The 70,654-nt window shown below is 46.3% G+C and overlaps 2 protein-coding genes and 1 long non-coding RNA gene across 5 annotated transcripts; 1 reads left to right on the top strand and 2 right to left on the bottom strand.

The window, feature by feature from the left end:
• Window positions 1-21,347: 21,347 nt before the first annotated feature.
• RHBDD2 (rhomboid domain containing 2) lies at window positions 21,348-29,001 on the bottom strand. Its single transcript, XM_044994019.1, has 4 exons — window positions 28,717-29,001; window positions 27,417-27,818; window positions 26,613-26,763; window positions 21,348-23,249 (listed from the first exon to the last, which is right to left on the bottom strand). Exons 1-4 carry the CDS (start codon window positions 28,901-28,903, stop codon window positions 22,883-22,885), a joined length of 1,107 nt encoding a protein of 368 aa, XP_044849954.1. The 5' UTR covers window positions 28,904-29,001; the 3' UTR covers window positions 21,348-22,882.
• Window positions 29,002-29,558: 557 nt separating this feature from the next.
• LOC123352851 lies at window positions 29,559-36,108 on the bottom strand. 2 transcript variants are annotated; one of them, XR_006574297.1, is made up of 3 exons: window positions 36,025-36,108; window positions 33,756-33,851; window positions 29,559-31,034 (listed from the first exon to the last, which is right to left on the bottom strand). It is a non-coding gene; the product is annotated as an uncharacterized LOC123352851 (long non-coding RNA). The 2 variants fall into 2 exon arrangements; XR_006574296.1 differs by lacking the exon at window positions 36,025-36,108 and adding an exon at window positions 33,415-33,441 and having other exon boundaries at window positions 33,756-34,098.
• Window positions 36,109-38,619: 2,511 nt separating this feature from the next.
• On the top strand, window positions 38,620-69,656 carry TAF15 (TATA-box binding protein associated factor 15). 2 transcript variants are annotated; one of them, XM_044993957.1, is made up of 16 exons: window positions 38,620-38,768; window positions 44,781-44,820; window positions 46,782-46,833; window positions 47,048-47,138; window positions 47,219-47,339; window positions 50,453-50,649; window positions 52,374-52,488; window positions 61,875-61,909; window positions 62,474-62,506; window positions 64,299-64,408; window positions 65,007-65,136; window positions 66,950-67,042; window positions 68,436-68,520; window positions 68,610-68,698; window positions 68,813-68,915; window positions 69,276-69,656. In XM_044993957.1, the coding sequence occupies exons 1-16, from the start codon at window positions 38,759-38,761 to the stop codon at window positions 69,313-69,315; spliced, it is 1,344 nt and encodes a 447-aa protein (XP_044849892.1). In that variant the 5' UTR covers window positions 38,620-38,758; the 3' UTR covers window positions 69,316-69,656. The 2 variants fall into 2 exon arrangements, with proteins under 2 accessions (XP_044849892.1, XP_044849891.1); XM_044993956.1 differs by having other exon boundaries at window positions 66,950-67,045.
• The last annotated feature ends 998 nt before the right edge of the window (window positions 69,657-70,654 follow it).

The following is a 70,654-nucleotide window of genomic DNA, read 5'->3' as shown; positions in this document are numbered from 1 at the left end:
AATCGTTATCACAGGAGTTCTACGCCTCGCTCCAGGTGTGCCACGATGAAGTCTAGCAGGCCACCACCAGCTCAGAAATGCCAACTGTCATTAACACATTCTGAGCAAGAGTCTCCTAAATCAGTGGGAGCCCCAGCTGTGCATCCCATGAAGAGAAGGGGACCCTTAATGTGTCTACACGTCATGATTTCTCTATGGTCAGAAAGTGGATGCACTTCTGTTGGAGCGTTGGAGTACTGCCAAACTCACGAGTGCCAAAATCCGGAGCCAGGCCCCAGAAAATCACGAGATTGACCTAAAATTCGTGAGATTTTTTTTTAAATAGTAAATTTTGGGGTCTCTTATTTGCCTTCTGGATTCTCAGTCTTCTAGGATCCACTTGCTTCACACTTCCAGCCGTCTCTTTGCAACCACGGGGGTTAAACACGGGCTTACGGCACAGAGTATGGCAAGCTGAGCTTTAATTCTACAGCGCACCAGAGTGCCATACACTAACTGAGTGGACCCTGTTGCTGCACACTGGAAGTTCCCTAGCGCCCTTTGACCTACTGCTGTTTGCTGGGGGTGGGGTTAAATAAAAGCTGAGATTCCCCTGCAATCTCTTAAATCCAGCAGCTGGGGGCGGGGGAAGAGAGGGTAGTTAAAAACACCAAACATTGCAAGACTTGTGATCAAACCGCAAGAGTTGGCAACACTGCGTTTCTCTATTTGTTCATTCATCTGAGCTTTGAATGCAGAGAGAAGTACCCCTCTCTTCCCACTGACATAAAAGGCGTTGCACACATGAATGGGCGTTGCACACATGAATGTCAAGGAGAACCCGCCAGTTACGGTAATTCCATAACAAATGGGCGTCGCACACATGAATGTCAAGGAGAACCCGCCAGTTACGGTAATTCCCGTGTCAGCGTTACGGTACAAGGTCTGCCTGACATGTGCCATGGCAGAAGAATCTGCCGAGGGAAGGCAGAACGGTAGTTCTAGGAACCAGTCATTTCGCTGTTCCTAATTTTTCAGAATGACTTGTCCGAGATAATCTCTGAGCGATAACATGGCTCGGAGCAGAGGTCAAAGCTAGCACCATTTTAGCTCGCTCTGATTTATTATGAATGAATTATTGTTGTTTACTTGTATTATCGGAGAGCCGAGAAGCCCCCTTCCTGGACGAAGACCCCATGGTGCTGTCCAAACACACGGCAAAAAGACAGTCTCTGCCCCAAAGAGCCAACAAATGGATACAGACAGAAGGGGGAACACAAGGAAACATTGGTCAGCCTGATAGGCAGCGGGTTTGAAAATTCTGACCAATCTTCCAGGGCTTTGTCAGTAAATAAAGGCTAATCAGAGGCAGGAAAAGTCAGTACTAAGTCTCAGCTTCATTTCCCAAGAACACTGATCCTTCGCTGATCCCACTGACGCTGGGAGGAGCGTCAGCAGAAATCCTCCGTTACGTACCTGTTCGTAGCGTCTGAACGTGGCAAGGATTGAAGGCAAGAGACAGCTTTCTAGATGGGGTAACTCAGTCCCCTAGAAGGGACAGGGGGTATAAAGCCAAACACTGGATTCTCCACTGAACATAGGTGGGCTCAGGTGACCGGGTCTCTCACACCTCATGTGTCAGGGCATGAGGTGGGGTCCAGACAGAACTTCCCCTCTGGCATGTCGCAGAATTAGGTGCCTTGTGCGTGTTTTACATCTTCCCCTCCAGCACCCAAACCTGGCTGCTGTCAGAGAGCAGAGCTGAGTCCGAGCGGCAAAGCTCAGCTCCGGAGTAGCAGCCCCTCAAAAGCGGGGAGGTTTGGATCCAGTTTGGGCCCATCACTAAAGATGGGGATAAGGACACTTCCGCCCTCCCCATGGGGGGTTGTGAGGCTCAGCTCCGCTGTGTTTGTAGATGGCTTTGCAACTCTCAGATTGCAGGCCCGGCGGAGGCACCGAGCAGGGTTAATTTCTTGTCAAGTTCTCTATAAGCTCAGTTCTGCAGCCAGCATAGATGATGCCTGCAAGTGGCACTAATAAACAGGGTCTGAAATGAATGACACAGCTTGTAGCTGGGGTCTGGATGTCCGGAATTGGGGCTCGAAGGGCAGCATGGACAGAAACACCCCTCTCCCCACCGCCAGCTAATCCACGGCAAGATGGGTGAGTGCTGCCCTCCGAAAGAGACTGTCAGGTTGCTGTCTGGAGAGCAGACCCGGCGAGGCAAGAGGGGTTACAGCTAAACAAGCAGCCCCGATGGAGGTGCTGGGATGTGGAGTGGGGTAAAGCTCCTTCGGGCCTCCAGAGTGAGGAAAGGGAAAAGGATTTAACCTTTTTCCCACTGATTAATTATTCGTTCTCTAATCCTCTGCCCCTGAAACGTGACCTGCTTGGGAACCAGTAAAGCCTGTAATGTATTCGGATTTATTAGCTGAGGTCCGTACAGGGCTCTGATCATGCCGAGCGCTGTATAAAGCCTGAATACCGGCACTAAGAGATGGCGGTGATGAGCATTCTGGGAGATCCGAAGGATGTGTCTGCACTACGGCTGCTGTAGGGCCGCACTATAGGTGCTTCCCGGGGGAGGGTTCCGCTAATGCCGTTAATCCATCTCTCTCAGAGGTGGGAGCTAAATTGACAGAATTCTTCCGTCGGCCTGGCTGCATCTACGCTGGATTCTATTTTGATCTAACTACGGTGCTTAGGGCATGACATTTTTCACAACGTAGCTAGGTCAATGTAATTCTGATGAATAGAGAGAGCCCACTGAGGACTCAAGCATCCCACCCTGGAGGAAGAAATCTACGTGTCTAGACACATCATGCATTTTTGGCCCCACTTTGGGCTTGTGTACATGGGGACACTCAGGAAAGTTAAGATGAATTAGCTAAAGGTGTGATGTTAAAGCGCAGTAAACCCCTGTGTGGACGCTCTTATTTAGACGTAACAGGCTTTAACTTCACACCTGAGTTATTTCCTCTGACCTTTCCCATGAAGATCCACCCATCTGGGAGGTAAAGAACAACCTGATCAAGACATTTCAAATCCCCTCACTTCCATCGCAGCAGGAATCTTAATCAGTCGCCGCTTCAAAGAGCTCTGCTGGAAACAGGCTGAGACAGTCACTTGCTATTTACCCTGCATCTCTCTAAGGTCTCTGTGCAGCTCTTATCAGTGTCGCAGGATCACTTTACATAGGACTTAGCTTCATACCGTGCCCTAGAGAAGAAAAAACAGCAAGCCCTTGTTGCCCTGGGAATCTCTGGCTTCTGCTTTCTTTCTTGGCATTTACACATTTATCCTGCAGTAAAACTATCTGAGCAGGAAGAAGAACCTTGTGTCACTCTTCAGACCCCATGTGGCTGAGCAAGCAGCAACAGGCCTAAGGATGCCCTGGTGCTCCAGCCAACCTACGTTTTAGATGTAGGGCAGGCCTTAGTAAAGCTGGAGCCAATGAGCCCCATCTGGTTTGATTGCCAGGGTGAATCAGCAGAATAGCCCTGCACCTCCACACAGCGTCCTAAAGCCTGACATCTGCTTATTTCCCCCCCTAACGCATCTATATAGGGAGAGTGGCCTTCATGTGGGAGAGAGGCCAAGAGTGCCTGTGACATGACTAATTCATGAAAAGGTAAAGTTAAAAGAAAGGAAACAGGGCCCTAGAGACCAGTCCCCCGATTAGGTGTGATAAACCCTCCTCAGGGAAGTGCTCTAGTCTGCAGAACGTAGTCCACAGAGTCTTATTAAGATCCCTGAATGCAGCCAGAATGGAGAGGAGCTTGATTTTTTTTCCTGGACAGATTACAAGGTGTTATTAGACTTGTTTTGAAGCTCACCGGTGACAGCTCAATTGCTGAGGAGCTTGCGGTGATAAACAATCTCCTCAAAACAGCTGTGGGCCTGCCCCATCAGTTATGAATCATCATCATTTATTATTATTACACACGCATACAAGGTGCCCATCCCCATGGGATCTGGGTGCACGTGTGAGAGTTTTGTTGGCCAGCGGAGTGACTGTTGCTGCTTGGATTGTGACTTCTGTGAGTGCGCCAGCCCTTATGGCTAGCTCCGCCTAGAACGGGACGACGAGGGGCTGGTATATAAAACACAGCGAGGCGTACGTGTTGTGTTGCGTAGACAGTGCAGGTGTATGTTGTGCCACTGGGGAAGATAAATATGTAGGATTGAAAGTAGAACTGGTTGAAGGTGCTGTTCTGTTGACATCCCTGCTTACAGCAGATCTGGCCGTACTTTCACATGACAGGTGAAGGAAGCGGGTTGGTATAGTGGTCCACAGCTGGGACAGGTGACTGCTTGACCCCTGTGAGCCTGGCAGATCCATCCCTTTGGGAAGTGATGATGATGTACGAATCACCAAGGTCTCTCATCCAAGTGTTGATCTAGCTCAATCCTGCTTAGCTTGGGAGATCTGCCTGGTTTGTAATGATAAAACAGGCCGTGTATTACTGCAAAGACCTGGAAGGACTCAGTGTTGCAACTCTTCCATTATTTGGTGTTTTTCATGAAGGCCCAGCTGTTGGAATCAAGTTATTACCTGAGAATCTCAGCTTTCATTATAGCGACACACCAGCTTTGCTGCTGTTAAGGTCAGGAACTCCTTTCTGGTGCTGAAAAAATAAGCTCCTGGCCACCGTGGGTGCAGAAAAAGCTTGAAAATGTGACTCCTAAGCTCACTAATGACAGGAGGCAAATGAAAAGAACGTCTAATACTTAATAGTTTAAAATCATTATTTTCAAGATAGTCTCATGGGTTTTAGGACCTGATCACAATTTTTGAACATTTAGGGTTGGCAGCACTGCCAGGCCAGATCTGGTGTAAACAGATGGAGTTGTGCTGCACTCAGTGGAGCTACACCGATATTTACATCAGCTGAAAATCTGGCCCACCCTAACACATGGATCAGCTGAGCGCAGAGGATAACACGGTTCTTGTATGTTCCTGCAGCTTTACCTGTGCATGCCCAGAAACAGGGGATTTGGGCTGAGCACAGCAATAATGGACAAAAGCTTTGCCCCTGTTCTTTAGTAACACAAACACACTGGTCTCCTTAGTGACTCAGGCCAGATCTACACTAAAATATTAGGTCAACCCAACTACGTTGCTCAGGGATGTGAAAAATCCACACCCCCGAGTGACGTAGTTAAGCCAACCTCAGCACCAGCAGAGACAACGCTAGGCCGACAGAAGAATTCTTCAGCCAGCCTAGCTGTTGCCTCTTGGGGAGCTGGATCACCTACAGTGACCAGAGAACTCCTCGTCGTTGTAGCGAGGGTCTACCCTGCACATGGGCTGCTGTAGCCGTGTAAGTGCAGACAGAGCCTGTAGGAGGCAGGGAATTTGTCATCTTCCTTTGTTTCTCATGGTGCCCAGGGAATTCGTTCTTGTTTGTTTGAAGCACCACTCACTCGCGTAGAAAGCAGCGACTCTGGCTCATCTTTGTGCTGCTTGGGGATGGGGGTTAAATAATTAACAGGAAAATCTTGAAGGGTGTGTGTCACAGGCATGGCTACCCTGTCAGAGGTGTGGTTGCTGACCTAATGTGGCTCTGCCTCTGCTCCCTGCTTCAGTTTCCTCCTCCCTGGTGAGCCCCCACACAGGCTGGAGGTGGTGTCCTCGCTGAGCCCTCTGGCCAACTGACTCACTCAACCTTAACCCCTCCCAGGGTAACAAAAGGCCAAACAAACAAAAGGTTCTTCCACCCGCTGGGCCTCTCTTCAGCCCACCCTGCGGGCTCAGCTCCAGCCCTCCGGGCTCCCTTCCAGTCCCTCTGCTCTGGGACAGAGCCCTGACTCCCGGCTGCTTCTCTGGAGCCCTTCCAGACCCGGCTTCAGGACCTGCCACAGCAGCCCACATGCTCCCTGTGGTTGCTCCCCAAACTGAGCCCTCTGCCCTTTTAAAGCCCAGGTGTTTACTGGGCTGTCACATGACCCCATTAGTCCCGCCCCCTCCAGCTGAGAGGCAGCTAATTATGGCCCCGTCAGGGCTGGTCCACGTTCCAGACTGCCTGTGGCAGTGCGGTCGCACTGCGATCAGAGGTGTGATGGCAGCATGGCTAAAATGACCAGGAATGACAGTGGCATGACCTTCAGCCCAGGTACAAGCAGGCCGGGAACCCTGGGTATGTACTGTGTTTCTAGCCCACGCCTCTGAGTCTTCACTGCTATTTTTTTAGCTGCACTAGCCAGATTAAAGCTAGCATGGGTAGATCTACCCAAGATGCAACCACACCTCTGACAGCAGCATAGCCCACCCAAAACTCTTCCCCCTCCTTGGATGTATTGCTAAAGAGGAGAGTGAAGCGGCTAAGTAGTAGGATGTCGGTGAGCTGAGAACCCAGGCCAGGTTCCCAGGAGGTTCACAAACTGGGGCTGAGTGTTAATGCAAGTCTGGGGCAATATCTTCCCAGCACAAAATGGGTGGTTGTGCATGGAGATAGCTGGCTTGCTGTGAAATCCCAGAGGCAAGGCCCAGGGCATTTTACTCCATGCAGCTAGTTGAGCTCAACACTAGGTTGACTGTGTTGCGAGACAGGGCTTGTAGGGCTGACCTCAGCTAGCTACATGACCTTCCACTGTTGCGCGGTTTCTAAACTCAGTTGACATTCACTGCAAAGTCAATAAAGTTCTTGCAGAAAGTACAAAGTGTGTTAGATTCTGATCAGGAGTCAGGATGGACAAGAGTGGAATTCTGCTGTCTCGGTTCACCAGAGTTCAACAGTTGCTCGGGTTAAAGACCTCAATTGCTGAGTGGGAGCAGGCGGTATAGAGCTCAGCAGAGCACAAACCAAGAGTGATAGGGAGAAGAAAAGTCACGGAGGGGTTGAGTCATACAGAGAGCTGGCTGGAAAGACCAGTTGGCCGGGATTGGCTTTCAGATGTGCTCCCACACCCAGTTCCTAATGGACCTGCATGTCCACATCACGAAACCCAGCCTTACTATTGGCTCTCACTGGGATTCCCGCTGGTGGCTTAGCAGAGAGGTCACGGACTGATGGGCCGTGGTGAATGAACTCTTACCACATGCCGCCACGTAGGCCTGGCCCATCAGCGGGGACACCATGTGGAAAGGTAGCCGTGCTGCTGCCCAGGCTGTGGATAAATGAAGGGCGTTGGTTTCCAGGGCTGTTGAGGCAGCATCAAAATACATTTTATTTTTAAGATAAAGCCCAACCTTGTTCTGAGCGCAGGGGAAATCCACCCCCAACCCACCAGAGGGAGGACCAGTCTGGAACTCATTCTGTTCCCTCTCTGTTGCAGATCGCCGGTGCGTTTGGTAGGAGTGCCCGAACAGGAGCTGCCAGGGCTTGGCTGTGCTGGCATTGAGGTAGGTGCAGTGGCCTGGTGTATTTCACAATACCGGCTCATCACACAACCGCAGTCCCGCCGCTGTGTTGACAGTAGTGGCGGGCAGACTCCCCAATTTTGGGAAGCTTAATCGATTTGGCCGCAAATCTTCTGAGAGCCCCAGGCTCAGAAATGCTGTAGGGGTTGTGATCCTGGTAAGAATCCCGGGGCTTCTACTTTGTGAGGTGCAGAAGGGCAGGAAAATGACCCAAACAAACCCAAAGCTCAAACAAGCTTCTTTGATCGAGTGTTCAGTCAGGTTCGTATTTGATCAGAACCAGTGCAATATCCTTAGTGGACACAGCCACCTTTCCTGAACACACAATGTACGGACATTCATCTCCTCAAAACTTCACCATCACTGAAGTCTGCAGGCATGGTCTGGTTCTGCGCAAGCTCTCTTTCTCTTGTGATATGCACTGACAATGCATACACATGGGTCAACCAGCCTCTGCCCTACCCCTGAAGACCTTACACTGGCAAACAGAAGACAGGCTACACTAGGAAAATTAGAGGTGGGAATAACGTGGTGTGTATTCCTCTCTCTCCGTTCTTGCTCCCCTTCCTCTTATCCAGCTGCATGGATCTGAGATTTAGCCAGGTGGCTTAAATGGATTAAAAAGTAGTAACGCTGCGTCACAAAGGTTACATCTGGACTTTCCCAGAGTTTGGGCCAGGGCTTTGATTTGGCTGATTATTGACGAAAGCTGTGAAGGCTGGAGCCTGATCTAAACTTTCCCCAGGTCACAGGGGAAAATCTGGGTCTGGGGCTTTGGTTTGTGCCTTTCGCTGGAAAATATCCCCACCCACCAGGAACCTCATTCACACAGAGTTAAGGAATCGCAAGTCTGTTACCTCAGAACACCACAGTAACTGAAAAACAAGGAAATCCCAGAGCAACTATCTCACCCAGCACAATGCCAGACCCAGAGCGTCTGCCCACGACCATCAACACACTTAGCACTCCTAACAAATTCACTGTCACCATCCGCACCCTCAGTGCACACCGCAAAGTAATGACAAGCCAACCTATTACACTTCCTAGGACTGATTCCATTGCATAGCTTGATTACGATTAAAAGTACTGTACTAATAAATAAAAAATGACCACATGAATTAACTCATATTAGTGATACCTTAGATTTTGCTACGGGATAAAACTTTCAGAGGCGCCTAAATGACATAGGAGAATTTCACCAAGACTTAGACTCCTATGTGCAAAGTGACAGACACCAGGGGCCAGATTTTTAAAGGTATTTAGGCACCTAAAGATGGAGATAAGCACTTGGCAAGGTGTTCAAAACCCCCATTGATTTCAAGCCCAGGTGCTTAGGCACTTATGAAAATTCTACTAGGTGCCTATTTGACAAAGGTATTTAGGCACCCGACAACGCAATCTGGCCCTAAGAAGCCAAAGTCTCAGTAAAAGTCAATGGGAGGTAACAAGGCCCTAAGTGACTCACACTCTAGGAGTATATTTTGAGGCATTTATCTGCCAGAGGGATCGGAATAGAAGGCCAGAGCCATACTGTACATTACAGGAGAAGGTGACGAAAGGGATAAAAATCACCATAGCCTCCCCACACACCACGTCCCCTCCTCCCCCTTTGTTGGCCTGGCTCATTCAAACCGGCTCTGAGAGATCCTGTGGGTGCCGTTGTCTGTCACTATCTGTCCGGTGCTCTGACGGGCCTGGGGCTGAGAGGTGCCGAGTGCAGCCGGCGTTGTGAGCACTCAGCACCCCGGCGGCCCGGTTTGCAGTTCACATTTCACGGTGCTGTCGAGGGAATGTCTGGATCGTCTCAGCCAAGTTCTGAGACCGGAGCATCTGGAACCTTCCAGCTCGATTTCCCCTGACGTTTGGGATGCAGCGTGCCGGGGTCGCACAGACTGGTCTGGCAGGTACCACAGTGATCTTCCTGCCTCTGATGCATTCCTGGAGGATTATAGCCCTGTCCCTCTGCCATCATGAGGCCTGTGTTATTTAGCCTGGCCTGGAATGCAGCATGCAAGTGAGATAGGAAACAGAGACCAAGCCCTTGGTTCAACAGCAGGCACCGGAGTTCAGTGTTTTTTCCGGGTTACTGTGAACCTTTAACACACTAAGCATAATGTGAAAAGCAGGGCCTGGCCCATGCCTAGCTGCTGTGGAATGTGCCTCTGGCTGAGGAATGCACCAGGACCTGATCCCGATCCCATTGAAGTCAATGTGAAAATGCCCTTTGCTTGCGGTGGTACAGGATCAGGCTGCTGCAGAAGAGAGAACTGCTCCCCACTCACCCAGGAGAGAGAGCCCCTGTCTGGCTATGAAGCTCAGAGCACACATCACCAGCAAGCCCTGGCAATGTGAGGTGAGGGATCCCTAGGAGGGTAAATAAGAACTAGCTGAGGAGCCAGGAGATGCTTGCTCCCTCAGTGACAAGTATCTGTCTCAGGTATGGCCCATCACCAGCCGCACCATCTTTCATGGATTTCTCCTCACAACCCCCTGCGAGGCTGGTATCCCATTGTCCAGAAGGGAAACTGAGGCCCAGAGACACTGACTGGCCTGCTCAAGGTCACACGGGAAGTTTGTGGTAAAGCAGGGACTTGAACCAGGCTCTCCCAAGTGCCAGACTAATGCTTCACCCACGGGCTCATGCTTTTCTCCCAAACAGTGCCCCCCCCTCCCTAAAATCACCCACCCATGCTCAACAGTCCAAACTTGCACCACACCCAGCAGCTACAGCTAATCCCATGGCTTTAGATGAAAGCCACCCTCTTTCCTCCATGGCAAATCCTGCATGTTAATCTCCCTGCCATCACCCAAACACATTCTTCCAGCCCCCAGCATGGCTGGCCCCAGGCCAGTTCCTAGCACATTCCAAGGAGTCCACATTCCAGAGTCTAAAACCACTTTTACCATCTCGATAAACAACTCCACAGAGCGCATGAGAAAGCTTTGGCCTCCTCTGACGAGATGACCCCCAAACTCCTTTCTGTCCTGCCCAGCACAGAAGAATCAGACGGTTTCTTGTTTATGTTCATTTCCTCTCTCTCCCCCTTTGTCTGGAAGCTCATTGGGGCAGGAACAGTCTCTCAGGCCTGGTCTGCCCACAAACTAGCACCAATTTGAGGCCTTGCAGCATTCTACCTGTTTTAACTTCAGGTGTGATTTGAAACCACTTTTATTACATTAGGGCAAAAGATTACATAGACACTTGTATTTTGGTTTAAACCAGGCTTATGGGGAGTTAGTTTACCCTTGGTCTACACTACAAAGTTTTGCCAACATAGCTATGTTGGCTACAAGTGTGGGGGAAAATCACCCTCCCTAGCCTACATAGCTGTGGCATCAAAACCCCTGTGTAGACACAACACTATTAAGAGAAGTGTGTTTTGAGAGCATAGCTAATGTTCAGAGAGGTGGTGTGGCTATGCCGGCAGAACTACTTTTGTGAGCCTATCCTGCATTTCCACTAGGGAGCCTTGCCAGCAAAGCAAAGACTCTGTCGTGCAGACACGCCCCAAAATCGATGTAAGAACAGATTTGAGCTGAACTGAACTAAGCCACTCTTAAACTGAAACAGGAGTGTCAACACAGGGGGTTGCTCTAATTGGATCTAAATTAGTATGTAGAGAAGGCCTGCATTTCAGCTTGAGTGGCTCATTCTGATTTGACTTCATCCAGTCAAAAAAAATTGCATGAAGTTAAACCAAAATGTGTCCCCATGGGGCCGTGAGCCAGTTTAACTAAACCAGTTTAACAACCTGATAAACCAGTGCCACTTAGGTGTGTAGACAAAGGCTCATTGTGTGTGTGTACAGCACCTGGCGCAATGGGGGTCTCATCTCAATTCGTATATGTATATAATACAAGTGCTACTGTAATATATAGGACCATGGACACTGGTTTCCACCTGATTCCCATTAGATTATGGCACTTGCTCATTGACGCATGGGGGTGACACTGATGCCCTGTGGCCATGGCAAGCTGCAGAGCGGAAGAAGGGAGACCCAGCATGTGCAGGAAGCCTGATCTCAGAGGGCTGGGTGTTGAGCATGGCAAGTTGTGTCACAACCAAGTGCGTGTCTGTGAGATCCATCAGCCTGGCTCATTTTAATCAGGGGAAGGAAGTTCTATGGATGCCGCTAGTGCAACAGAAGGGCAAGGGAGTGAGAGAACAGGGGTGCCCTCAGTCTGAAAAACAATACACGGACCCCGCTGTGGAGATGAGGCAGGGAGAGCTAATGTGATGAATGTGCAAATAAGCCACATCAGTTGCTCTAGGCCAGGCAGATGATGGATAATATTGTACCTTGATGTAGCGCCTTTATCTTGAAGGCTCTCAGATCATTTACATACTGTACATAGACAGGAAGCACGTTGCACGCCACTGCCAGTTTTATAATGGAAGGCGGCAGCTGTTTATCTGCACGTAGGCCAGGAAGCAAAGCAAAGAATGCCATTTCTTACCGATACTGCAAAGCATTACAGGGAGGGAAGGTGCTAATTACCCAGACAGAAATATAACCAGGACACTGCATGTACCGTACCACTCCATCCCGTTTCAATGAGCACACATGGTCATCAGCTTTGTCTCATCCGCCAATCTTAGGTCTTTGCCCTGAATTTCCTGCTGGATTAGGTCAGGCCCTAGTTACGTGGATGTGCTTTTTGTGCAGTTTGTTTGGGACCTAGAGGTTTGAGCAGAGATGAGGGCTCATTCCGCTGGGTATAGTACCTACAGTGATAGCAGTCTCTTCCTTGAGGTGTTTACAGTCGAAATAGACAAAAGGCAGATCCTGAAAAAGATATTTAGGCTCCTATGGCCCTTTCATTTCAGTGGCAATTAGGAGTCTTTGAGGATCTGGGCCAGAGAGTCTTAAAGGCCAGATTTTCCAAGGCGTTGAAGTGTCTAAAGATGCATCTAGGTGCCTACTGGTGTTTCAAAAGTGCCAGACTTCCATTAATAGGCACCTACCGGTAAATATCTTTGAAATCTGGCCCTAAGTGACTTGCCCAGGATAGCATCTGTGGCGGAGCCAGGAAGCCAACCCAGATCTTCTGGGTCTCAGTCCAGCATCTTCACCACAAGCCCATCCCATCTTGGCTGGTCTGTCTTTGGCCCATGGAAGTTGTGCTACCTGGCCAAACCTAGACGTCAGCAGCCCTCTAGCAATGATGCATCGGGTTGCTGCCCTGCATACCCCCACCCTTTTCTTTTGTCAGCAAATCCTCAGCGTATGCCGTGCCGCTAGGCACACAAGTAGGGGGTGGGACCAGCTCCCCGGAGGGGCAGCGCTTGGTGGCAAGGATCATCCATCACCCTGACTGTGCTCGCTCCCCCAGCACCCATGGTATTGCCTTGATCCAACTGGCAGAATCGGTGCTGTTCACCTCCGCCATTCCACCCATCTGTCTGCCTGAGCCCCTTCACCTTGTGCCATCCGGGACCACGTGCTGGACAGTGGGGTCAAAAACCAGTGGCTGTAAGAGAGGAGCATCCTGACACTAGGGCTTTGAACGAGTGTAGGGGCAGGTTTCAGGCTGGGTGTGAAGGAGGGGGAAAAATCCTATTTGGGGTTCACTCCTCCAGCGGGGGAAAGAGTGCAGGGGAGCGGTAGGGGGGACACTGCTGTGGTTACTTCTATTACTTGGGAAGCACTAAAGGCCTGGAGGAGCTGGGCCTCAGATACTACAGAGACAAGGGCCATGCAAGTACCTGAACAGGTGGCCTGTGGGGTTCAGTGCACTGGTGATACAATGAATCACCCGCCTCCAGGACCCCACAATCGCAATCCTGATCTCCCTGGCTACCTGGGACACCTGTAAATGTGCTCAGTGTGCACAGTGCTATCGGTGGGTTCCCAGTTCCACTCGCCCCCCGAAGGGCTCCCCGAACACTCAGGCCCTAGGGGAGGAAGCGAGAGACACTGAGGTCAGCTGTCCTCAGCCAGCGAAGGTCAGTCTGGCAAAGCAGGCTCCGTCATGTGTCTGACGCAGTGGGGATTCACCCACGAAAGCTCATGCTCCAATACATCTGTTAGCCTGTAAGGTGCCACAGGACTCTGTCGCTTCTTACTCTGACAAAGGGGGCTCGGAGACTCGCAGGCACAAGAGAGCTGTTCAAAGCTGCCTTTGCCGTCCAGGTGTGTGTGCTGGAAGGCATCCCCTTTGGAAGAGTGGAAAATCCACCAGAAACGCCTCGGAGGGACAAAACTGAGGCGATTACCCTGCCGCAGTCCAGCACTTACACACAGATAGGGACAAGCACTGAGCTACCACAGATCTCAGGGATAGATTATTTTTAAAAGTAATTAGTGTCTTTTTTTAATTCTCTGGCTCCCCCATGAGAAAAAACGGTGCAGTGCAGCTTTCAACCAGCACTGCTGCTCGGGGGGGTGTGGGGGGGGAATATACTACGGCCCATGATCTTTTTTTACCCTCTTTTCCTTGTGGTTGCAGTGCAGCAGATTCCTTTCACTCCTCCCTCGAGCCTTACACTCTTTCCTTCATGTGACCCTGTTCTCTGTCCCTCTCCCCCTTTGCTGTGAGGAATTTGGAAAGAAGCACTGAACCCAGTCCTGGGGAATTTAGATTTAGTGACTTTCCCTTTAGAGTGACAGTGGAAGAAACAACCAGGAGTCCAGTGGCACCTTAAAGACTAACAGATTTATTTGGGCATAAGCTTTCGTGGGTGAAAAACCCACTTCTTCAGATGCATGGAGTGAAAATTACAGATGCAGGCATTATATAGTGACACATGAAGAGAGGGGAGTTACCTCACAAGAAAGGCCAGAACTGCAAAGGTATGTAGGCTCCTAACTTCCATACCTTTGAGGATCTGGATTAAAGTCCCCCGTTGAGCCAGTGCATCAAAATGGGTAGACGAATTCTAATGTTAGTGAAATGGCTGCTTAGAGGAAAGGTGCTCATGGCTTGGCTAGATGTGGTTTACACATTTTATATAGCTGAATATGTCCTAGTGACTGGAATGGTGGGGCGGGGGGCGCAGGATCTGTCCAAATTATGGAGAAATAAGAGACACTGGTTGCCAGGATAAGAAATATGATTTTTTTAAAGTAGATACTAGTGATATTGCAGATAAGAACTATAAGAGTAAAATTTCCAATTGTCTCACAGGGAGTTTTGGGTACTTTACGGGCATAAACTAACCCCCAACAGTCACTAACTAGACCCCCATGTGAATTCTTCTGCTAGATCCCTGAGAAGAATGCACTCCCGTAAGGATTTGCTTGGGAGTGAATGATCTTAGTGTACGCTTTTCCATTAGGAGCAGCAATGTAGTGCTCCCTCAGAGAGAACTGGTTGGATTAGTACAAGTGAAAACGCTCAGGCAGAGAGTGCGGAGACCACAAGATTAAGTCTGAAAAACCATTCGAAGCCTTAAGAATGCAGGTTCTGCTCTGTGGCTAGGATGGTCAGACATCACTTCAGAGCTTTGTGGTTTTCTTCCCAGCAGCTGCACCCCCAGTCCTTGACTGGAGTGTAGCATCCGCTGCTAGCTGTCCTCATCTGACCAAGGACCTAGCAACATGTGCCTACAATTCTTCATCTGCAAAGCCAGTGCACGAGGTACTTGTCCTTCTGCCTCCGACATTACCATCCATCACTGCCAATAGAAGCAAGTCTTTCTCAACCACCATCCTCTGCCCTCCCCTGGGACTGTGCTGCTGTTACATTCGCGAGTGGATGGGACCAGCCATTGCTGCCGATAGGTTAGGCTGGTGATTAGCACCCTGAACACCATCACTACGATTGGCAGTGTCATGGCGCACTTGGCTGCTGTTGATCCCGACAGCAACTGTACTGCAGTAGGGGGAGCACTACAAGAACTCCCTCTCTCCTACATACTCACTTTCTGTGGATGGTAGCTCATCTTTCTGTCCCTGTCTCCACAGATGGCAGCTGGAGGAGCCTTTGTGTGCCCAGGAAAGAATGAGCTGCTTTTCATTGAAAGAATCATTCCATCCATGATAAAAACCCAAACCCGGCAGCCTTATGGTGCATTCACTAAGGTTGCTCCTTTTGTTTCACGGATGCAACCCTACCTTCTCACCTGACCATGTGCACGGGTGCTTGTTGGTTGGAGTTTGTAGTCCCTCATGCTCTGCTCCTCAGTCTAACTGATGGAGCTACATTGGGTGCATGTTCTTACAGGCACGGGAGAATACATTTTCAGAGGCACTCACTCGCCCTGCATGTTCCTTTGAATATGCAGTATGTAGCAAAGACCCTGCAGGCTTATTCATAAGACGACATCATTTCCTAGCTCCTGGCAGAAAGGGTCTAGTTATGCAAAGATGCAGCTTACATGTGTGTTATTACTCCCATGAATGGACTGACCTGGATGCCATAGCTCTTAAGACTGATCCTCCATGGCTTGCACCTCCGTACATGAGAACCTCTAAGGCAGATAAATCAGATTGTTTTAGCACAATAGGGTCAAATTCATTGCTGATAGCCTCTGAAGCCAGTGGAGTGACACCAGTAATGAGCGAGGCTCATGATGTACCAAAAGTCAAGATTCCAGCTGGCCATGAACAGCGTTGTTTCTGTCACTACTTCTGCCTGTAACGCATGTATTGGGTCTATACTGCTGCAGCCAGGGGCCTAGGCATGCACAGAGCTTACAGTTTGCATGTTTTCCAGTGACGATTCCCTGGAGCAACATTTTACCGCCCCATAATAAAAATGAGGCCAGAAAAATCCATAAGCGCAATGGTACCAATGTGAAATTAAGCTTCCTTGGGTAACGTGCTGCCAGCAGGGGTAATGGAGCAGCAGAGGATTTCCAGCACAGGCTTCAACAATACTACAGTCCAAGGAAAATCAATAAAAAACACTAAGGAAGAACTGAGGAGAGAGAATGGGGAATAAAATGAACGCACTTAACATCAATGAAGGTTAGGGGAGCGGGGAAAAGGAGACGCTTCTGATTTCATTCAGGAGCAGCTCAATGGCTTTAGATGTCTGGTTGGTCTTTGGGTGAAGGAAGCGTGTAAACAACCCAGTGAAAAATCACTGGACACAGGAACCAATACTTTAAAATACTGTGTACACATATAGAAAAACATTTTGCCTTGCTGGAGCAGCTTCCTAGCCCAGATCTCAAAAGGTTTCAGTGCATTTAGCCACACACCATGTAGGTGGATCGATATCACATTACAACTGGGGAAATAACTAATCACTGAAAGCCTAATAATAGTTTCAGCTAAGGATGAAAGCCCCTGAAATGCTTATACTTCCTACATCGGGTGTTACATGAAGCCGAAGCATTACCCATGATGCAGCTTCCATGCGTCCTCACATTCCCTCCCACTTGGACCCTGCATCAGTTTCCCACGGTTCCCTGCTGATGCACGCCTCACAGGCCCACTCTGGGTATTCTGGTAGAGAGTCACTGATTCTGTTCACTGATTTAATAAACTGATGGGTTTGCTAGCTAGCAAGGGGGCATGGGATTGCATGTGACTTCAGTTATCAGCACAGGCTGTGAGCAGAATGGCATGAGGGGTAAGGCCTTTATTTTTCCAAGAGTGTTTGAATCCAAGCACATGCGTTAAGAAAACAATGGCCCAACTCATGCCCTCGCCAGTCTCCTCTTGTTGGATGGAAATGGTGCAGCAATGGGCAGAGATCAGCATTTGGATAAAACCGAGTTGTCTGTAACTTACTCCAGCTAAGATAAAGGTCGCGTCGAGGCAGAAGTGATTTCTTCTCCCTCCCTTGAGATGGTTAGCATTACTATGATTGACAAGCTGAAGGTCTTAGCAGGTTCTCAGCTGACAGCAGTAGCCAACATTTATTTCATCTGCATCTGGCAAGGAGGGTGTGAACCTTCCTCTCCAATACAGACCTTGCTTGTACAGCTAATCAGCCTTTCACCACTAGCTCAAAGGATAGTAATGCGCTGCAAAGTGAGCTACGCTTGAAGACTACTTGACATTTCAGCTAATGAAGAAAGCAGCCACCCACTTGTGGTTCTCATACAAAGCACACAACTCCTGTCTTCAGAGCCTGCACCAGTGACTTCCAGTTAGTTTCTAGGTGCAACTGGAAGGGCTGCCTTTGACCTACAAAGCCCTGCATGATTTGTGCACTCAGAAGATGCTTCAGTCTTCATGCCTGATCCTGGGAAGTGAGATCAGCTGGGCTGCTCTCCAAGTTTGATCAGCTGGGGGCTCCTTGGCTGCAGCACACGTCCCCTGTTCATCCAACAAAGGCCTGGCTTCCTGACCAGCTTGGTGCAAGGGCTTGATTTACTCAGGCTGTACACCCAACAGGGAAACACCTTTTAGCTGAATTTTTGCAAACTTGTTATACCTTGGTGTAGCGGAGTGGCTATCCGCTCCTGCCTGGTGGGGCTTCAAAACAGCCCTGGGAAGGGGCTTTTGGCTGAGCTGACTAGGGAAGTGGCTGCAGCTGGAGGCCACGCCCCAAACTGAACAGGGATTATAAGAAGGCAGGGAAGCCAGGAGCAGTCAGTCTCTCTCTGCCTTCAGAGAGGGATGGGCCTGGCTGCTTATGAGCAGAGGTAAAGTACTTGGGTGAAGCAGGGCTGGGAACAGGCTGAGGAGCTAGGGAAGCTCCAGCCTGGAAAGCCCCAGGCTGCGGCCTAGCAAAGGGCCAAAGGTACGGTGGGTTGCAGAGGGCAACCCGGGGTAGGAAGAGCACCAGGTCCAAACCCCTATTGCCTGTGATGAGTGGGCTGATACTGCAGTCTGCCCCAGGGTGTGGAGCTAGACCATGACTGTCAGTGGCCACTACTGAGGCAAAGTGGGGATAGTAGGGTGGGGGTTCCCCTGGGAGGGGAAGACCCTATTATAGTAAAAGGGGCACCGGGTCCTGGGAGGGACACGGCGCTGATAGAAAAAAGGGGGATCATCGGCCTGCAGAGGGCGCTCCGCACTGAAAAGAGCCAATTCCCCAGGAAAACCAGCAGGAGGCGCCGTGGCGGTGAGTCGGCCCGTTTACAGTGGTACCTGACCAGGGACAAGAACCACCCCTGATACAAAGGGCCAGGGCAAGGACTGTGGGACAGTTGCCCAGAAGTAGAGACTCGAAAAGAAAGTGGAGAAACTGAGGCAGGGGGAAATGGATCCCTGTTACACCGGGGTCTTCTTGGCAGAGACTCCAGGTGTTGTCCCAGGGTGGGGTTTTGAGGCAGCGCCCCAGTGGAAGGGGGCTGGAGACCCACAGGGACTGCGGGAGGTACAATGGGCCCTCCAAAGACAGATGGCCCCGCTGGTGGAGGAACAGCGGGCCTTGAGGAAGCTCCTACGACAGATGGTCGGGAGGAATCGAAAAGGGCTGAGGGGGAAACCCAGCTCTAGGGCCAGGAGGCCCAGGGAAGAACAAAGGACTTGTTTCCTCTGTGCCAGGAGAGGGCACATAAAATGGGACTGTCCCTATGGGGCTGGGGGCAGGGTGCCTCACCCCAGAGTGGGACGGTGCCGAATCCCTTGGGCAGTCCGCCGGGTGAGGGAACCCAGGCAGCTGCCTGTATGTTGGGCCTGTGGGCAGATGGGCCACGTTTGGAGGGATTGTCCAGGCCCAGAGAACAGGGTGTCGAGCAGCCCAGGGAAGGCTAGGCCCATGAAGGGTCAGAAAGGGCCCAAAGCAGCGAGGAGGCAAGGAATCTGCTGGGGCTGTCAGAAGCTGGGCCACATTAAGAGGCACTGCCCCCTCAAGAAAATTGAGGATTGGCCAAGGGAGGTGCCTGGAGGTCCAGAAGGGGCCCTGCTGAATGTAGAGAAGGTGACACCCGCGGAGGGGGCAATCGTGGGGACCCCGCAGGAGGCTGGGACCCAGACCATCACCCCGCCTGTCATAAACAGAGAGACCCAGATGGAGTGGGCCCAGCAAGAGGCTGGGGCCCAGGAGCAACGTGTCCAGGGGATAAAATGGACACAGGTGGTGCTGGGACAGACCACCACTGGAACCAGACCCTGAGGGAAGAGGGCCTGGGGGACTCAAATCTACGGGCACGGCTCGAAGCTGCAGAGCGGGCCCTCCGCAAATCGGAAGCGAGTGGCGTGGAGCTCGCTAAGGAATATGCGGCTGTTGTGGACGAGGAGGTCCGCCTGAGGAAGCTGCTGCAGGACTTGGAGAAGAAACGAGTGGCACTGGAGGCACATGGGCGCCTGAGCCAGGCCAAGAAACCTCCCTATCCCCAAGGGTGGGGGTTTTAAGGGGGGAGGTGTGTAGCGGAGTGGCTATCCGCTCCCGCCTGGTGGGGCTTTAAAACAGCCCTGGGAAGGGGCTTTTGGCTGAGCTGACTAGGGAAGTGGCTGCAGCTGGAGGCCACGCCCCAAACTGAACAGGGATTATAAGAAGGCAGGGAAGCCAGGAGCAGTCAGTCTCTCTCTCCCTTCAGAGAGGGATGGGCCTGGCTGCTTATGAGCAGAGGTAAAGTACTTGGGTGAAGCAGGGCTGGGAACAGGCTGAGGAGCTAGGGAAGCTCCAGCCTGGAAAGCCCCAGGCTGCGGCCTAGCAAAGGGCCAAAGGTACGGTGGGTTGCAGAGGGCAACCTAGGGGTAGGAAGAGCACCAGGTCCAAACCCCTATTGCCTGTGATGAGTGGGCTGATACTGCAATCTGCCCCAGGGTGTGGGGCTAGACCATGACTGTCAGTGGCCACTACGGAGGCAAAGTGGGGATAGTAGGGTGGGGGTTCCCCTGGGAGGGGAAGACCCTATTATAGTAAAAGGGGCACCGGGTCCTGGGAGGGACACGGCGCCGATAGTAAAAAGGGGGATCACCGGCCTGCAGAGGGCGCTCTGCGCTGAAAAGAGCCGATTCTCCAGGAAAACCAGCAGGAGGTGCCGCGGCGGTGAGTCGGCCCGTTTACACTTGGGGATGTCCTTCACTGCTCTCACAGCAACTGACATGGGAGCAACTTTTACAAGTCAGTATTTTAGTGGATATGCCTTTCCATGAGCATATACCATTAGATGATGTCTGTCAGACACTGCAGTCAGCAATGACGAGATGGGTGAATGTTCCCTATTACCTCTGCAGTACCAACGTTCACCAGTGGGTGTGTCTCTTCACCAACTAACAGAGCTAGCAGCCTTCACTGGGACAGCAGTGGGCTCCGGTGATGAATGTGATCCCCAGACACTACAGAAGACACACTCCAGGTTTTGGTTTTTGGCCAGGAAATCAGATGAGGCTACTAAGTCGTTTGCTTTTCAAATTAAACTAAAAGGTTACATTTGACATGGAAATGTATATAAAGCAGCCAGTACCAATGCTCATCTCTATGCTACAGCATTTGGAAATATTTTTGGTAGAGCCTATTGGTTTGTAGGCAAAAGGCCTCACACCTGTCAGTGACCAATGGTAGGGTAGAAATATAGGCATGTGTTTGACTGACAGTGGTCATTCCCCTCCCCCCTGCCCCCGATTTTATCCCTATCTCTAGTGTTTCTTGTAGGCTTTTAAACAAAATCAGAACAAAAATTCTAGAAAAGCATCTCATCTGTCACCCTGCATTAAATACAAGCACAGTAGAAATGCTTCCAGCTCCTAGGGAAGAGGTACGCCATCACACAAGTCACCTTTTAAAATGGGGTGGCACACAGTGAATTGTGGTGTTCGTGAACGAGATGGTAACAGCAGCCATCTCCAGCAGTGACACTCACAGGTTCTGTGACCAGCCACATCTTCTCCAGAGAGCTCTGCCCAGGGACCTCCATCTTCCCATGTGACTCCCCTTGCTATTCCAACCCTGGCCCACAAGCTTCTAAGTTTGTACCTCAGTCTTCTCTCAATGTCTCTGTCTTCCTAAGGTGATTGCCAGTCACCTATGATATTCACATTAATAGCTGGTAGCGGAGCATCAATGCAGAGGCACCTTGCCCTTTCAGACACTGACAGGATGAAAATTTAGGAGTAGGTGATCTATAAATATTGATGTTCGCACCTAATCCAGCCCTTCTCGCCTGACCCAAGAATCCTGATGTGGAACAGAATAGAAACCATCATATTCTCTCTGATGTGCAGTTTTCTTTTACTCTGGTGCCTATAGCAATGTTAGGCACAGTGAATTACGATAGAAAAGATGTTGAATGAAGTGAAAACTAAGTACTTCAACACACCTTAAAATAAGAAGCAAATTTCACCTCCCTCTAGGAGCCAGAAGTTATTGCCATTTTAGAGATGGGGAAACAAACAGATTAATGAACTTTCCCATCCAGGATAATTCAGTGAGAAATGACAGAGCTGGGACTAGAACACAGATCTTTTGAGTCCCAGCACGCTGATCTAACTAGCAGACACCTCCCACAACCCCCTGCTTATGTTAGTTGTCTCCAATACTAACTTTGGCACCAAAGACCCTTCTAAAAGCTCATCAAATGCTGCATAGAAGGGTCACAGTTAAATTCCATTTGATTCAGCCCTGTTCATTTTAAAAGCCCTTCTCAAGCCTTGGAATGTATTAATTTATATACAGTAGCTTAAGTCTACCCTCATACTCCCTGTGAATATCCTGAATCCCTTAAATAAGATTCACCCACCCCTTTTGCAAATAGCCAGGACAGCCTCATGACTCAAAGCTGGCATTGTGGGCAGCATGCAGAATTACTGTAGGTGCCTGCCGTGGAGACTACGTGACAGCAACATGATTGGGGAAGGCAGCCCGCATGGCTGATGCTAATTAGAGACTCTAGCAGATGGAACAGCAGCTATTCTGCGTGGCAAAAAACGCCACCATATAGTTCACGCCACCGTCCCCCCAATCTTAGCTCAGATTCCAAGGCCAGAAAGGACCATTGTGATCATCTTATCTGTCCTCCTATGTAACACAGCGCACAGAACTTCCCCATGGATGCACATGGAAACACAAACCCGTTCAGACACACCGCCTGCAACAATGCCAGCATCAACCTTTTCCAAGGCATAACTATAAAACCAGATCTCTCTCTTCCCCATCTCCATTTAAACACTGCTGTTAAATTAAACCCATGTCAGTTATACAGCAGGCAGGTGACCGGACACCCAGCATATGGGTCCTGGCTATACTGCAACTGTAAATGAGTCAGGGTCCTACCTCAGTCCCTGGAGTCAGGTTAAAACCCAACTAGTCCAGTGTTTTGACCATTAGTGCCCATCTACACTACAGCATAATTGAGTCAAGGGACAAGTATGTTGTAACCAGGACCCTAGCTGTAGTGGAGAACGATGAGGCTATAGCCACAATGTGTAGTGAGGATGCCACATGAGAATGAGGGACAGGTAGGTAATGGTCACAGCCTTCAGCCAAGATAAAAAATGTATCAAAATTAAAAAGGAAAATAAATAAAAGAAAGAACCGGAACCCTGGAAAAAAGGTCTATAAGCAGTCTGCAGTGGGACAGAAAACTCAGGGGCTTTGGTTGACTGTCCAATTTGACACCAGTCATCCCAGGCACCATCAGTTAAAATCAGAAGAATCCTTCTAAAGCAGTCTCCTTTCTAAGCAGCACTCCACTGCAAGCTGTTCACACAATGGCCGGCGAGAGAAGGGCCCTGGCTCCTCTTTGGATGATCAGTGTATTTGGACTCCTGAAAGCTCAGCTGGCGCTTTCTCTGCAGGGGAACCTGATGTGTACGGAAACTTGGCCTCCAAGTTCTCCATCCCCATGGGTATCCGAGAATCAGGCAGACATGCACCTTGGGGGGAGTGGGGATCAGCTGGTTGGCAGCAGTGTCCAGGTGAGGCACCGAAGTGGCTCTGCACATAGAATTTCCCAAAGGCAGGGCTGGTTTGGTATGGGGGGAAACTATGGATGTGCGCTGGTGTGCAGTTGTGCCAGGATCCCAGGCTCTGGGCACTGGGGTGCTGCAGCTGAACCACAGGAAGGGCTGGAGGTGAAGAGCTCTGGGTGGGGTATGAACCTGGCACTGGATTAATCCTGAAGAGAAAAGGGGAAAGAAAAATTACAGTGTGTTCACATCTGGCATTTCCAAATATCTACAAGCGCCCGTCGGGCAGGCCTCCCGCCAACTCCACTACTCAGAACGGTCATTATAGTCAATCCCCATCATGACAGGCTGAGCTCAGCTACCACGTCTTAGCAGTTAAATAAAAGTAGGCTGGTCAGCCACCACTGGAGACATTTCCACACCCCTCAATGGAGAAAATACAGGGCCAGAGTCTTGTGGAACAAGCATGCATGGAACCCTGTGCAAGGTAAGAATTCTGTATGCATCTCCTGTGCCTCCATTTAAGGTGTGTGTCCTTTAACTATTCACTGCTGAGCCTTGAAGGCCTTAGGAGAAGAGAATAAGCAGTTCTGAGCTATGGGGGCAGTTATTAGTATAATGAATAATTCAGGAGTGAGGGGATCCAGAGAAACAGCAGCTGCTCACAGGAGACGTGACTCAGCAGGATGAATCGGACCAGGAGATGCTCTGCCCAACAGGTAATAAAGGAACAATCCTTCTGGGTATTTGGCCGTTGTGGTCTTTGTGACTCCCCATTCTCCAGGCGAGTACTGATCAAATCGGAAGAATGGGGAGTCACAAAGACCACAACTGCCAAATACCCAGAAGGATTGTTCCTTTATTACCTCCATGTCGGTTCTTGCATTCGTGGGCCACAAAACATTACGCAAAAGCATACAACTTTATAGAAATCTATTCTGTCTGGTCGTGAACTTTATATTTGCACTTGGATCCTAGCAGACAAGCGGAACAACGTATAGCAAAAAACCTTAAAATTGCTTTGGTTCTTTACACTGGGATAAACTTAAGCTGCAGAAATAAGAATAGGATTTGTGTTTGGTAAATAAAGTTACATGCACGCGTAGCTCAGTTAATCTGGGAAGTCCTAGAAACACCTTCCCACACAGACATTTATTGATAGCTAACGTTTATCTAACACCTTTCACCCAAAAGAGTCTGTATTTCAGCTCACCCAAGACACAGAGCCTTCAGAAGCACAGCAAAGGCTTTCACCAAAGACATCATCATCAGTAATCGTACAGTAGCTTCATGGCTCCAACAGAAGTCCTGGCCCCACTGAGCTAGGCACAGGACACATGCACAGCACGAGACAACCCCTGCCCCAAAGAGCTTAAAGGCACTGGGTCAGTATAACTCCCTGAGGTACAAACTTCCTCCTGCTCCCCAGCTTTCCTTGGGCTCGTCTCTATTGAGAGGGAGTGCATGATACGCTGGGGTGCAACCCTACAGTGCTGGAACCTGCCATGCGCTATCTATCCATGTGGACCCTGCTACCAGGCACTAGAAGTTCCATGCTGCTGTAGATCAAAGCCCACTACGGAACTTTTAGCACATGGCAGGTGCACAGCAGGCTACAGCACTGTAGATCCACACCCTAGCTCGCCACCTATCAACTTTTCACATACACAAACCCTTTGTCTCCCTTGCAAGCATTGTCAGGGCAGGTTCCAGTTTAGCTTAGGAGATCTAGTGACACCGCCTGAGGTGGTATTGTTACAGGCATGTTTTTATACCTCAGATTTCCCCCTTTGGTCATAAGAGAACAGCTGTAATCATGGGGAAATACTTCTGTGTTAGAGAACTCACTACAGTTCTTCAGCTACACAGTAGTTTAACCCTCCTCTGTCCATTGAGATTGGAATGTTGGTAGTAAAGGTGCTTTAGAAGGGGATAAAATGCCACCTAATTTCTAAATCTATCAGAAGACAAGTGAGCACTCATGGCTACAGGACATAAAGGGACTTGGAAGGCCCTGAACTCTATTTCTGCAGAGAAATCGTTCCTCTACACTGGGAGTGTGCTCTGTAATGAAGGCAATGACAACTTAATAACTGATACCAGGTTCTTATATCAAGCCCTTCATCAGAGGACTCTCAAAGTGCTGTGTAAGTCCAGTATCCCAACATTCCTGTGAGGCTAAGGCCTGGTCTACACTACGCGTTTAAACCGGTTTAAGGAGCATAAAACCGATTTAACGCCACACCCGTCCACACTAAGAGGCCCTTTATATCGATATAAAGGGCTCTTTAAACCGGTTTCTGTACTCCTCCCTAACGAGAGGAGTAGCGCTAATATCGGTATTACCATATCGGATTAGGGTTAGTGTGGCCGCAAATCGACGGTATTGGCCTCCAGGCGGTATCCCACAGTGCACCACTGACTGCTCTGGACAGGAATCTGAACTCGGATGCAGTGGCCAGGTAGACAGGAAAAGCCCCGCGAACTTTTGAATATTTCCTGTTTGCCCAGCGTGGAGCTCCAATCAGAATGGGTGGCGATGCAGTCCGAAATCAAAATAAAAAAAGAGCTCCAGCATGGACCATGCGGATGTGATCGCAGTAAGGGCAGGCAAATCTGTTCTATCAGCGCTCCGTTACAGAAGACGAAATTCAAAATCATTTTTAAAAAATCTCCACATTGCTGGAGCTCTTTTTTTATTTTGATTTCAGACTGCTTCGCCACCCGTTGCTTTCCCAGAGGAAGGAGTGACTGACGACATTTACCCAGAACCACCCACAACAATGATTTTTGCCCCATCAGGCACTGGGATCTCAACCCAGAAATTCCAAGGGGCGGGGGAGGCTGCGGGAACTATGGGATAGCTACAGAATAGCTACCCACAGTGCAACGCTCCAGAAGTCGACGCTAGCCTCAGACCGTGGACGCACACCACCGATTTAATGTGTTTAGTGTGGCCGCGCGCACTCGATTTTATACAATCTGTTTTGCTAAACCGGTTTATGTAAATTCGGAATAATCCCGTAGTGTAGACGTACCCTAAGTGATTTGCCAAAGGTCACCAGTCAAGTAGCACAGCCAGGAATGAAAGCCATACGTCCTGGTTCTCTGTGTAATGTTTTAATCATTATATTCCACTCCCTCCTCTAATAGGGGCAGGGGCGGCTCCAGGCCCCAGCACGCCAAGTGCGTGCTTGGGGTGGCACGCCGCGGGGGGCGATCTGCCAGTCACCGGGAGGGCGGCAGGCGGCTCCGGTGGACCTCCCGCAGTGCCTGCGGAGGGTCCGCTGGTCCTGCGGCTTCAGTGGAGCATCCACAGGCACGCCTGCGGGAGGTCCACCGGAGCCGCAGGACCGGTGACCGGCAGAGCGCCCCCCGCGGCGTGCCGCCGTGCTTGGGGCGGCGAAATGGCTAGAGCCGCCCCTGAATAGGGGAGACAATACTGTGGAGATCATGATATAGCCTTGCAAGATCATTTCACAGCAGCACTTGTCAGAGCACACTCCCTACACAACCCAGCTGCAGCCTCCCTTTGGGATTATAAGGAGTGTTATTGGAGTTCATGTACTTACTTCCTACTCTGGGAGGCTCGTCTCTCTGCTAAAGACCCTGGAATATACTTCAGCCCTGGTATTCTCTTCAGCAGGCTGAAAGGGAGCTTCTGATCCAGCTTAGATACCACCGACTCCGGGAGATCCAAACAGAAGCAATAGCCAAGACCATCTGAGTTTAGCAGCATGTTAAGGAAGACTGCGGAAGGTTCCAAACAGAGGGGCAGAACAAAATTAACTTTCTACATGTAACCACTCTAAATACACCTCCTTTGTACCACCAAACCAAGGTTTCTCTCAAGGCAGAATGGCTGGAAAAAGCTTCTTCTAGCCCCCTGAGTTTTCAGACTGACGGAGCACCATGACTCTCCAGAGCGCATTCCTTGTGTACACAAAAGCCTCACTGACTGCAATGGAAGTGAAGGGTGCAGGATCAGGCCCCTCTGAGCAACAATAAACCTAAGACCCACTAAGCAAGAGGGATAGCTCAGTGGTTTGAGCATTGGCCTGCTAAACCAAGGGTTGTGAGCTCAATCCTTGAAGAGGCCACTTAGGGATCTGGGGCAAAAATCAGTACTTGGTCCTGCTAGTGAAGGCAGGGGGCTGGACTCAATGACCTTTCAGGGTCCCTTCCAGCTCTATGAGATAGGTATATCTCCATATATATTAGCAGCCAACAGAACGCCATGAACCAGCACAACAAAAAGTCAGCGAGCCTAAGCAATCAGAATTTAGCATTTTTTCCTACTCCTTCCCCATCACAAGTCAGGCTCCCCACATGCTCTCTTCACTGGTTAAACAAGTCATCACACTTGGAAAGGATACAGGCTTTCCCAACTATGAGGCCACATACGTTACTCAGGAGAGAGGAGTGGGGAATAAACCAGGCCACGCAGAGCATTAACCAGGGCACCAGCACCATGGGAACGTTAACCCCAAAGAGCGGTGCCCTTCGCATCCGGGAACGCGTGGTGGACACTGCCAACATGGCAAAAGCAACTGGTGTAAATCCTTTGGCATCTTCCACCTCTGACACCCCAGAGACGACAGCCTCAAATAAGAGATACAACAGGGCCGAAGAAATGGCGAAGGCAAAGGTGACGAAGCATTGCTTCACTGTGCCTACGTTCTTCTCAAAGCTGCCAGCAAAGTACCAGATGATAACACCACTGCATACCAGGGATATCAGATCTTCATAGACAAAGATATAGGTCACCAGTCTGTGAACTGAGCAGACAGTCCTTTCAGAGAGGTACAGACAGCAGTGAGTTTGCTTTAGGTCATTTACTATGTTAAGTTTGATCAGAAGAAGAGAAAATAAAGTAGGGAACCACAGGACTTTTTTTTTAAATTTTTTTAATTCTATCAGGCTGGAGAAGAATCTTCCACAGAATGGGGTGGAAGACAGACAGCTTGGGGCATTTAAATCTAGCCTGGACAAAGAACCAACTACAGTCAGGATTAGTGCTGTGCTAGCCCTGGGGACGTTTTCTTTCTGCTCCTTGGCCCAGCACCAGCGTTTGGGAAAGTGTAATGGTCCGGAAATACCTGAATTGGTCTTGCCAAAAAGTTTTTAGCCTTGTCAGGGTAAGAGGCGCACCAGACCTTAAAATCACATCAATCTAATCATGGTCTTATTTCTTTCACTTCAACTGTAACACATTAGTAGCTGATATTTCTTCTTTGGCCCATCAGAAGGATACTGACAGGTTTGTAAGATATCATACCTTAGAAATGCACGGGGCCCTCAGACTATCTGTTCTCTCTTCAGCACTGGGCTGTGACTGAACATAGTAAGTCATAGATGTCAAACCAATACAACTTTCAATCTGTGGGTAGGATTTGGTGCCCCAACAAGTCCTCCTCCCACCCTAACTTCTGAGATTCTTATAATATGTAAAATGAAAGAGAATATTGTCTGATATAACTAGTTAGGACCAAAGAGAAGGTAAGAGTACATGACAGATTCAGTTAACCAGAGCAGAAACACAAAAGTCATTCAGTACTGGAGGGCCCGGGGGGGGGCAGGGGAGGGGAGGCTACACGCGAGGTGGGGAGGCCTTGGGGAGCAGCTCCCGGGGGGCCCGGGCGGACCCCAGGCAGGCGGGAGGTCTCCTCTCCTCACCTTCCCCGGCGCGCACCGGCCCGGCCCGCAGCGAGCCAGCGGAGGGGGGAGGCGGCTCGGCGGTCCCAGCCCTGGGCAGCAGGCCGGGCCCGGACGCCAGCAGGGACAGCAGCGCGGTGAGGAAGGCGGCGGTGGGGACGCACGGCCAGGCCCCCGCCCAGCGGCTCTTCCCCGGCACGGCCGGCATCCTCCCCTTCGGCTCGGGGCCAGCTTCCCTCCGCCGCCCGGCTTCTTCCGGGTTCAGCCCGCTTCCGCTTCCGGGTGAGGCGGGCTAGGTCGCGCCGTTACCACAGCAACGGGGCACCGCCCGCAGTGCGCCTTAGGCCCCGCCCTCTCCCGCAATGCCCTGGGCGGGGCGCTGTCCCCTTGCCTGGATCCGCCCAGCGCCCTGGCCCGCCCCCTAGTGGGGTGGGGGCACGTGGCACAGGCCTCTGCCCCTGGCCTGGGCTGCAAGTGACTGTCTGACCCCCACCCCGGTGCCACGCGCCCCCCCCACTGCGGCTCAGAGCCAGGGGTCGGGGTCTGGTCCCTGTCGCCCCTCTGAGCCGGCGGGAGCCCTGCTTCCCAGCGTGGCCCCACAGCCACCCCGCCTACAGCGGAGCCTCCCCCGCGACTCGAGGGCCCCGCCTTTGCCCCGAACACACGGCACGAGGCAGGGAGTCAGTGCGGAGAGGAGCCTGCACGTTGCTTTTATTTGACGAGCAAAAGCGCATTTCCAGGTCTTAACCAACCAAAGAGTTTACGTCAACAACAGAATGTGTCGCAGGAGCACGTCCCTCCCTCACCAGCTTCCCCTTCGAATCTGTCTTCCTCCTCGCCAACCCCCCCGCCCTTGCGTCTGTTCCCCCTCGTGTCTCGTCTCTTCCTCACCAGTCTCCCACCCCGTAATCTATACTCTCCTCTCTACCTTATGTGGCCCCCTATAACTGTACAATCTGAACACCACACAATCTTTCAGATACTCATCCTCACCGCACCCCTGTGAGACAGGCTGGTGCTATTAACCCTATGGTACAGACGGGGAACGGGGACACAAAGAGACTAAGGGCTAGAATTGTTAAGGTCTTTAGCTACCTACAGAAATAAAAAGGAGTGGCTAAGAGAGGGAAGTGGGGGAGGAGGGTGTTGAGGATGGGAAATGAGAAGGTTATAGGGTCTGATCCCAAACCCAGCAAAGTCGATGGCTTTTTCACAGGGAAGTGAAGGGATCTTGAAAATCATCATTCCCGTCAGGCCTTATGGGGCTAGGCTCTTTTGAGAATCGCACCAGGGGCCTCTCTGCATCTGTAGGCACCGACGTACCTTTACAAATCTGGCCCTAAAAGACTTGCCCAGGGTCACACAGGAAGTCTGTGGCAGAACGGGAATTGTCACCAGGTCTCCCAGGCTAACCACTGGACCATCCTCCATGCCTTCCTTACTAATTCCCATTCCAGATCCCCCTGCTTCCGTCTCTCACTATGGGGCTGATCTAAAGTCCATTGACTTCACTGAGTTTGGGATCAGACCCTATAACCATCTTGCTTCTCATTCTCAACAATCCTCTTCCCCCACCCTAATCCCCCCATTCCCCTCTTTCAGCCACTCCCCTTCATTTCCATAATGTTGGTGCAATGCTTTGAAAATGTAAAGGGCTATAAAACTGCTAAGCATCATTATTATTCCTTCCTCCATCTCTCTGCTGCTCTCCCACTGCTAGACCCATCAGAGAGCAGTGTCCCCTTGTTGCTGAGGCTCCAGCATTTCAAATCACTCTCAAAATAGTACGTTTAGGCGACAGGTTAAATGGTATGATTTGCAGCAGAAGAGGCAGCAGCACCCCCGAAGCATTAGGAATAAACCCCTTCTCCACTTCCTGACTCCTACCAGTTCAGCGTCCCTGCAAAATGCACTGGGCGATCGTTCTGGTCACAAGAGATGACTATATATTTCCAGGCGCTCTTTTCTGCCAGGTACTCGCAGTCATTAGGGTATTCCCCAGAGAGCCTGCAATTAGTGACCCTGAATTTACTGATACTCTTTTTATACTCTTGGCCCTTTATGACATGCACTCTCCCCATGGTGCATGTGGCATCGATAACCTCCTCGGGAGCATGAATGAAGGTGTTGAGTTTTTTACAGCCATCTCTAGTCATCGCGATCCGTTTGTTTCTCATTTCACTAGTACATCTGTTGTGGTCTATGGTGTCCAGCAGGGTCAGATGTTTCCGTCTGAAGGCCATGGGGTTCTGAGCGCGAGAGATGCTGATGACAGACGTAGCAATGAATAACAGACATATCAGAGACATTCCCTTCACAGCCATGTTGCTTAGATGGACCTACATTAAAAACAAAGACACCAAGGGATGGAGACCCAAGGAAGGACTTCATGGATTTACAGATTTTAAGGCCAGATGAGGCTATCTGTCATCTAGTCTGACTTCCTGCATTGCAGAGGCCATAAAATTTCACCCAGTGGATTTTTGCATCAAGCATTTAACTTCCGGTCAAACTAAGAGCTTATCTTTTGGAGATCCGATCTTCATGTAAAGATCTTAAGTGATACAGAATCTACCACATCCTTTGATAACTTGTCCCAAAGGTTAATTGCTCTCCATTAAACATGTCCACCTTTGACTTCCCACTCGCCTTAAAATGTCTCGCTGCTGCTACACCAGTGCAGCTTCACTGGCAACAGCAAGGGCAGTAGACAAGGCCTTGGCAGCCACAGGCAATTTTACCATGGTGTTATCTAGTATTGCTGTCAGCAAAGTTAAATGATAGCGTGGCAATTTAGCGTGGCAAAATTGCCAGCACCTTGTTCACACTCAGGCTTCCATCCATCATTGCTACCACTGCTACCTGAAATAGTCGGAAATTCTATGGCTAAAAAGCCAAGTGTTGAGATAGCTGCAGAATCTTATTTGCAGAGCACCTGTGCTTGGTGCTGTACAAACACAGGAGACAGTCCGTGCTCCAAGCTGCTTACAGTCTAAGACTGACGTTGCTCATACAGTATTGCTGGCCATGTCAATGCCTAAATAGGCAGACATAATACAGAGCAAAAACAGCGATGGAGGCTGGGATTCCTAACTCATGGGGAAGAGTATCTGTTAGATCAGCGGTGAGCAAATCTTTTGGCCCCAGGGCCACATTGGGGTTGCAAAACTGTATGGAGGGCCGGGTAGGGAAGGCTGTGCCTCCCCAAACAGCCTGGCCCTGCCCTCTATCCGCCCCCTCCCACTTCCTGCCCCCTGACTGGCCCCCTCAGAACTCCTGACCCATCCAACCCCACCTACTCCTTGTCCCCTAACCGCCCCCCCAGGATCCCATCCCCTATCCAACCCCCTCCCCGCTCCCTGTCCCCTGACTGCCCCAACCCCTATCCACACCCCCGCCCCCTGACAGGCCCCCCGGGACTCCCACACTTATCCAACCCCCCCCCTGTTCCCCATCCCCTGACACCCCCCCAGAACCCCTCTGCCCCATCCAACCGCCCCCTGCTCCCTGTCCCCTGACTGCACCCTGGGATCCCCCCGCCCCTTATCCAACACCCCGGCCCCCTTATCATGCCGCTCAGAGCAGCATGTCTGGCAGCCATGCCACCCGGCCATAGGGTGACCAGACAGCAAGTGTGAAAAATCGGGACAGGGGTGTGGGGTAATAGGAGCCTATATAAGAAAAAGACCCAAAAATCAGCACTTTCCCTATAAAATTGGGACATCTGGTCACCCTACCCAGCCGGAGCTAGACACACTCATATCCAGGAGCTCTGTGTTGTATGAAAGTTAAAAGGATAATTGCTCTCATATTTAAATGGGATTTAGCTGAAATAAATACAGTATATAACTTCCCAGGATGCAATGTTTAGCAGGAAAAGGTAGAAATAGTTTGAACTATTTTAGACTTTTAGAGTGTGGCAGGAGATGAGGGGAGCACGGGGAACAGATTTTCAGAAGTTTTGAATTCTTCTTCTTCTTCAAAATTAGCTTTAAAAAAAAAGCAATTTTAGCTTTGGCACCCAGGGGCCAGAAAGCATGAATGAATCAGGCCTCCTGAGTCCGTTCTATTGGCTAGAAGCACCTGGGGTTGTTTAAAGGGCAAAGACATGTATCTGATTGTGCGCCTGTATCCGAATTAGAACTCTTTTGCCCCAGTAAGAGTGCAGGATTCTCTGACGGGTGCAGGGATTCTGAGTGGTGCTGGAGTCAGGGAGCTATCTGAGAACTCCATAAACTGCTGATTTTGATCTCTGTCACCCGGCTGCTGAGTGCTGTTTAAAAACTGGTCCTTACTTAAGTGCCTAAATGGGAGTTGAGCGGTTTGAAAAATCTGTCCCAATCCCAAAAGCATGTCACATGGAGAACTCCCAACGGACATGACCAATTCTTTGTGCAGAGTGCTTAGGTCCCAGGTTTACATAGTAGGGCTGGGAGCACAGAAGAAAATACAGTTCGGGGGGCGGCGGGAGAGGAAGTTGTCCAGACAGAGAGACAACACAAACCTCACTTTAATTAAATATTCTAGTCCCTGCTTGTTCTGCAGAAATGCTTTCACTCTCTTCTTATGGGCTGCGGCCATAGGATCTGCCTCCTGTTATTATGCCTCAAGGAAAGAAACAACCCAACTTGTTTACCAGTCTCCTCAATCAGATCTGCTCAGTCAGAAAACTCTCCTCTTTCACCATTTAAAGAACAGACAGAAACTCAAGTTACTTACAAGGTATGTTGTTCTTCTCCAGCTGATCTGAAATAAACACCTTAGGGTTTAAAAGAAAATTGTACAAATGGCTTATGTTTCCTCCAACTCATTATTTTTGAACTTGCTTTGATTTTGCTCTGGTCTTACATAGTCTTAAACTTAATTTTTGAAATATTTTGAAGAGATCTAACCCTTAGGTTAATATATTCATAGTGATTTAAAAGAAAATAAAAAACCCTTATTCCCAGTGGAGTGGGGTTTGCACTCTGAATCAATATTGTCCTAACCTTTAATTTATTAAAACACCTTGGGTACAGATTAAACTTCTCTGCTCAGTTTTTCTTTTCAGGTTCACTTACCAGCTTTGAAATGGGACTTGAAATGGATTGACAGGCTTTTGTCTGTAGCGTCACTCAAGCTTCTGCATCCTCTGCTGAAATGCTGTTTTGTAACTTCTGTGAGCAAAGTGAGTCAGTTAATTGGCACAGATATTCCTGCGCCCTCCGCTACAGAAGTATACTTAAAGGACTATATTTTCTCTTTTCCAGCAGTGGAAGAACGCTACTGTTCCAAAGCTTTCCTGAATCAGATCCTTGGTCTTTTTTACAGTTCACTCACAATCAACAGGGTCTGAATTTAAAGTGCAGACTTTGGGAGGGAGGGAGAGGGAATATAAAGTTAAATCTACTGTTCCTCAACCCTCCCACTTCCCTGGGTCTTGTCACGCAGACAACAAGCAGCAAAAGACTAGAAGTCCAAAGTGCAGACAATACGATGTTTATTGGGGTTAGTTTGCAAGCAACCATATTCCGAAGCCCTTCACACCAGTCGGGCTTATCTCTATACGCCCAGAGTCTGTTCCCTGGTGTCCCCCTTCCCAGCTTAAAGCCACAGAGCATTTACCCCGTGTCCCCCTTCCCAGCTCTGACACCGCAGAGTGTTTACCCTGTGTCCCTGTTCCCCATTCCCCTCCCTTAGCAAACATCATTCCAATTTCCCTTCCCTCCCACTTCCTGCTTGACCTCAGTTTACATAGTAATATTCTCAGCTATCCCTTAACCAATCATTTTACTGAAATCTATCTAGCCAGTCCTAACATATTGTAACATAACTCTCTAACCAGTTATATCCCACTACCTTAATTAACTTACACCCAGCAAAATTAATTATACAGCCGACAGAAACAATTAGAGAACCAGACAGATTGACAATAGAAAAGTGGGGGCCGTAAAGCTAAAACAATACAGAAATGAGGGTTTCACAACCAGCCATTGAGAAGTGATTTCTTGCCAGACAGGATGCTGTCAAACTAAGTTTTCTTTAACCATCTTTATCTGGTGGTGAGGGGCACTATCAGCACAGGATCCTTTTCCTAACAGCCCAATAGCACCTTATTTCAATGTGACTGGTTTGGGAGGTGAGGATGTGACCTACGCTTCCCAGCTTATGGCTGCCCCTATTGCTTAGCCAAAGGTAGGGTGATCAGATAGCAAGTGTGAAAAATCGGGACAGGGGGTGGGGGGTAATAGAAGCCCATATTAAAAAAAACCCAAATATCGGGACTGTCCTTATAAAATCGGGACATTTGGTCACCCTAGCCAAAGGCCTTAACCTAAGAACAAGGCCTCAGACTACCCTAGTGAGAGACGGCCCAGACACAGGCAGACTTGTGATTTTGATTCTTTGTTTTATACCCCTGGTAACTAGCTAGGTGATAAAAATACACCGAAGTTCTTAAAGTCTAGGCCTGTACAGGCAGGCCTGAATATCTGTATTCTAAAATCTACAAAAGATCAATCTAGGACTAAGAATCCAGATCCAATTTATAATATACAAATAGAGCAATGGCCACATTTTTGACCCAGCCTTAATTGGGCTTTCATTTCTTTGCCCACAAGTTTACAAGTGCAAACAACTCAAAGAGATGTTATCAATGGTTTGCTGTCAAACTGGGGGGGGTGTACCTAATGGGGTCATGCAGGGATCTGTCCTGGGGCCGGTACTATTCAATATTTTCATGAATGACTTGGATAATGGAGTGGAGGGTATGCTTATAAAATTTGCAGGTGACACCAAGCTGAGAGGGGTTGCAAGCACTTTGGAGGACGGTATTAGAATTCAAACCAATCTTGACAAATTGGAGAATTGGTCTAAAATAAAGAAGATGAAATTCAATAAAGACAAGTGCAAAATACTACACACTGGGGAAACAAAGCAAATGCACAACTACAAAATGGGGACTAACTGGCTAGATGTGGTAGTGCTGAAAAGGACCTGGGGGTGATAATGGATCACAAATTGAACTGGAGTCAACAGTGTGATGCAGTTATGAAAAAGGCAACTATCATTCCAGGGTGTATTAACAGGAGTGTCATTTAAGACATGGGAAGTGACTGTCCAGCTCCACTCAACACTGATGTGGCCTCAGCTGTTTGTCTCCCTTCAACCCCAGCCCGGTGCTGCTTTTCTAACAATCAAACTATTTGCGGGGCTTTGCCTGTCCTCAAGCACCATCCCGGTTGCTATGGGAACGAGGGCTGTGCTGAGGTTGGAACCACTGATCCCAAGGATGTCTGAATAAAAGCAGCAGCACCAGCTCTCCTGCCCCTGGCTCGTGGCCTCACTCACCATGGCTGCAGCAGCAAATCGACTCTTGCAGTAGCCAGGGGCTCTGCTTACGTTGTGGCTTGCAGGGAAGTGCATTGAGCATGGGCAGCGGGTATAGGCAAGGGGACAGCCTACCGTGGCCCCTCCCCCAGGCCAGCATGCCTCCTGCAGGGACTCAGGGCCGCCGGGGCGGCCGGTGCTGGGTCGTGCTGCCTGCACAGCACTCCAGGGTTGGCCACCCAAGCGCCAGGACTGGGGGCCACCCGGAGCCCTGGGGCTGGGGGTGCGGTGACCGTGCTGATCGGCCACCTGACCACTGGGGTGGGGGGGTGCGACGACTGTGCCACCCAGCCGCCCGAGCACCAGGACTGGGTGCCGCCTGGGGCAGGGGCGCAGCAACCGTGCTGCCCAGATACCTGGAGCCCTAGGGCTGGGGGTGCGGCGGCCGCGCTGCCCAAACACCTGGAGCCCTGGAACTGGGGGTGCTGTCGCTGCGCTGCCCAGGGGCTCTGGGCGCTGAGGCTGCGGTGGACCAGGGCTGGGGCCTTGCCCCTCTGCCCCCGGTCATCCAGCGCTGGGGCCGGGGGTCTGCGGTGGGGATGCTTTGGGCTCCTGAGGGGGAAGACCAGAAGGTGCCCATTCCCGCTCCTTTGATTGCCATTGCAGTGTAATTGTAAGGAAGCTGCCCTTGTCTCTCTCTCCCCTTCCCAGTGTTATCAGTCCCTTAGCCCCAGGTTATCTTACTTTTCTTTGCTGTCTCTCAGTGTTCGTGAGTATAATAAAAATTAATAGATTGAGGAGAAAAGGCTCTTTATTCATTCAGCACACTGGGGTTAGCGGGGGTGTAGTTTACAGGGGAGTACATGGGGGACAGCTTGGTAAGGAACAACACACATAAGGGTCACATCACTGTGGGACATTGATAAAACTAGTTTTCAAAGCTTCACGGAGACGCAGTGTGCCTCGATGTGCTCTTCTTATTGCCCTGGTGTTTGGCTGCTCTGTGCTGGCTGCCTGGCTATCTTCCTCAATACCTCCACCCTGCCAGAAACTTTTCTCCGTTTGTTTCACAGATATTAATGGAGCACACAGCCTGCAGCAACAACAATGGGGATATTGCTCTCGCTAGGTCTAACCTAGTAAGCAAACTACACCAGCGGGCTTTTAAACGTCCAAAGGCACATTCCACTTGCTCAGTCTATGGCTGAACCACTCCTCACTGATGACCAGGCTGTCTGTGTATGGCTTCATGAGCCGTGGGAGGAAGGGGTAGGCTGGGTCTCCCAGCATCACTACCGGCATTTCAACATCACCATCGGTTATTTTGGAGTCTGGAAAGGCAGTCCCTGCTTGCAGCTTTCTGAATAGACCCGTGTTCCTAAAGACGCGTGCATTCCTAAAGATGCACCTTTCCCGACCATCCCCTGTGATCCACCAGTGCTTGCAACACCATTGAGAAGTACCCCTTTTGCTTTATGTACTCGTTGGCAAGGTGCTTTGGTGCCAAGATAGGGATATGTGTTCCGCCTATTGCTCCACCGTAGTTAGGGAACCACATCACAGCAAAACCATCCACTATGTCCTACACGTTGCCCAGGGTCACTACCCTTCTTAGCAGAAGTCTATTTATTGCCCTGACAACTTGGTTCAGAGCAGATCCCACGGTAGATTTACCCACTCCGAATTGATTCCCCCCTGACCGGTAGCAATCTGGCGTTGCAAGCTTCCACAGAGCTATCGCCACTCGCTTCTCCACTGTCAGAGAAAGCTCTTATTTTAGTACTTCTGTGCTTCAGGGCTGGGGAAAGCTCTTTGCACTGTTCTGTGAAAGTGGCCTTACACTGCTTGCGTGGCATCACATTGTTCTGTGCAGCGGCTCCTGCTTTGGCTGAGCAAATACGGCAGGATAAGGCACAAGGTAGTTGTAATGATCACAACAACAGTGTACAGCAGAGCAGGGTCCATGCTTGCTAGGCTATGGCATCTGCGTGGGTAAGCCAGGATTAGGTAGGGTTGCCAACTTTCTACTCGCACAAAACCGAACACCCTTGCCCCACCCTCCTCTGAGGCCCCCCTCCGCTCACTCCATTCCCCCCTCCCTCTGTTGCTTGCTCTCACCACACTCACTCACTCGCTCATTTTCACCAGGCTGACTCAGAGGATTGGGATGCAGGAGGGGATGAGGGCTCCAGAGTGGGGCCAGAAATGAGTTCAGGGTGCAGGAGTGGGCTCTGGGCTGAGGCAATCAGTTTGGAGCTGGAGAACCGATGCTTGCGGGGGGGGGCACTGTGCGGAGCCCCCTGGCTGCCCCTATGCCTAGGAGCCGGAGAAACATGCCACAGGGATGCCACAGTGCAGCGCTCTGGGAGTGGATGCAAGCCCTGCTAGTGGGAACGCACGTAGTGGGGACATGCCAAATGGACTTGCTTCAATAGGAGGCTCAGTGTCGCCTTAAATAAAATCAACCTAATTTTGTAGTGTAGCTACGATAGACTCCACGCCCCCGCCTTTGCACATTGGTACAGCTCCACCCCCCCCTCTGAATGGCAACTAATTGGTACGCTCCATCCCACCCCTCTGAATGGCAACTAATTGGTACGCTCCACCCCTTCCTCCCCTTTGCAGCCGGGTGGTAGGCGCCGCGCTCGCGGATTGGTGGCGCGGGCCCGCAATCGGCGCGAGCGCTGTTCGGGGCGCGTGGGGCCGGCGCGGCACTCGGGCCTCGGCCTCCTTCCCTCTCGCGCCAGCGGCCAGGATGGCTTCCGGTAAGTGCCTCGCTCCGCGGGGGGGGGCGGTGTGTGACGCAGCCAGGTGGAAACGGGCCTGGCCGCCGCCATGTTGGACTCACTGTTTCTCCCCCTTCCCCCCTAGGCCTCATCTTCCCCTCGGCGGGGGGGGAGCGTTGGGGCAGCCCCGCCCCCCGTGTCGGGGGCCCCTCCCCTGGGGGGTGCGTTGGGGCAGCCCCGCCCCCCTGTGTCGGGGGGGGGCCTCTCTTCCCTCTGGGGAGCATGGACATGGGGCGGCTCCCTGATCTCATGGGGGTACCCGTCTCCCATTCAGAGGGTGGGGGCCCCTGTGGGGGTGAGCAGGGGCCCCTTATGTGTCCTCGTTGGGCTAGGCCCTGGGCGCTCTTTGGGGAGTGACAACGCAGCACTTGAAGGCGTATGTCCCCTGTCAGTGGCCGTGAGGGTGACCCTGGGGGTTGTGTGGTTCCTGGCACCCACCGGATCAGGGTGGAAACTGCTCCCGCTTCTGGCTCTGATTGCGCCGGGTGACCCTGGCATCTCGCTTTCCATGGGCCTGCAAGCACATCCCCATAGCCCAAGGGGCTGTCGCCTTTTCCTCACCCCCAGCAGAAAGCTGAGAGAGGGGCCTTTACATCCTCTACCCCCTGATTTAAAAAGAGCACCTGCCTCAATGGATTGAGGCTCTTCGTAGATGGGGTAGGGAGTAGAGGCTGCGCTGTCACAGCGTTAACTGGTCCATAATCTCCATGGGGCTTCCTTGAGAACGCACCAGTCCCTTTGCATCCGTCAACATGCAAAAATATGTCTGACTTCTGGTACTGATACCTTGGGAGGTGTCCTGTATTCACAGGATCCATGGTACCTAGAATGGATTGTAGATGGAGGGCTGTGGGGGCGGGGAGACAATATGAAAATAAAACATTGCTGCTTCTGCTTGATTATAAAAACAAAATCTATTTTAAGCTCTGCAGCAATGGCAGTTGAGGGAGAAGATAGAAGTCCTGTGGTTGCAGGTGCTTCCGAGGGTCAGCCTTATTTTGTCAGGGTTGGGTTGTTACAGTGCTGTCTCAGGCTGATTTGGATGATAGAGAATGGATAAGAAAGGCATGAGATGTTAAGTATCTTGTGGAAATGCACAGAGGACAGTCTTTCACCATAAAGAAAAGATTTCAAAAGTGGCCTAAAAATTAATAGAGAATGAGATTGGTCTCCTTCCCACTGAGTGAGACTTGGCAGCAAAATTGTAGACGTTTTCTCCCCATGCCCCAAAGGGTTTAACGGTTTGGAATTTGAGAATAGGTTTTTCCATTTTTTCCTCACTGTGTTGCTCAAACTCACAATTCTCCTTATAAAAGATAAAATTTAGAGGCAGAGCTGTCTCAGATGCTAATAAATCAAGGAACTTGAATTCAAGAAAAACTGCCGAGGAGGCTGATTTACTGATAGGCACTGTCCCAGGCAAGGCCCCTGGGGACTTCTTACAGGTTTTTAAAAAATAGCATATACAATAACTCCCAAAATAACCATCTAAACTCTTTGTTTCAATTTAAGAACCTGTAAAAATCTCTCTGTTGATCTCAGGTTTTAGTAAATTATTGTTTTTACAAAGCCTGAAATGTGATACTACCATCTAAAAATAGTTATTGCCTTTGTGTGGTGCATTTTAGAAGTTCCTGCCCTGAGTAGCTTACAGGGTAAGGCCCTGATCTTGCCAAGACTTACATGTGGCCTTACATTTAAGCACTTATGTAAATGTTGGCAGGATTGGGCCATTAATTAGACAAGGTGAAGGGAGGGACTAGGTTTATAACAAATGTAGATATATTTTTCATGGAAAACTTAATAATTTAAGTACTAATGTTTAACTTTTTTGAAATTGAGAATAAGGGAGGGCAAAAGAGAAGGAATAGACATCACTGAGAGGTCAGCAGTGGAGAGCTAGTAAAAAAAAAATGGATTTGGAAAAATAGTGTAGGCAGCAAGTATGAATAATGACATGACAGGAAGGTGGGAGTGAAGTAGAGAAGGAGTGACAAAAGTGAAAAGAGTATGCATGGTGTGTGTCACATGAGGAGAGCAGGGAGAAGTGAGCTGAGATGTAGGCTGCTGGGAGGGATTGTGTTGCATCTTGAAAGTGAGGACAGTGGAACCTGCAGGGAAGGCTTTTGTTGGAGGGAAGGGGGAGACGTGGTTAGAGCCGCAGGAGTGGATATAATTTTATCTCCAATGTGTTGGTGAGATTGAAGTGGTGAGAGAGAGGGAGGCTGAAAAAGAGGAGGCCACCGTACTCCAGGTGAAAGAATCATAGAATGAACCCACAGTTTCACTAATGGTGACAGAGATAAGAGACAGATTTTAGCAACTTTTTAGAGTGAAAAACAACAGTATTTGTCAAGATCCGATGCGAGTCAAGGAAAACAAAGTAAAAGATTAAAAACAAGCTTGTGATCTTGAGTGTCAAGGATAGTTGAGATGGTTAGAGTGGTCAGATGAGTTCAGTTTTTGACATACTAAGTTTGGGGAGACAGGCCATCCAAGAGAAGAGAGAGAGGTGTGAGCCTGGATAGATGGAGTGAGATCACCAAAAGTTAATAGTGGACTGTGAAAGTAGGCTTGGCTGTGTAGGGTGATATAAATAGACTTTTTTATATATACACAGAAACCATAGTTCAAATTTTTTCATCTCTGGAGATTTAAATTTGGATTGGATTGCAGGTGAATTGAGGAAGTACTTAAAAAAAGTAATTACACAAATTGTTAGAATTTTGGTTGTGACTGGTAGTGTAGGTTCTAAAGGGACCAAAGTTGGAATGGGTAAGTGACATATGTAGATGACTTGTAAAGTTCAGTCTCTAACACAGTGGTGGGCAGCCCGCGGGCCGCATGTGGCCCGTCAGGGTAATCTGATTGCGGGCCGTGAGATATTTTGCTGACATTGACCATGCACAGGCACGGCCCCCCACAGCTCCCAGTGGCTGCGGTTTGCTGTTCCCAGCCAAAGGGACCTGCGGGAAGTGGCAGCTATCATGTCCCTGCTGCCCGCTGCTTCCGGCAGCTCCTATTGGCCAGGAACGATGAACCGTGGCCACTGGGAGCTGCGGGGGACCATGCCTGCGCACGGTCAACGTCAGCAAAATGTCTCACAGCTCACCATCAGATTACCCTGGTGGGCTGCAGGCTGCCCCCCACTGCTCTAACCGATACCATTTCACCAGCTCTATCAAGAGTTTTTGACATTACCCATTGTAAATGGTATCAGCCATTAAAACGTAAAAAGCCAAAGAAATCTGCCTTTATCCATAACTGTTGTAGAGGGAGGAATATGGTAGGCCTTATCTGTAAGGGAAAGGCAATTCACACTTCAAAATATTAAATACCTGATACCAGGCAATGGGCATGCTCACCCTAATGTTGCTCTGATAGCTTTTAAAGTCTCGATTCGCAGACCTGATGTGGTAATAGTATATTCACGGGGAGCTTCAGGTGCAGAGTTTGCTGCACAGGGCCCTTATTAAGATGTTTTCCAAAGTACAGATTTAACTTGAGCTTAATTACTGTGGTTCTGAGATTTGTCTCTCAAAATCCATATTCTTTTAATGTACTTGTGCTGTCTGAATCTCTTTGCCTGCTCTCAGAAAGAGTCCATCATTTGGAAGTAGAGTAGTACAGTCTTGACCTTTGTTCGGACAACTTGCATCCTTTGTAAATGAACAACCAAAACGGGGGTTTCTGTCTGCCTTGTGCTGGTGATTATAATTTTCCTGCCACTGCCAAAAGGCAGGGGATTGTCATGGAGTGGAGAGAGGCCTTTCTTTCCATTAATGCTCCCTCAAATTCCACCCTACCCTCAGCTCCTTTGCCAAGAAAAGCTCTCTAACAACCCATTGTCTTAAAATGGACATCAGATAAAACTGACAGATTTCGCTTTGCCTGATTACTTTTATTTTAAGATATTTATGGTGTACTCTTAACTGATAATGGTATTGCATTCTCTAGCCATCAGAGGGTGCCCATTCATCAGTCATGCAATTCTTGAGACTTAAAGTGGTGTCATCAAAGTAAAATCTGTATTTCAAAAAGCAAGGTGAAAGTAGTTACAAGCAGTGGTGAGCTGCAGCCGGTTCGCGCTGGTTCACGGGAACCGGTTGTTAAATTTAGAAGCCCTTTTAGAAACGGTTGTCCCACGTGGGACAACTGGTTCTAAAAGGGCATTTAAATTTAACAAGCGCTCCCTGCTGTGGCCCCAGCTCACCTCAGCTCTGCCTCCACCTACTCCCATGAATGCTCTGCCGTGCTTCTCCTCCCCCCCTGCTTCCCGTGAATCAGCTGTTCGCGCGGGAAGCCTGGGAGGGCTGAGAAGCAAGCAGGCTTCCCGCTCAGGCCCAGGAAGACGACGCTGAGGTAGGGGTAGAGGGAACGAGAATGGCCATGCGGTCTCCGGCCGCGGCCCTGCCCGGCTGCCCAGCTCTGGCCGTGGCCCTGCCCAGCCCCGTGGCCCCGACCGCCCGGCTCCAGCCGCGTCCCTTCCTGGCTCCGGCCCGGCCCCGGCCGCCCGGCTCCAGCCGTGGCCCCGGCTGCCCGGCTCTTGCTGTGGTGCTACGTGGCCCGGCTCTGGTAGTGCAGGTCTGGGCACGGCGGTGGCCGCGACCCCACCTGCCCAGCTCCGGACACGGCCCCCCGGCTCCGGCCCGGCCTGGCCCTGTGGCTCCAGCCGCCTGGCTCCTGCTGTGGTGCCACACAGCCGGACTCCGGCAGCACGGGTCCTCCCCGGCTGCGGCGCCGCCCAGCTCCCGCCACATCCTCCGGCCCTGCGTCTCCGGGCTCCGGCCATGCAACTCCTGCCCCTGCCCCAGCCCTGGGCTCCCGGCTCCGGCCGTGGCTCTCCGGCTCCGTCCCCGCGTCCCTGGGCTCCAGCCGTGCGACTCCTGTCCTGGCCCCATGTCCCTGGGCTCCCGGCTCCGGCCACGGCCGGACTGTAGCACCGCCAGCCACGTCCAAGCAGCGCGGTAAGGGGGCAGGGAGGGGGTGTTGGAGAGAGGGCAGGGGAGTTCAGGGGTGGGGGGGGTGGATAGGGGTTGGTGGGGGTCAGGGCAGGGGGAACAGGGGCATTGAATAGGAGCAAGGGTCCTGGTGGGGCAGTCAGAAAGGATCAGGGGTTGAATGGGGCGGTGGGAGGCAATCAGGGGCAGGGGTTCCAGGGGCAGTCAGGGGACAGAGAGAAGGGGTGGTTGGATGGGGCAGGGGGCCATCAGGAATGAGAGGAGGGGTTGGATGGGGCGGCGGGGGGCAGTCAGGGTACAGGGAAGGGGGGGTGGATGGGGCAGGTGTCCCTGGGGTGGGGGGGGGCAACAAGGAACGCGGGGGATTGGATGGGGCAGGAGTTCTGGGGGGTGGGCCATGACCCCTCCTGGGGTGAGGAGGGAACTAGTTGTTACGATTTTGGCAGCTCATCACTGGTTACAAGTACTGCACTTGCCTGAGTTCCACTATTAGTTTTGTTGTTTTATAAACAGATTTTAAAAAATGATTCTCTCTTGCAGACAAAAGGGGAAACTGTCTGACTATACAAGGAAAATAGCTAAACTGATAAATGCTGTCAAATGCACAAAGTAACCTGAGAAAATAATTTTTTTCTCTGTTTCATTTACAATAATTTTAGGAGCTACTTCTGAAAGTAATAGATAAAAGATTTTTTTTTTAAAGTTGATGTCCTTTAATGACTTTTTGGCACAGTGCTGTTTTGGTGACTACTCTAAAAACTGTGTAATAAACATATAATGCATGCATGCATAGGTTGACTTTTTTTTAATGCAGAACTCATTTCTTTGAATTCATTGAAAATCTATAAATGACTTAGAAGAAATTCTGGATTAACCGTTAACTTCTGCCTTTGGTTCTTACCGTCTTCACTCTATTTATGAGACTTTTTCTTGTCAGTCCTTACCTAGGTGCTGTAGAGTTGAGGTCTCATTTGGGTGAATTGGAAGTGCTCAGTGCTGCTTACTAAAATATATATATATATTTTAATAGATTCTGGAAGTTACAGTCAATCTGGGGGCCAGCAGCAGAGGTATGTGTGCCTTTTTTAATGCTGTCAGTTGTTGTGTGGGTCTGAAAAAAATAGTGGGTGAATTCAGGATTCACCTCATGAGATTTGATACCTTGTACCACCACATCAGGCCCACATTCTCAGGGAGTTTTAGGCACAGAGTTTATCCGGCAAGCTCCCCTATTAAGATATCCTAAAATAATTTACATTCAGTTACAAATATTCATGAGGGAAAGAAAGTAAATAGGTTTAGATCAAAGTGACAGTGGCTAACATATGAAGTACTTTTGAATGTGTGTGTGGATGATTCCATAAATATACACAAGTATTTTTTTTTTGTTACTTTCTTAAGGTGTAGTCAGAGATATGGTAAGTAGTAAGACGGGCAAAATAGGTAGTCAGAAGTGTCAAGTAAGGTAAATTTTCTTCCCAAAACTAGTTGAAAGAACTTAAAACCTACCTTTGTGCTCCCTGAAATTAATAAATTCATAGCTAAGAAATTTAAAAACTGATTCATAAAATAGCCACAGGTGTTTTCCATGTGACAATCTTTCCCATGCATTTTAAAATTACAGGGCTGCTTCACAATCACTTGTATGTGTTTGTTATTGGACAAGTGGCTCTCTTAAGCTCTTTCATTCCCAGAATGCCTCTTCTAACCAATTGTAGGGATTTGGCTCTCAGCTGCACATAGAATGTAAATACAATAGCTGGCTTGTGTTATAATACTAAAACCTCAGTTTTACAATTGGATCTACACAGGCAGACCTTTATGCCCATACACAGTTTCAGTGAATTTGCTGGGGCTCTCCCCAGGTAGATCCAATAGCAGGATATCAGCCTAAATCTGGTTTTCACCATGTGAAGTTGATATTTAAGTGTTGTATTGGAAAAATGGACTACAACTAAGTTTGTGCACATTTGCAGAAATTAACTTGATTCTGGAATTTGTGCAGTATTATAATAATCTGAATTGTGAAAAAGATATTCTAGCTAATAGTATCTCTTTACAAAAGTATTAATCATGGATACACCTGAGTGTTTTAGTGAAAGTGTCTACAATAGGTCTGTGTACGTTAACATATGGTTAAATAGGTCATAGCAATGCATGTTTTACACAAGATGAACATACCTTATTTTAGTTCATAACTTTTCTGTGACGTTCATGATGGATTCAGGAAAATGGGACAATATCACGTAACTGTAGTCTGAAGCTAGTGCAGTTTTTCATGAGGATGAGCTACAATATTGTTAGACTCCTCAGCAGATTATCATAGGAACAGTACTTGAGTAAAAGCAGGGCCGGCTCCAGGCACCAGCAAAGGAAGCGGGTGCTTGGGGCGGCCAATGGAAAGGGGCAGCACGTCCGGGTCTTTGGTGGCAGGTCCCTCAGTCCCTCTCAGAGCGAAGGACTCACCTCTAAATTACCGCCAAAGAATGAAGCAGCACAGTAGAGCTGCTGCCGAAGTGCCTTTCTCGCTTCGCCGCTTAGGACGGCACAAAAGCTGGAACTGGCCCTGATTAAAAGGCAACTGACTTAATCTGTTAGTGTGCTTTGTGTGTTTTGGTATTTGACCTTTTTAAGTGTTCTTTAATTTTGAATAATTTGAATTCATATAAAATTCATTTTTATTATAGGGGGGTATTCTGGAAAATTATAACAAGGCTCAGCGCCTATACCCTAAAATCTATACTTGAAACAGATTCTTAGTTTAAATTCTCCAGCTTTTGTCTACCAAATCTTTCATTTTAGTCAACTATTATTTTATCTCTGCATTTCTAATCTGCTTATCACTGTAGGCGCATAGGTTAAATACATAAATGACAAAACTTAAATTAGAAATAGTCCCAAATCACAGTAAGTACAAGAAACTTGCAGTTTACATAGCATAGTTTACTATATACTTTTTCTTATACTGTGTGTTTTTTTTTTTAATCTAATACTTGATATAAGTTTATTTGACAGTGTCTGTATTTTACAGCTATTCATCATATGGCAGTCAAGGCAATCAAAATTATGGACAAGCACCACAGGTAGGTTGAAATACAATTTGTGCTTCTCAAATATTTTTTTTTCTGAGTAAGAGATGATGATTGTTGGGTTGACTTGTCTGCATTAAGATATAGCCCAATATTGGTCATCAGTGGAATAAAGCTGCACTGATGCAAACCCCTAGTCTAGACAAGGAAGGACATTGTTTCCTTTAGTGGATCTTACCTCTGCTTGAAATCTTTCTCTAAATTACAGGGTTATTCTGGCTATGGGCAGGGTGGAGAGAGTTCCTCTTATGGACAGAACTATGGAAGTTATCAAGAAAACTATGGACAAAGTCAAACAGGTTGGCTAGCTTGCTAAATTTACTGTTTAGTAAATATTCATGGTTTGATTACATAAAAAATTCCCCTGTTCAATTTTCAGGTTATGGACAAACTTCACAACAAGGATATAGTGGAGGATCTGGTTATGAAAATAAGAATCAGAGCTCATATGGCCAGCCGTCTTACGGCAATCAGGAACAACAAAAAGAATCATCTGGAGGGTAAGGAAAGAAAGTTAACCATGTACATTTCAAGCATTGTCTGCCAGAGACACCTTGTTAGGTAGCTATATTAGGAAACTTATTAGAGCAGCCCTTAAGAACATCATCCAGCTCTGGAAACTTTAAATGGAAATGTAATTTTCTGATAATTTTCTAACAATTCTTAGTCCTGATTTCTGTGGCTTCCTTATTGCTTATATTGTTGACACCATGGATAGTGTTTAATTTAAAAGTTATTTACTAATACAATATGATCTAAATAGAACATCAATAGATATTTGAGGTATTTGACTTTCTTAAAGGCCACCTACTTTCACTGTAAGATACTTTGCATGACTCCTCTAGAAGTGGAAGGAGTCACTAGTCTTATAGTCACAGATACAAATGCTTGACTACAGAATTGTATGTAAACCAGTTTGGTGCCAGGACACCATAGGACAATCTAGATATTTGACAACTAAAGACTTTAAATGCCAATTGCCTGCTGTTTTTTCCTGTTCAGCCAGTCTTGATTTAGGAATGAGATGGGGAAAGCAAACTACAGTAGGGGTCTGTTTGTCTCAACAGCAGGAAGCTTTAGCAATCATGAAGTGGATAAAGACGTCTTTTTGTTGTTTAACTACTGTTTATTTATTTAGGAAGTTTTAACAGGTTTACAAATCTTTCATATGTAAATATCAGAAACAAAACAATTAAAGCTGACCTTTTGTTTAAGGAGGCACTATACAAATAATATACTCCTCAGAGCTCTCTGGTTACCAGGATGTTCCCATATTAGTGAGCATCATAACACCGCCATTCAAGCCTGCTTGAACATGTTGTTTCTAGTGATTTTTTTTTAATTAAAGCGATTGAAATCTTTGATTACACATAGTTAAGACTAGATATGTCTGTCAAATATTAATTTTCCCCCAAAAATTGGACAAGTGTGCTGTTTTCTGTATTGAATAGCTGGTCAACTGTACGTATTTCAATGGCTCTCCCAGTCTTTAACATTCTCTGGTTCATAATATGGGTTAAGAGCTGGATTATTTGTAATGGGTGTAGTTGGCAAGGGAAAAGAACTTCTCTCTAGTTCTATTTCAAACTCATAGAGTAGCCTTTGCTAAGGGATGTGTGAACATTTCTGGAGGGTGTGAATTTTTTTGTTAATCCATGGTAGCCTAGCAGTATTTATACTGCCACAATTTTCTTCTTCAGTAAAGACCCGCTGCTGTCTGGGTTAGGTCACCTCTAATCTGCTACTGCTTTGAGCTGGCTGCTTAATGGATCTGTACACAGTATCTGAACTCACTCTTGGCCTTTTCTTATTCCGTATAAATTTCTATCATCATCCATGGGATTTCTGCTACAGTTTTATCTGGCATGACTACAAGAAGATTTTGAAAGAAGAAAGATATCCTTTGCAAAATACTCATTTGACTGTGGCTCTTCTTCCCAACTAAGAAATTGCCAGATCTTCTTTAATTTGCTGAAATAGTGGTTTGACATTTAAATATAGAGTTCTTCTAGGGTGTTTTAGATTTGAATCCCCAGGTATCATATAGAATTGCCCATTTGTACCCAGATGTTTTCTGGAAGAATGGCTTTTCAGAGTTTGGGAAATTTGTAGCTAGAACTTCATATTTGATATAATTTACTTTGAATCCAGATGCTTTCCCAAAGAGAGACTATTTTCTTATCCTGAAGAGCATGAAGTACCAAATTCATCCTTGATGTAACTCTTAGAATCATAGAATATCAGGGTTGGAAGGGACCTCAGGAGATCTAGTCCAACCCCCTACTCAAAGCAGGACTAGTCTCCAACTAAATCATCCCAGCCAGGGCTTTGTCAAGCCTGACCTTAAAAACCTCTAAGGAAGGAGATTTCACCACCTCCCTAGGTAACCCATTCCAGTGCTTCACCACCCTCCTAGTGAAATAGTGTTTCCTAATATCCAACCTAAACCTCTCCCACTGCAACTTGAGACCATTGCTCCTTGTTCTGTCATCTGCCACCACGGAGAACAGTCTAGATCCATCCTCTTTGGAACCCCCTTTGAGGTAGTTGAAAGCAGCTATCAAATCCCCCCCTCATTCTTCTCTTCTGCAGACTAAATAATCCCAGTTCCTTCAGCCTCTCCTCGTAAGTCATGGGCTCCAGCCCCCTAATCATTTTTGTTGCACTCCACTGAACTCTTCCCAATTTTTCCACATCCTTCTTGTAGTGTGGGGCCCAAAACTGGACACAGTACTCCAGATGAGGCCTCACTAATGCCAAATAGAGGGGAATGATCACGTCCCTTGATCTGCTGGCAATGCTCCTACTTATACAGCTAAAATGCTGTTTGCCTTCTTGGCAACAAGGGCACACTGTTGACTCAGTTACTCTATGGCTGAATTTGGTCTAGGATCTTTGTGCAAGTAGGTATAAACCAGGAGGAACAATCCTTGCACTAGCTGTCTGGATTTTCACTATGGGTAGGTCTACACTTACCGCGCGGGTCGACGCGGTGAGTTCGACTTCTCGGAGTTCGAACTATCGCGTCTAATCTAGATGTGATAGTTCGAACTCCCCGCGCGCTCCGGTCGACTCCGGAACTCCACCACTGCAAACAGCGGTGGCGGAGTCGACCTTGGAGCCGTGGACTTCGATCCCGCGGCGTTTGGACAGGTAAGTAGTTCGAACTAGAGTACTTCGAGTTCAGCTACGCTATTCATGTAGCTGAACTTACGTACCCTAGTTCGACCCCCGCCCTTAGTGTAGACCAGGCCTAAGATAGCTTTAGCAATCAATAGAAAACAATAAAATAAAACCCATGTTTCCTATCGTGTTAGCATTTTCTGTTGGTTTGTTTCTGTTATACAGATGATGGCGCTGATAGTGATGATAATACACATGTTTCTGCTCCCCTGTATTTGAAGCCAGACCTAGCCCGGTCAAACAGTGTAGTATTTCTGTATAAATAAAGGTGATTATTTTTTTCTTTTGTTTTGTTTTTTTGAGTCCTGAAGGAAATCAAGACTAGGAAGTCTGACCAGAATCATTGCATTTGTAGCCATTATTCTGCTCTCTCTATACTGGGAATATAAACTCTCTTTACTGTCTAATAATTATTCCTCTTTATTTTCAGTGGAAGAGCATCTTCATATGAACCCAAGTCAAGCTATGGTCAGCAGCAAGGATCATATGACCAACAGTCAGACTACGGCCAGCAGCAGGGCTCATATGATCAGCAGTCAAGCTATGACCAACAACAAGGTTCATATGGTCAGCATCAGAAATCCTATCAATCACAGCAAAAGGAAAGCTTCAGTCACAACACGCAAGGTAAAGCATGCAGAATGAGTATAGCAATCTTTAGCCAAGTTAAATTGAAGAACTTCGTTCTGTTTTGTGATATGAAACATTCTGGGTTGCTGCATACAGATTATTATTTGAGTGGAGGTGGAAAGCAGTGAAAGCCTTTTTCTCCAAAGTGGTGAGTGTTTCTTGTAGCACGACGGAGAACTCTTACTAACTACACATGACTTGGTTGGGTCAAAAATTGTGTCCACAAGTATGTGTGATTTTTCTGCACCTTTTGATGATAATTTTCTGATTCCTGAAACTTTTTTTCACCTTTTTCTTCCTTATGTGGGGGAAGAAAGGTTTTCACTTTGGGTTTGAGGGTGGATGCCCTGATCAACACTAATGTTATAAGAATCTTCATCCCAAGATGGCAGCTGCCTTTGTTAGTTATATTAAACAATAACAGGTGATTGGCATGCCCTTTTTCAGCCCCCCTGTTGTTTCTTTCACTGGGAGTGTTTATATTTTTAAAAGGAGGGAGGGAAGTGAATGTCGATAAGGATGAGGCCCACCAGAAAGGCTTTCCATCCTTTCCAGTGTCTAGGAGCACAATCACCTTTTGAGGAAAAAAATGAAGATATTTAGAGAGATTATAAATTTGCTGCCCGTGTCACTTCCTTGTTAAGACTGGCTGGATGTGGAGGTCTGGCTGTGTGCATAGGAGATCAAAGCTCTGTACAGGGAGTTGACAGGCAGATGAAATGACTTTCCCTGCATGTAAGGGATCTTTCTTGTCCCTCCCCTCCTTAAAGTGTGTTTGAAAAGAAGAGAAGGGCTCTGAAAGGGAGCTGAGACCTATGGGCAGAATCCATGAGAAGGAAGCTGCGCCTGTTCAAGTTCTGCCACTTTGTCAAAGCTGCTAAGGACAAGGAGCCTGTAACTTCTTGAGGTTTTTGCTCCCTCTGTTTATGCTTTCCCATCAGCCTGCAGCAGTTGAGTTACATCCTTCTGCCCTGGTGGCTGTCACGGCAGGTTCTCTTCTTTATTCCACTCTTTTCCAGACTAAACACAAGTGGGGAGTGAAGCAAGATGGGGAGTCTGAAGCAGCATGGGGGGAGGAGGAGAATAAGAGACTTTGCAGGTGGAGTAAAGGCAGAAAGAGTGGGAGACTTGAGGGGGGGAGAAGGCTTTCTCGTTCGTTCACTGGTATCGTGAAAGCTGCAGGGCCAGAGCTGACTATCACTGGTTCCATATTCCAGGGCTTTGTGCTCTGCCTGTATTGGAGGGTTACTAGGAAGTGGAGGGTAGAACTATCTCCTTATGCACAGGTGCTAGGCACCTTGGAGTCTGTCTTTGCCTCCCTGGACAGTGGTAGATCTGCTTTACTTACACAGCACCAGTGTCTCGGCTTCTGTCTTGACAAACAAGTGATGTGAAGATTAAAACATAGCCTTTAACCAAACTACATGTCTGTCTTTTTCAGGGTAGGAGAAACTCAGTTGGGATTGTAAGCACTATGGATTTATTTTTTGCAAAATGTGATGTACCAGAATATGGTGGTATCCACATTCGAAGGAATATCACGTCCCATAGTAATCTAGGGAGATAAATCAGAACTTGGTTTAAGCCTTGTGATTGTGTGGAACAGATGCAAGAAAAGAGCTTAAAACATGGAAGTCTTATTTATTTTTAACTAGCAAATTTAAGCAATGGGTTTAGTATAATCTTGCAGTGCAATTTACACATACTTTGTGTTTCTCTAGATGGTCGATGTGAAAAGAGTAGGTATGGAGAAGATAATAGATCATACGGCGGTTCACAGGGAGGAGGTAGAGGGGGATATGAAATGGATGGAAGAGGTCATATGTCTGGATTAACGTAAGTGATTTAATCCCAATACCTGCAAATGTATTTGTAATATCTTGCTATTTAGCTGCTTTGGTTTCCGTGTTTAAGCTAACACACAATTCAGATCTTTGAGCACAGAAAACTGAAGGTAGTTGCTTTCTAAAATTACACTGATCAGCCTGCACTGAAATACCAAAGATTTAGCCCAGGGAACATTACTTATATTGGAATAGGACAAGACTTAGAGTGATGATCATAAAGACACTTTATATCTAATGGATGTGATACAAGGCTTCTCAAAGAGACCACTCTTTGAAGTCAAGTATTTTACATGCTATAAACCAAGATTCTTTCTAGATGCCTTTTTTAAAAAAAAAAAAAAAAAAAAAAAGAGAGGGGCTCAGAAATAGAATTTAGAGCCAAGGTTCTGTAGCCTAATGGCCGATAACCCTCTGGCAGGAAAGTATGTTCCGTATATGGTGACTTATTATAGTAATATCACCTAGGTCTTGTATAGTGCTTTATATCAATAGATTTCAGTGTGCTTTACAAAGAAGGCCAGTATTATTATGATATGCAAGGTTTGGCTAATAGTCTTTCTGCTTTATTAAAGAAGGTTAACTAGACAAGATGACTTGATCTTGACTACTTTTCCCCACCCCCAATATTTCCTTTTGAAGTAGTGACTGAATAAACAAACGTGAACCTGATGGAATTCAACAGTTTAGCTACACTTTTTTTATGACTGTTCTAGCTATAAAACTAAAACAATGATGGCCTCCTGATTCAGTTTATTTGCCTTTACTAGATGTCAGGTTTTTATACTTAGGCTCTGCTCCTACAAAGACAGACTTATGAACATGCATAACTATATATATATATATATATATATGTATGTATAGCGTTCATGCTTGTGCATAAATTTGCAGGATTGGGGGTCTTTGTTTTAAAATTCATTTAAACTGCCCAGATTACATATAAAGTTAGCAAAGGTACAAAGAAACTGTTAATTTATACCTGCTATCTACAGTTCTGGGTTGTAATTCTGTGGCTGTAGGGCAAGACAGTGTCAACTAGAAATTAAAGCTACCAGTAACCTATGAACTGGTCCTTATTAACACCATCATTCCACTGCCCCATTGGGCTGCTTTGGGTTAGTGCTAGATCCGCTGAGGTGTAATGAGAAGTAGATATCATATTGTTTGGGGGGAGCAGTCGAGGTTTAAGTAAAATAACCATGTCTCATAATGTTGTAGTACTGCCTTTCACATGTAAATATGGTATTTCTCTGAATGGACATTTTGTTGAATGCTTTCCATAGATTATCTTGTAATATTAGACTGTTAGGGCTCACTTATACTATGAAAATAATTGTCAGTGTTTCTCATAGTTGAAATAAAAGTGAGATCATGTCATTTAACCTGGTTATAACATGGTTTACTCTGATCCCATCCATATAGGAATGTCCAAATCATGTTGTAACTAGGTTGGTCCTACATTATTCTTCATTGTAACCAATTTGATAGTGTATATGGATCCTGAATATTTTGACTTGGAATATGGTATCAAAGTTACTAGAGGCTCATTTTAGATGGATCTTAGAAGTGAGCTAACTCTGCTCCTTTATAATTGGCAGCTTTTGTACAGCGTAAGCTTCACAGGCAGCAAAACCTCTTCAGATGTTCAGTTTCAGTTAGAATTGAGGTTTTTAAGACTATTGTAGCTGCTTCGTTGCGGGTAAGGGTTTCTTATAATTCCCATGATAAAAATAGATTTATTTTTTTTTTGGCTTTGTAGTTGAGCCTCTCTTAATGAAGAAATTTTAAAGTAAGCTTCAAAAGACATATAACTGGTAGACAGCGTCCATTCAAAACAAACTTGTGTTTTGCAAGGTGGTGGAAGAGAAGCTAGGAAAATAAATCACTACTCCCCCATTACACTTGTTTCAACAGATGTGTAAATAATCATGTTGGCGTGGAAATGTAGTTGATCCCATTGCTTGACATGCACTTTCAGGAAAGGAAAAGTGTGGATGGGGGTTGAAAAACGTGAAGGAATGTAATAGTGGGAGGGGAATGGAGCCATTTTTAATGACTGTCTTCCTCTATTCAGCACAGCACACTGATGGTGTTTAAACTTAATAACTCAAACTAAAATTTGTCCTAGAATTTTTCAGCCTAGATGCAGTTGTATTCTATTTTGATTAAGGTTTCTACTCCTAAAAAGTCAATTTTTACTCCACATTCAAACACTTCTTGAACAAGTTCTAGCAAAAGCTTGAGTTGTTTGCAATCATAAAATAATGTGGTGGAAGAACAACTTTAATGTAACAGATCCCCACTTTTAGTGCTGAGAACAATATTTGCCAAAAAAAAAAGGCAGCCCAAACCTAAAACCAACTTTGAAAAGCAATTTGTGCACATATGCTGAGGCTACTTCTGATAATTATTTGTTACACAGTGTTTGACTGCGATAGTGTTTTGCATGGTAACACTAAAATGTGATATTTCCAGTAATATCAGGAAGTATTTAACTCCTAAAGTCTTATCTAAACACAGTTTTTGTACTGCTATAACTATATAGGCGTAAACATTTGCAGTTAGTGGTTTTAAAAGTTAGACCAGTCTTTAGGTTGCACTAAACATTTCCAACTTAAAGAAACCTATTTAAATTATTTTTAACGATGCTGGAACATTTGTCTGAAGTACCTTCTTTGCACTTTTCCTGGATGGTGCATGAAATCATTAGCTAATCTGAGACTACAATGGATTAATGTCCTTTGCATATCAGCTGTTCATAAAGATGTTCTAGCTCCCCTGATGGTAACAGTGACAGGAGGGTGGTCCAGCCACAGGTGTTCTTACCACTTAGTCCAGGTCCAGATTTCTTGGTCAGGGTGTAGTCAAGGTTCAGACTTCAGAGAAAATAATAATGATAATAAACAAAAATTGGGGGGTCTGTTCAAAAGCGTCTTGTGGTCCAGATTTGGCCCACGGTCTAGATTTGGCCCATGGTCCACCTGTTGACTCCCCTGACTTAGTCTAACCCTATTGTGAGCCATGATGAGCAACAGCGTCATTAAAATGCTAGCAACGGTTAGTGCCTATGCTGGCAGTGCCCTGATTTCCTTTGCTAGCGCTTTTTTTTTTATTTAAACAAGGGAGGATTGCTAGGTGTGGAGTCATATCTGTATTTGTGCAATTCCAGGCTTTTGTGTGGGACAAAACCAAATTATTGTTCTCAAACAATAAGCTCTCAAAAATTTGTCCAAAATGCTTATGGAAACAAAGTAGCTGAAAATATAGATGCTTCTTAAAATGTTTAGTATTGCCCTGACACTAAACGAATGAATTAATTGCTTTCAAGATAATGTGCAGGGATTCCCAAAAATGTACCTACCTTAGTGCCTACAGCATTCAGTTCACTTCCTGTACATGTGCAGAGTCATGCAGCTTTGGGGGAAAGAGCTAATATATATGAGAAAATTGCTGCTCAAACCCAGTAACCCATAATCAAATTCAGTAGTTCTTAACTTTCTTCTGCCCCAAATGCTCCATCATGGTAAGTACCAGTGGTCTCAGAATTGCCTTTTTTTTTTTTAATGGTTTTACGCTGGATCTCTTGGAACTTTAGATGCCAAATAACAATCCATCCAAACTTCCATTTTTGTTGTTGTTGTTTTTAAAACGGACTGCTGAGACTCTGTATGCCACACTTTTTAGCTAAGAACAAATGTTAAATCTGTACTATAAACCCATTTTTAAAAAAAAGTTTACAACTGAAACCAAGCAAAACCATCAGATATAGCTTGAGATGCACTGACGTTAGGGCAAGGTCATACTGGCACTTACACAGTAACTATTCCAAATGCCCTTCCCCTCCCCCCTCATTCTGTACTCTTATGGTTAGAACACTAGGACTAAGGACTCCTGAGTTCTGTTCTTGGCTCTGCCTCCAGCTTGTTTTGCCTTTGAGCAAATTGCTTTTTCTCTCTGGAGAACAGAACGTGTCTCAATGGGTGTTGTGGTGCTTAATCCTTTTCTGCAAAGTGTCTTGAGCGCGTTAGATGAAAGGTGCTATGGAAGTGTGGGGGGGGGGGGGGAAGGGAGCTACCTAAAATCCTGAAAAAGTCACTCAAATCAGTGCAGTGTCAATGGAACAACCTTAATTGTTTTGTCCCCTTGTATCAGAATCTGGACTCAGTGGGTGAAGTTCTGCCTTCAGATTATACTGAAATTTGGGCTACACCCACACAGCTTCTTATTCAATGCAAAACAGAATTTGTTCCACTCAGTCATTGAGTTGTCACACAGCTAAACATAGGATTTTCTTGGTTGTGTGTGATTAAATCTAAACTTGATTTTAAGTTTATTATATTACAAGTGAAAATTATGCATTGCTGCTTATTTGTTATATTTGGTTCCTTTTGTGTGGGGATTTGGCCTAATCTAGTATCAAGAAATTGTAGTATAGCCAAAGCGGCTTATACTATCATGCCATTAGTGTTTAGAGTTATTGTCACATTATTCGCTTTCTGTACGTTCATGTTCTGGCTTTAGAGTTTGGAACAAGATGAACAGGGACACGAGTTTATGGAATTCAGTGAATAAATGATAAACTAGCTTTTTAACTCTTTGTGTGGAACTTCATTAGATAACAGTAGTAATTTCTCATCTCTTTGTGTCCACATTACACTTTCAAGTAGATCACCTCCTCAAGCTGTTTCTTTATACTAGCACAAATTTAAAATACCTTGATAGAAGTAAAATCCATAGTTAGCAGAATCTATACTGTGCTAAATAGTCTGTTCTCATTTCAGTTCTATTTAGAAAGATACATCCTTGCATGTGACTCCTATTGTGCTCAATGAGAAGTCTAGGTGCATATCAGAGGGCAGAATCTGCCCTTTGGCTTTTAATGCCACTTGTTCCAATATCTGCAGCTCTTTTCTCTTTGAAAAGAACATTTATGGCTTGAAGCCCTCTAAAGTCATTACAAGCATGCAACATTGATAAAATGGGAGTAGTAAAGCTATTTGAACTATTTTAGCTGAAAGATGCTGCTTACTTCAGCCATGATTAATGCTCAGTTGATGCATCTCTTTCCTCTGTAACCTTTGTGATCTTGGGAACACTGGTGATACCTGTACTCCTAAGATTCTAGCAGTTTTTATTCCAGATGTGACAGGTTCGGTCATAGAGATCCCCTTGGGACTGTTACCTGATGTGCTGAAATTACTTCTGAGCCTGGTTTCCCTGCCAGCCTGGGACTTCCAGAACTCTGCCTTGTTGAGCCAGACACACCAGCCTGCTGCAACACAGACCCAGGGTCTGGGCCATGCCCCCAAAACTGCAGACTTAACTGAAAACAGCTCAGCAGGCTACCTGTCTCCAGCACCCAGTTCCCAATGGGATCCAAACCCCAAATAAATCCATTCGACTCTGTAGAAAGGTTATACAGGGTAAATTAGTAAATTGTTCGCCCTCTATATCACTGATAGAGATGCACAGCTGTTTGCTCCCCCACCAGTAATCACTTACTCTGGGTTTATTAATAAACAAAAGTGATTTTATTAAGTATAAAAAGTAGGATTTAAGTGGTTTCAAGTAATAACAGAAAACAAAGTAAGTCACAAAGAAAAATAAAACACTCAAGTCTAAGCCTAATACATTAAGAAACTGATTACAGGTAATAGCTCACCCTCAGAGATGTTCCAATAAGCTTTTTTCACAGATTAGACTCCTTCCTAGTCTGGGGCCAGTCCTTTTCCCCCGATACAGTCCTTGTTCGTTCCAACACACATCTCAGGTGATATGGGGTTTTCTCATGACTGGCAGCCCCCTTTGTCCGGCACCTTTTTATAGCTTTGGCACAAGGTGGGAATCTTTTGTGTCTCTGGGTCCCCACCCCTCCTTCTAAATGGAAAAGTACCAGATTTAAGATGAATTTCATTATCAGGTGACATGGTCGCATGTCACTGTAAGACCCTTAGGCTATGGCTACACTTGCACTTCAAAGCTTTGAAGTGCTAAGTGTAGTCAAAGCGCCAGCGCTGGGAGAGAGCTCTCTCAGCGCTGTCTGTACTCCACCTCCCTGTGGGGAATAACGTACAGCGCTGGGAGCCACGCTTCCAGCGCTGGGGCTTTGACCACACTGGCGCTTTGCAGCGCCGCAATTTGCAGCGCTGGAGAGGGTGTGTTTTCACACCCTGCTGCAGCGCTGCAAATTTGCAAGTGTAGCCATGGCCTTAGTCTTCATTCTTCCTGGATTGGCTCACACTTACACAGGAAGGCTTGCAGATAGATAAATCATTTACAACCAATTGTCCTTAGTCAATGGGAGCCATCAAGGTTCTAAACCACCATTAATGGCTCACACTTTGCATAATTACAATAGGACTTCAGAGTTATACTTCATATTTCTAGCTTCAGATACAAGAATGATACATGCATACAAATAGGACTATAATTAGTAGTTTATAACTTTCGTTATGATACCTTACAAGAGACCTTTTGCATAAAGCATATTTCCATAATGCAACGTCACACCAGACTATGCCAATAGGTTTGAAAATAAATGAAGATGGGTGGATACCAGCTTACAGTGACAGCATTTTTGTGGCCTTAGGGTTAATTATTGTGAATGGTAATTAGGACTCACTTTGGCTGCCTGAATTTCAATTTTTGTATTGGTGATTTGGCTGAATTTTTCCTAGTTTTCTGACTGATTAAAGGATGTTTTACAAACCAGAACTCTAGCTGATTATCTGTCATATTCAGTCTATATATAAAGCTTATAAAAAGCAGTATACAGTGTGATACTAGTTATATGTTACACACACCCCTGTCCTGGTGTGTGTGTATTCTATTGCATCCATGTATTACCAAACAACCCAGTTGCTGAGACGTCTTCTTAGGTCTTCATGGTAAATCTGAGGCTGCACAGCATCAGCTATTTAGAGCAACCATGTCTGTGACTTTTCCCCCACTTAGTGCAGATTTTGGGTCCATATCCAGGCATCTCTTCTGTTTCTTAAGAAACCAAAACCTAAACTCATGTTGAGAAAGTGAGAAATAAGATGTTTAAGTCCCTGGGTCCCCAGCAGCTATTCGCAACAATCTCAGGAGTGGAAAAATATAACACTAAAGTACATGTGAAAGAGGAAAATTTGTCACTTACATTCATCCAAGAGGTCTGCCATCTAACTAACACAGATACATTAGTTCAGTTGGTCACGTGAGACATAACAGAGAATAACCAGCACTGAAGCATATTAAGACAACAATACACTTTTACAGAATATAGTAAAAATATAAACAGTTTATAAGTTGCAAAAAGTGATCTCTGTTGGGTAGTAATGCTTTCAGCCTGTGGCTTCAGGCATTATGTATCCAGCTCGATCAATATTCATTTTCCATAACATTTATAGTAAACAATCAGGATAAGTGTCTTTTATTTCTCTATCTACATCTTTCATGTTGTATATTTACAAACCAGAAAAAAATGCACGTTCTGAATTGTGCAGTCCTGGTGAACTGGGGAAGGAATCCAGAGGTTGAAATCTTGAAGACAAAATTTGTGTGACTGATTCATTCATTATAAATCAGTGTACTTAGTTCTGAGCTAATATACCAATGGGGCGAAGTTTTTAATTGACATTTAATAAGAAGGGTACAAGGAAACCTGTTGGTTGGTTCTTAGGGGATTGATTAGAGTGAATTGTGGGTGGTAGAAATGTTTGCAATATAATTTTTGTGATCACCATTCTTTTTTTTATCATCAGTCTTTAAAATTATCCATCCTTTAGTAGAGGCTACTGTAAATAGTATTTGGAACTCATACATTTTTATCTTTCATGCAGCTGAATATAATTGCATATGAATAAGTCTGCCATTTAGTGTTTCAGATAACTTTGTGTATACATAACATTTGAAAATCAACACCAAGTTTATTAAAATAGATCCTAGCTGAAAGTAATATTCCATGAATGTAAATATAACAGCAGTGGCTGCAAGGTTTTGTCATGATAGAACAGCTGTTGTTTACCTTCTATGGTAATAAGTCTTTAAACCTATCTTACATAATGATTGATGAAATCCTGCCCCTTGTTTTGAGACAGACTTATCATTCATAGAAAACTTGTGACTTTTTAAAACTGTAAATTACATCTTGCGTTCATGACTTCACATTTGTTGTAATAGAAAATGTATATTTGGTATCTTAAAGAACTTAATCCCGTATTGAAGCTTCATAGGCTATTTTACTAATTTCCCTTCTTTTGAGCTCTTGTTCCACACTTGGACCTTGACAAATTGAGAGATTAGGAATCCCTCCAGATTTTAAGCAAACTACTGCAGTGGCTGCTGCATTAGTTGTAGGGCAGAACCTCTAAGGGTTAGGCAAGGAGTGCTAGCTGAGGATTTTTATTTGTACTCTCTTTATCTTAGTTACTCTGCATAAAAGTCCCCAAAATGAATTTGCCAGTTTACTGCTGGTAACTGCTGTGGAAACCCTGCACTCCCACACACACTTCTAGTGTGTGCAAGCAGGTCTTATAACCTTTGAAAGGCTTGGCTGTTAACTTAAAAAATGCCGTTTGATCTTTTTCTAAAGGTCTTGACTATTGAGTGTTTTAATCCTCACACCTAGATTTAGTTGTTAATGTTAAATGTGGGAAATATCAATACCATGAACCACACGTGAAATAGAATAAGTGTGGGCGATAGCAAGCGTTTACTTCCATTAAATTTGGAATGGGACGTCACAACAACTAAACTCCCCTCATTCCCTGGCAATCTGTGTGTGTAATCTATTAACTTGGTCTGCCTTTTGTGCCACAGGTTTCAGAATGAATTAATTAAAAGTTCACGACCTCTGAGCTATTGAAGCTCATTCTCAGACACACACTTTATCATTAATGTCAAGTGGTAGTAGTACACTGTAGCACAGATTCCCAGATCCTCACACATTCTACTTCAGTGTGTGCTTAGTAATACTAATTTATCCAAATTTACTTCAATGTATAAGAATAGAGGTTAATTAATTGCTGTTCACAAGTGGTAATTAACTACCTATCCATGCAGCTGCTAGATTGGAATAAAGCCCCCTAATTTTTATCAAAAGTATGCCTCTGTTTTAAATCCCAGTTTTAAATTGCATTCATTTGGCACGTGGGCTGGAAAAGGGTTTTTTAATTAGTGTACACCCACCTTTTGTTTCAACAGTTCTTTTGGAGGTTAGTTTCTGGGATTAGCTATCTGAAAGAATAATCTTTGAACACACATAGTGTGCAAAACATAGAGGTGATGCTTGAGCCACTAGACAATAATTTTTGATCAGATAAGTGTAGATTGAGCCTTAGGCTCAGCACATAGAGACTTGAGGAAGAAATCATTTCTTCAATTTTTCCTCTGCAGTGGTGGTGACCGTGGTGGCTTCAAAAATTTTGGTGGTAAGTGCCGAGTATCCAAAATGTTTCAGTGGAAATCCTGTATAAATCTAAAAGCCACCAATATCTTATTACTATCCAGTAGAAGCATTCTAGCGTTTCTGTTTTGCTGGGGCTGGTATGTTTGTGTGCTTTAAAAGTCAATCTTTTAACAATAAACTGGATTTCTACTTTGTCAAATTGCATGAAAGAAATTGTGGAGATTTACAACCTTCACCGGATTTTGGGTTTTTTTGTTACAAATGCTGCTTGGAAAGGTACTAGTGACAAAATAATTGTGGTAAACTGCTTGGTCGTCTGACAACCAGCATTTGCAAGATAAACACCAGCATAATGCTAATGTGGCAGATGCCACATACTGCAAGTTAAAGAACATGCTAACATTCTACAGATGCCTGCTATTGAACATTTTAATCTAAATGTTCTCCAGATCTCTGGTTAATGACTTAGATTTTTAGATACATTGCATATGTAGCTTGAGTATCTTCTTGGCTTATTTAACAAGATTTTTAAAAAGGCTTTCCTTGCTAAAGTAGCCTTTCTTTCATCTTTTTACCCATTCTACAGGTCAAAGGGATTATGGACAGAAATCAGATGCTGGTAAGAAAACAAGCAGAGTGTGGATTGCAGCTGTTGATCCTTCATAGCATTTGTAACATATGGAAGCACTTTGGAGGATCTTGGCCAATTAGAGAACTGATCTGAAGTCAAAAAGATGACATTCAATAAAGACAAGTGCAAAGTGCTACACTTAGGGAGGAAAAATCAAATGCTCGAGTACAAAATGGGGAATAACTGGCTATGTGGTGGTATTGCTAAAAAGGATCTGGGGGTGATCATGGATCACAAATTGAACATGAGTTATCAATATGATGCCATTGTGAAAAAGCCTAATATCATTCTGGAGTATCTTAACAGGAGTGCTGAATATAAGACATGAGAGGTAATTGTCCCGCTTGATTTGGCACTTGTGAGGCTTCAGCTGGAGAACTGTGTCCAGTTCTGGGTGACACATTTTAGGAAAGATATGGACAAATTGGAAATAGTGCAGAGGAGAGCAACAAAAACAAAACAAAGTTTAGGAAATCTGACCTATGAAGAAAGGTTTAAAAAAAAAACAAAACCTGGGGGGAACTGCTAAGTCTTCAAATATGTTACGGGATGTTATAAAGAGGATGGTAATCAATTGTTGCTCATGTTCACTGAATGTAGGACAAGAAGTAACAGGCTTAATTTGCAGCAAGGGAGATTTTGGTTAGATATTAGAAAAAACCTTTTAACTGTTAGGGTAGTTAGGCTCTAGAATGGGCTTCCAAGGGAGGTTGTGGAATCCTCCTCATTGGAGGTTTTTAAGAACAGGTTGGACACACACCTGTCAGGATGATCTAGGCTTACTTGGTCCTGCTTCAGCACATGGGGGCTGGGCCAGACGAGCTTTCTAGGTCCCTTGCAACCCTGCATTTCTATGATTTTATGTACTTTAAAATGCATGCCTGGAAAGAGGTGGGATGGCTGGGATTTTTGTGAGATTCAGATGTAGTTTAACAAGGTGGGCTCTCTTCTGGGATCGATCAGCTCCGTTAAATAATGGTGCATGTGGCTACAAGAGAATTCTTTTAATGTTTAAATAACACATTGCTCAGCAAGTAAAAATCAGGTTTTGTCTAGTGAATTCTGCGTTGATTTGAGCCAAGTAGCCGCTGATCTTGTTTTCCTTGAAGATGTTAAATATAGATAGTTTTTCTGACTTAGATCATTTTGGGCAATGTTCTTTTAATTTTTATACTTGTTTCACCATAGATTCTAAAACCTGAAGGACTTTTCAAAAGATGAATTACTCTTTACGATTGCTGTTTACTTCTTGCACTCTGTCTTGGATATGAAAGTAGACTAATCTGTTTCACTCCTATTTTTGGTTTCATTTTTCCGATTCTTTTATGCTGATACAGTGCTTTTGTGTCTTCCGTGGTATTTCAGTTAAATTTTATAGACCCCTTTATTTAAAATCTGTGCCTTTTGGTCCTACTCTACATGAATGTCCTAGCTGCAGAGAAAAGTTGTGAATGGCTGCCATGCAGTCAGATATTCAATGTAATCATTCTGTGACATACTGCAGCATCCTACGGCTATCTTCCTGTACTGTACTTCTGAAGCTGTTGCTGTTAGAGCTAACAGCATGACCTCAGACTTTTCTCAGTTTATTAATATGAGAGCTCCCAATCTGCCAGGTATCCAAGGAGATGTTGCACGACCATAGATCTGAGTCTAAAATGATGGAGGTTTTCTCTGACCTCAGATGAAGTAGCATTTTTAACTACTGCAGTATGCAACATCTGCTTCTGGCTAATCCATACAAAAACATTTGGTAAAAATAACTTACTTTCTTTAATAGATACAGAATCTGACAACTCTGATAACAACACCATCTTTGTGCAAGGACTTGGAGAAGGTGTTTCGACAGATCAAGTGGCTGACTATTTCAAGCAAATAGGTATTATAAAGGTGTGTGTGGTGACAGATCATTAGGTTGTGTTGGCTTAGGAAACCTGTAGATCAAATATGTTGGAAGTGTCTTGAATAGCAGCACGTTTCCTCCCTTTTATTTCCCAGCAATTGTAGATCTTTCTTTTATCCTACTGGGTCACAGAAAAAGAAATTGCTGGTACTACCAACTTATTAGCACAGATGTCAGTTGCCGTTTCTCTTTTCTACTCCTAATTCTCTAGTCATTTCCCTTACCAGGTGTCCTTATCAGCAGTAAATCTCTAATGCTTCAATCAGTAATTATGTTCCATGACTCACTCACGCAGGGCTTTTCTTCCTATCCCCAAAATCCAAATCAGGGCTCTCATTCACTGTACTTGACTTCAACTCATGTCCAAACAAGGCCTGGGGCCACTTCATATTAAGGTTCATGCTGTGAGCTGGAGGGCAGTCAGTATTTGTGTCTGTAAGCCAGCCCCAGGGATCTCCTCTGCGAACACTAATTAATCATAACTGCTCTCACTGTTAACTGGCTCAAGCAGTTTTCTCCATTAACTGAGTGTTGAGGAAATAACTTTTTTTTTTTTTCCCTCTCCCCCCCCCCCCCCCCCCCCAGACTAACAAAAAGACTGGCAAACTTATGATAAATCTATATACAGATAAGGATACCGGCAAACCAAAGGGAGAAGCAACAGTATCTTTTGATGACCCTCCTTCTGCTAAAGCAGCCATTGACTGGTTTGATGGTAAGATTGCCTGTTCCTCCTCCTGTGCGTGAAACTTAGCAATCAGGAGACACTGCATATTCATGTTCACATGTGAACCACATGCCACTTTTTAAATTTATTTCAGACTCCTGTTTTTTTCTCTGATGTGCTAGTTGAGACGAAAACCATTATTTATGCTTCTGCATGTCAGTTGTCCCTGTATCCAGTTTAGTCAGTGTGAGGATGGGTTTTTCTGATATGATTCAAGACTTCGTATGCAGCCCATTAAAATGAGAATATCGCAGTAAGCAGGAGAATACAAACTGATGTGTGGTCTGGGCAGTACCATGGTGTTGGTGGTAGTGCCTAGAAACCCCAGCAAAGGTTAAGAGCTCATTGTGGTAGGCACTCTACAAACACAATGAAAGAAGTCCTGTGCCCTAAAGAACTGACAATCTAGATGGACAAAGAGCAGGCGGGAAAACAGAGGCACAGAACCGTGATCTGCCCAAGGCAACACAGCCTGTCAGTGGCAGAACTGGAAATGGAACCCAGGTCTCCTGGCTTCCAGTTTTGTTGCCCTGTCCACTAGACCACACTGCCTCCAAAAGTACTTCAGACCAAATTAAATTAAGACCTATCATGATTCCTCTTGTAACATCTTCCTTTCATTTATGTGCCTATCTTTCCCTCACATGGATGTTTTCTTTAACATTTATCTGTGTGAACATAAACTTGGGCACTGCAGTAACCAATGTACATGGCTAGTTTGAGCATATAGTGTGTGGTGCTAGCTTATTATTCCTTAAACGCTTTATAACAGTGTTAATTGCAGCTTACAATTAAAACCACATATTAGCAAAAAAGCCCTTCAAAAGAAGACTTTTAAAAACAATATTTTGCTCTCTAGCTAGAAATTATTGCATGGCCAGTTAAAAGCTTGATCAGAAGCTTTGTACTGTGACCTGAAGCTCTGAAAACTGTCTGTAATGGAGAAGGGTTGCAGATTCTGGAAACATGCTGCTGTCAGTCTTGAAGAGTTCCACTGCGGGAAAAAAGGACAGTTATACTGCTTTATGGTAACAGAAGGTTAAACGATGTTAATGCCCATTCTAATGGCTTTGTGTTTCCACTGACACTTGGCATCAAAGAGGGAGGGATGTGCTCAGGTTTGGCGTTCATATAATGGTAAGCAAAAGGAAATTGACTAGCAAATTGTTTTTTATGCCTTATTTTTTTGCTAATATATTTCAAATTGATCTTAAGGACATTACTATGGTTGCTGTACGATGCACCTTAACAGCGATAGGCCCCAAAGTGTGCTGTGATAAAACTTCAATTTTCTAATACATGCTGATTGCAACTTGATAATAAACACGTGCATACCTTTTTCCTACATGGAGATATATTGGTTCCATACTAATATATTGGTATGGAAACTTGCTATCTGATTGGCAGGATCAAGATTCTTACGTATTTAAACTGCCCTACAATAAACTATACTGATGACAAGCATAGCAGGGAAATGTTACATGCTTGCATCATGTGCCCTTAATTTAAATTAAAACTTGTAGCTCATACTGATTTAAATAAGCATCTTTGTGATCGCATATTATATCAAGAATAGATATAAATACAAATATGTACCTCCTTACTGTTTGCCACAGTGCGTTGATGTGATGTGATGATGCTACGACTCATATTTTCAAAAGCATTTTGATTTACCAGGATGTTTTTTCTAGTACTGCTGGTGTGTTGAATTTAACAATGCAAGTTACAGTCACTTTGGATCTTGCTGTCAGTTATTGAGCTCCTGTTCAATAATTGTTCCTCTTTCTCTGTCCCCCTTTAGGAAAGGAATTCCATGGCAGTGTTATCAAAGTTTCTTTTGCAACCAGGAGGCCTGAATTTCTGAGAGGAGGTGGCAGTGGCAGCGGACGTCGAGGTGGTAGTAAAACTTAGAGGGTCTTTCCTTTTGCATGTTAACTGCTTTAGCTTTTGATTTTTTTTTTTTTTTTTTTTTTTTGGAGGGGTACCCTCATGGCAGTAATTTGTTAAATAATGAAGTGTGGGCTTTGGAAAGGCATAGTGGAAGAGATTTCTGGCACTTAGGGGGTTAGTAGGGATGGCACCAGCATATGGGAGTTAAGGAAAACTGAATTCTGTAGTCCATTCTTCTGGACTGGACTATATCTAGTTCTGTTCGTTCCCGATGTGGAGATGCTCTCTAGTTCAATGCTCATCCTGGCTTATAAAGAAATGGTGAAGTAACAACTTTAAGGCTGGGCGTGTATAATTACACAACACTGCGTTCTCAGCGATTGTCTTAGGATGCATTGTCTGGAGTTTGCAAATTGGGTGCAGGGAGTTGAGCTCAAAGTGCCCAACTCCCATAGCCCTCTTTGAAAATCCCAGACTCTTTGCATAGTACAGCCTTATCAAATGAGTCTGCTGGATATTGGTCTTACTACGCTTCCTTTAACATGAGGGTTTTACACATTGTGACTGTTGTGAGCAAACACTAGTTTTTAGGCCAAGAAATTTTAGGTGACAAACGGATTATTTTTAAGAATTCCATTTTGTGTAAAAGGTCAGGACTCTGATGCCAAAAGTAAGATGCCTGTATTGGAAGAATCTTGGTGTATATGGTCTCGGAGAACATATATTTAGTTTATTCTGTGATTTGATCAGTTCATATGTGATTGGAGTTGGATGTGTATTAAAATTTCAATGAAATTTCAGTAATGCGTGTGACAGAGTTCAGGCTGATTAACTATAAATCTATTAGCTGTTAAAGTGTTCGTAGTGCTGAAAAGGGAATAAATAGAAGATACTTGGAGCGGACTTCTCTGGCCACCAGGTGCTGCTCCTGCACAATATTTCCTCTTCTGCATGAGCTGAAATATGCCCATTCATGCTTGAAATAAGCACATTCATACAGCTGCTCAAATACATCCACTGGGGGGACTCGAGTCCTGCAGTTCAGAGTTTGACAGATGTTTAAACTCCTATAGGGCATTTGCTATGCCTTTAAATATTACATGTTTTCTCTTTTGGCTAATTTAAATTTTATCATTTCATAAGAAATTCTGAAATGATCAGTTTGTACATTACACTTTGTTATTGTCAGGCTGTCATCCTTTTCCAGAGTTCCTAATTCACTGAAACTATAATCTTAGAAAGTGGCTGATTAAATCAACTAGCTGCTTATTGCTCTACCAAGAAACTGAGTCTGTCACTTGGGGTTTGAAGCCGGTGATAGTCTGCAATTAAATGTCTCGTATGTAAATTACAGGAGAACTTCCCCTTCTTTTTTCTGATTATAATTCTATCCACAGGTTCACGAGGTGGATTTGGAAGAGGTGGGGGCTTCCAGGGTAGAAGTGGGGATCCCAAAAATGGTGACTGGATTTGTCCTAACCCGTAAGTGTTGTTTTAGTTGGGTAGCAGTGTTTCAAGTATGTTCATTCAGTTGTTGAGAAAACTCAGTCTGAAGAATCTTTTTCTTTCAGGAGCTGTGGTAATATGAACTTTGCTCGCAGGAATTCCTGCAATCAGTGTAATGAGCCCAGACCAGAAGATTCACGCCCATCAGGAGGAGGTGTGTAAGAGATCAGCACAAGTGTAATGAATTCCTTCTGACTGTTTTCGTTACATTTGTGGCCTTTTAACAACACGTTCTTGAGTTTTTGATTTTTGCATTTCTCACTTGTAGACTTTCGTGGGAGAGGCGGTTTTGGAGGTGAAAGAGGATACAGAGGGCGCGGTAGCAGAGGGGGTGACCGAGGTGGTGGCTATGGTGGTAAAATGGGAGGAAGGTAAGCATTATCTTTGCTGCTTTGTCAGTATGTGTGGGATGTAGATTTTAGGAGTGTGGACTTTTCTTTGACTAATAGAACATGTGGCTGGCTGGAACAGTCCAGGGGAGTCATGAATCATGGAGTAACAGTATTAAGCGCATGTATTTTTCATAGTATAAGTGTAGATTCCTTTTGCTAAAGGACATGAAAACACAGGTCACTAATAATAATTTCTGCTAGCCAGACGTCTAGTTATCAGCAGTTGGCAGTGCTCAGAGCAGAAGGGGAGCGTAACGAAGGGACTTGCACAGGTTGGTGTGGGGGAGGATGGAATTGCACTGTGACTCGCTAGACACACACTTTTTTATTTCCTTTCAGAAATGACTTCAGAAATGACCAGCGCAACAGGCCATACTAGAGACCCTTGTGAATGTTCCATTTGTCTCTTTGACACAGTCAGTAGTGAAATTGCCGGAGTTTTGCCTGCTGCTTTACCCGTGGCCGCTTTTGGATGGCGAATGACACGAAATTGGGTTTTTATTTTGGTGGGAGGGACTGGGGCAGTTTTTTCCTTTTGTTTCTTTGGGGTTTTTTTAGCAAGTCCATTGAAATTTCATCTTTAATTTCCAACGTTCTCCTGTTTTCACCCCTAAGCTCTTCAACCGGCTATAAGAAGGAACAGAATGAACTGTAAAATATTGCCAAAATCAAAAGTGTTTTGTAATACAACAATAAAAGCTGATTGTTTTATTTGTGAAATCTTACATTGTTTTTCCAATTACTTCATAACTTTAAGCCCCAGCCTTTCCCTCCTCATTCCCTATCTTTCTATGGTGCAATCTGTGTAACAAATAAGGGTCTTGCTTACAAATGGCATTACACTTTGTCCCTAGTTCCATGAAGTGCCCTGAGAACCGCTTTGGTTTAGTCCTCAGAGAAGCTACTTGCAATCCATGTCTCTGGTCCCAGAGATAGCAGTATAGCTCAGTGGCAGCTCCACAACTCCCCTCCTACTTTGCACTTTCCTTCCCTCCTTGCTGAGCAGAAACTCAAGTCAGCCCTCACCTGGGGGTGTCAGCTACTCTTTGGTCATTCTGGGAAACCCAAAGGTGCCAGTGTGTTCCCATGCCGTTTGGGACTGGATCAAACTAAGGGAATGTTAAGTCAGAAGATGGGACAGGATGGCTCAAAAGAGAAGTAACTAGCTACGTACCACTTCACCTCTGAGTCACTGCTGTTGAAACTAATGCGGTGGTGAACAAAAGTCGAGTCAGATATTCCATATCCTGAAAGATGCTGAGTTGGGCTCTCAGCCCACCTAGTAGTGGGGTAACTCACATAATACAAGCCACAGCGGGCACTCAGCAGGGAAGCCAACGTTTGGAGGAGCAAGGAAGACAAAGCCTCCTAAAGGTGGTCCCTCCAAATCAAGGTTGAGGTGGATTGGTGGGATGCTGTGAGAGTCCTGCACTACTGCTTTGTGGATAACATCCCCGGTCTTTAGTGCTGTCAGTCTTACACCAGCATTGCGTTTACTTTCCTAAAATAAAGGTAGGACAGCTGATAGTCTAAGGCCTCCTGCAGGGCAAAATATTATCACTGTGAGCTTTGATCCTGATAACTGGATGGGTGGCCTATCTGTAATCGGTTTGCCTTGTTCAATTCTGCATGGACTTGGGGGGAAAAAACAACCAAAGACTTTTAGTTTAGCAAACGCGGACATATGGCTTGGTGTACATTCTGTGTTTGTAATGTCT

Source organism: Mauremys mutica, chromosome 19 (genome assembly GCF_020497125.1).
Source record: "Mauremys mutica isolate MM-2020 ecotype Southern chromosome 19, ASM2049712v1, whole genome shotgun sequence".
NCBI lineage: Eukaryota > Metazoa > Chordata > Testudines > Geoemydidae > Mauremys > Mauremys mutica.
This window is presented reverse-complemented; position numbering and strand designations above follow the sequence as displayed.

What these genes read in the sequence shown, in the direction of transcription:
- RHBDD2 (XM_044994019.1), bottom strand. Translation starts at nt 28,903, where the DNA reads ATGCCGGCCGTGCCGGGGAAGAGCCGCTGGGCGGGGGCCTGGCCGTGC. An exon ending in GCCGGTGCGCGCCGGGGAAG is followed by an intron (nt 27,819 to 28,716) that starts GTGAGGAGAGGA and finishes CTGTCTGCTCAG; the next exon opens with TTCACAGACTGGTGACCTAT. An exon ending in CCTCATAGTTGGGAAAGCCT is followed by an intron (nt 26,764 to 27,416) that starts GTATCCTTTCCA and finishes TGCTAAACTCAG; the next exon opens with ATGGTCTTGGCTATTGCTTC.
- TAF15 (XM_044993956.1), top strand. An exon ending in CTATGGACAAAGTCAAACAG is followed by an intron (nt 47,139 to 47,218) that starts GTTGGCTAGCTT and finishes TTCAATTTTCAG; the next exon opens with GTTATGGACAAACTTCACAA. An exon ending in AGCCATTGACTGGTTTGATG is followed by an intron (nt 65,137 to 66,949) that starts GTAAGATTGCCT and finishes GTCCCCCTTTAG; the next exon opens with GAAAGGAATTCCATGGCAGT.